Here is a 72,089-nt window from a genome sequence, read left to right on the forward strand (position 1 = left end):
TCTGGGTCCCAAGCCCACGGAGCACCTTGCCTGCCCGCAGACCCTCTCAGGCCCCCAGCACGGAGAGGGCAACGTGCGGCACGACGAGAATGCCACGGGGCATCACAAATGAGGGCAGGAACTGCAAGCTGCAAACCCTCTGATCTTCCTTCACGGCTCAAGTGAAAAGGAAACTAGAAAGTACCCAGAGGGACAGGGGTGGAATAAGGGCTCTCCCCTCTCTACCCAGCAGAGGGCAAAGCTAGCACCTTCTTCTTACCTGGGAGGAAACCAGGACCAAACGTGACTCCAGGTGACAGATGCCTCCAAACTCGATGGAGATGCGCATGGGACTCACGGGTCCTTTTCTCTTAAAGCCACGGGGAGGAGTGAGCCTCTCTTGCTTTGAGCTGACACTTCTGATAAAGGAAGGTGCCCCACACCGGTGGCCACTCAGGGGTTGGTTTGATTATGAAGTACACACACACCCCCTCACACACAGCAGCCCAGCTCCGTGTAAAGACAGACAGAAGCTGTGACACATGTCAGTCTTCATCTAGAACTCTCTAGCACAGGGGCTCCCCCCACCCCGGGGGCTGACACCCTGACACGGCACCCCGCTCCTAGGAACCTCAGCTCACAGCGGCCGCGAGAGGGCACGGGAGTGGTGGCTGTTTGGTGTCGTCACGGACTTCCAAACAAATGGGTTTATAGACTTCCAAACCCTAGCCCGGCATTAAGTAGATCTGCTACTGTAGACTATTTAAACTCAGAGACCAGAAGCACCTACATTAGCCACATTGCAGGCAACCCAGCCAAAACCCACTAAACTGGTTTATGTCATCAGCGAATCACAGAGATGTACACAGATAACCAGGGAAATAAGCAGACTCAAGGCCAAGCAAAGGATCTGCAGCAGCACAGAACACGCTGTGAAAGCGACGCTGTCTCTGGATGCCAGGCTAGCGGGCCAGACCACAGCTTCGAGCAGGAATCTACTTCCTCGACCTTGGCAGATTTTACAGCTGCCCTTGGGAGGCCCCACCCGTCAGCGCAAACCCAGCTGATCTGGGGTTGGGAGAGAGGCTCCTTAACGTTCCCCAAAGGCAGGTGGACTCGTTAAATAAGAGCACTGTTCTCCTTCTCGTAACAAAAGTCATCATAGCGAGTAGAGCTGTGTCTTGTGTGAAAGTCCATGCTCTTTCTATAACTTCAAGGTGTCGTGGCTGAATGACAACCCAGCAGTAGCAGCAGTAACAACAACAAACCTCTCTCTCCTAACAGTCATTGGAACTGCAACTGTGATTTGAAAAGGTCTCCCATTCTTTGCCTCATCCCTTCAAAAAAAATAAACCCCTTTGAAAACTCTTATGAATACAAAATCCTCACTCTGAAAAGAGTAAATGTGCCTTTCCTAGACCCAGGCAGGCCAGCATTTCTTTAGCCTGCTAGAATACTCAGCATTTTGGTGGATTCTTAAATGCCTGCAGGGAAGGTTTTATTGCTTTCACAGCGTGCCCTTCTCCTGCAACAGTGTGTGTGTGTGTGTGTGTCTGTGTATGTATGTGCATGTATATGTGTGTGTGTGCATGTGTGTATTTGTGCATGTGTATATGTGTGTGCCTCTGTGTATCTGTGCATGTGTATATGTGTGTGTGCATGTGTATATGTGTGTGTGCCTGTATTTGTGCATGTGTATATGTGTGTATGCATATCTGTGCCTGTGTGTGTATGCATGTGTGTATCTGTGCATGTGTATATATGTGTGTGTGCATGTATTTGTGCATGTGTATGTGTGTGCGCCTGTATCTGTGCATGTGTATATGTGTGTGTGCATGTATCTGTGCAGGTGTATATATGTGTGTGTGCATGTATTTGTGCACGTGTATATGTGTTGCCTGTATCTGTGCACGTGTATATGTGTGTGTGTGCCTGTGCATACTTGTGCATGTATGCATGTGTGCGTGCATGTGCTGGAGGGACTGGTTCTCAGTCTTCCTCAGCAGCAGGCCTCCACCTGGACCACACGTGGACACAGCTGCTGCCCAGCACAAGTAAGCCCAGCACGAGGACACCTACTGCAAAGATGTACAGGGTTTTGTCACAGTAATCCTGAGGCTGCTGGAAAGGTGGAATAAAATCTGGCAGGTAAACAGAAAAGACCCAGTAATTTCCCAGAAAGAACCAGAGGAAGGGGAAGAGGCTGAGAAGGTGGATGTAATATTTGTGTGCGTTCTGCCTCTAGGGATATACATCGTCGTCGTCATCATCAATCACCACGGCCTTGGACAGAAGCCGCCTCATCCTGGTGGGGTTGTACAGTAGGAGAGACATCTGGGTCGTGGTAGGGAGCCAGGGATTGGAGGGCAGAGCAACAAAGGAGGGGGAGGAGAGGGGACAGAAGGTAGGAGAGAAACAGAGAAAGATTCATTAGGAAAAGTGCACACACTGGAGTTGGAAATGCTGCCAAGGAGTGAAATTTCATTTGGAAGAATGAGAACTGGCGAGAATGAAGGCATCAATCCTTAGCGTCCTTGGTGGCATTCTATAGGTGTGTGAATTGCTTTGGACACGGGATTCGTTGACTGAGGTTCATCTCTGCGCCCAGAGTCTCCCTGTTGCTCTGGTTTGCTTCCTTAGCCTTGAGGTCAGTTCCTTGGCACCCCCTGGCTCCAGTGACCTGCTCTGCCTCCCTCCAGTGACCACCCCCTGGATCTGGTCATCATCTGGAAGTGCCCTCCTCCCCGATCCCAACTAAATGGTAGTTGTTTAAGCTGCCCCGTCTGTGGGATCTTGTTAAGGCAGCCTGAGCTGACTAATACAGACACGAAGTATTTTTAGGCGTATTGTTCTATGTAAAACAACCCTATGGAATGCACACCACTTTCCTCACTTTAGAAACAAAGGAATTGAGGACCAGTTGGGTGAACGAGTTGGCCAAGGTCACGTGGGTCAAAAGTGGAAGCGCCAGAGCATAACACCAGGTGTGTCTTCAGCCAAAGCTGGCAGGTGCCCTTCCCACCAAGCCCTCCTGTGTCTCTCAGACTCAGGAGAAGTTCCACTGAATAGCCTCAGGCCTCAGGCTCAGTATGTTAAAAACATAACTCAGTCTTCCGTATTCATTTGGTGACATGTCCAAGCTAGAAACCAGGGATGCTCTCAGCTCCTCACCCGATATAACCAATCAACAGCGACCATGCTGGGTGTACTTCCAGTAGTTCTCCCCTACTAGAACGGAAGGGCAGGGTCCAGCTATTCTTGGTACACTGCTGTACACCCAGCCCAGCACATGTGTGGGGTGTGGCCCATCAGAGAAGTGCTTGAAGTTCCAACAGTATGGGGCTGCTTCTCATCTCCATGCCCGGACTGTGTGCTCATGCTATCCTGGGACCCCTCTGCTCCCCAGCCTGACTCTTTCATAAACATCCAGACAGGTATCACCTCCTCCAGGAAGGATTCCAGTATCTCTCTTTACTGGGTTAGAAATCTTCTTTGTGCTTATCTGTATTCTCTTATTTTCTACACTGAAAAGTTATCACTTATGAAAGATAACGAAACCTAAGTGAAGTGATTAGGCCAGCATTTGGCCTGTATGATCTCATTTAATGCTTATGCTAACCTAGGGGCTGTATATTATTATCCCTGGTTTGTGGATGAGAAAACTAAGGCTCAGAGAAGTTAAGTCACTTCACCCAGGTCCACAGTGAGTAAAAGGATGAGATGGATGTCGGTCCACACCTCTGACCACCACCTACACCATACTACCCAGGTGCTTAAATCAAAGCTATTAAGTCACAGGGTTTTGTTTGTTTGTTTGTTTGTTTGTTGGGTTTTTTTAACATGTTTATTGGAGTATAATTGCTTTACAATGGTGTGTTAGTTTCTGCTTTATAACAAAGTGAATCAGTTATACATATGTTCCCATATCTCTTCCCTCTTGCGTCTCCCTCCCTCCCACCCTCCCTATCCCACCCCTCTAGGTGGTCACAAAGCACAGAGCTGATCTCCCTGCACAGGGGTTTTTTCCTAAACTGGGAAAGTGCTCCCAAATGGTCCAGTTTCCCAGGCTTTCTAGGAATAAGATTTGTAGCCTGGTTGGGAGGCAGAACATAAGAAAAAGGAAGTGAGGGCTTAAAGGGGTCCAGAGAGCCACTCACATAGAGCTGATGCATCCAGGGAGGGCTTCCTGGAAGAGGGGGTATATTCTGAGCCCCTGTGAGCAGGGAGAGGTGGGAATGTGAGTGGCATGGCAAAGATGAAGGGTGGTGGGTTTGGGAAACAGGAGAAAACCAGTTGGGAGGAGCAGGGCAGCCGAAGAGAAGGACTATGAGCTCGGGCAGGCGTGGGCTGCACAGGAGCTCAGCCATTTACCCTGCGGAAACCCAAGAGAAGCAACCTTTCCGCTTCAGTTCCCCCATCTGTAAGCTGGAGCTGACAGCGCAGCTCGGGGTTCAGTTACTCAGCACCATTTCCCTTCCTAGTAGGGTCCCATTCCCTGGGGGCTGGCCCCCACTGTCACGTGCATCTGGAGGGGGAAATCCCAGGGCCTGTCCTCCCTGGAGGCGCCTTCTCCACACCAGGGTCAGCCTGGCACCCAAGGTCCAGGGACCTAGCCACCTTCCCAGGACTGGTTTGTGGGCACCTGATGCCAGGAGAGAGGAACTCTCTGGGGTTCATTTCACTTCACTGCTGGCCCAGAGCAACTGCCCGGGTCTCACAGCCCACGCTTCCTGGAGCCACCTGGTTCCTTCCTTTCACCAACCTTTGAAGTTGCGAGCTTTTTTAACAAATTACCTCTCAGGTTAGCCAGAGCTGATTTTTTGTTCCTTATATTCAAAAAATCCTTTCTGATACAAGGACCTGCCTCAAAGGGGCATTGTGAGAACTGAATACGTTCAAAATGGGGGCCAGGCCCTTAGCACGGCACCTGGCACATAGCAAGTGCTCATGGGGTGGTAGCGATTATTACTAAGAAGTGGGGTCCTGGAAGATGAAGTGGAGTGTTAGGTAGACAAACGGCCACTAAGTCAGTGGTTTTGAAACTTTTTTTCAACACGGTGCTCAGTAACAAACACACTTTACGTCACAGCCTAGTAATCGGGTAAGCGTATGCCCTGGCTGGCTCAGAGAGGTGCCAGTTATGCTGTTTTCCTGGCGTGACTGTTATTAAAGCCCCCCTGTACTCTCAACAGTGTCCCAGTTGGGATGATAAATTACATGGTCACCTTACCATACACACACGTGTGCATGTATATCACACGATACTTATCAGGCACTAATATTTTCTATTCTATTTTTTGTTTGTTTGTTTGTTTTCACGGTACGCGGGCCTCTCACTGTTGTGGCCTCTCCCGTTGCGGAGCACAGGCTCTGGACACGCAGGCTCAGCGGCCATGGCTCACGGGCCCAGCCGCTCCGCGGCATGTGGGATCTTCCCAGACCGGGGCGCAAACCCGTGTCCCCTCCATCGGCAGGCAGACTCTCAACCACTGCGCCACCAGGGAAGCCCTATTCTATTTTTTTAAAGTGATCACAACCTACTAAATTCATTTCAGGATCTTCTAATGGTCATGATCGTCAGTTCTTAGGTGACCCTCGGAAACGTCCACCCACTTCTCTTCAATACAATGCAATACGGTGGTGCCGTCTGATGCATCTCAGAGATGCTGCAGTGTTCCGCGGGGGTTAAATAGAAAGCACTGGCCTCACTAGTAAACCTCTCTGTCTGGGGATTCTATAAGCCTGTTTGCTATTGCTCTCATGGTTGTGGACTCACTGTGTATTGCCTCGCTGTGATAAGCACAAAAATTTAATTTGGCTTCAAACAGTTCTAGATTGCCAGGAAAAAAATCAATGCTGCTTATTAGGGCCCTGGTTTGTTCATTAAAATAAATTACCTTTGGGTTCTGGGCTGGCTTTCATAAAGGGCTGGCTTTCATAAAGGAAAAGCTTGCTGTTATTAAGAGGAACGGACTCCATGGACGGTAGTATCTCTAAAGGTAAGTTCTACCTTGCTCTACCTGATCATGAGGTAGTCCAGCGAGAGAGGGTGGGGCAGAGGTAATTACTGCTGAAAACTCTGCCCTTGTTTTGAGCACCGCTATGGCACTCAATCCATCAGAGCTTTCTTCTAACACTCTGGGGCCACATAGGCAGCCCTGTTGATCTAAGAGCCGTTGAGTTTCCTTGGAGCTAAACAGAGACGCAGGTAGATCCCATCAGGATGTTAAGAGAAAGGATCCTGTATTTATACATTCCAGAACATTGCCCACCAGACCGCTGCCAAAAGAGGAGGGTATTTGACAGTGAGGTGATCTCAGACACTAAAGGCTCCAAATGCTTGCTCCAAATCAGACATGTTTCCCAAGACAGAATAGAGCTGGTGGCTACCGACTGCATATGAGAACAGCCATCTTGAAGACATTCCTTTGACGTCTCAGATCAATATCATGACCAGTGCCACTGGGCAGCCTCTTTTGAAGGCCCCCAGCACCAGAAGGAAGCTGACAAAGAAATCAGACAATGGGTCCAAATGAAATTTTATATATGGCACTCGATTCTGTTTGTGTGTGTGTGTGTGTGTGTGTGTGTGTGTGCGTGTGCGTGTGTGTGTGTGTGTGTTATTGCTTCATTCTTATGAAACCATTTTGGAAAAACGGACACTCGTGTTTTCTAGCTTTTGATATAGAAAGCTTTGAGGTGGGCTTGGATGGCTGGGAAGGGTCACTAATAAATGGAGGTAGACCTAAGGTACTTTTGGAAGGTGTGACATTTCTTTGGGCTTGGAATTTTGAAAACCTAACCGCAGACTATGCAGGACCTTTGATATTCTTTTTTCCAACACTCTTCCTGTTTCAACATATGTCAATACAACCCATGAGCAAATCAGCTCCCTAGACTGATATAAGCTTGTGAGTCACAGACGTCGCCCCCAAACATCGGAGTTTAACGTGTGATTGATGATTGCAGCTAACAAATTCCATGCTAGTCATTTGAGAACTAAGAGCTATGGTTAAAAACAGAAATAAGAACTGCTAAAATCGAACCCATTTTAACCAGATGCAAACTCTACTGCCCTATACAGGAAACTTTTTTAAAAAGAAGCACAGAGAAAGGCCACGATTATGGCTGAATTCAATGGTATAAGTAATCGGCAGTCGGTAACTTCTCTGCATCAATTGTAGTCAGACCAAAGCCACAACTTAGCACATTGAACTCGGGGCAGCAGGAGGGAAGTTCTGGGTGAAAATTCCTCATTTGGAAAAATCCAAGTCTCTGCGGCAGGTATCAGGATCCACCTGGCCCTGTCGTTTCAACAACCCTGCGCTTAGGGGAAGCTGTTCTGTTAGCAAACAATTAAAGGATGCATTCCACAGTGCCTTGAGTTAAATTTCAACAAGAACTACAAACAACTGATAAATAGACATTACCTTTAAGGCCCTGATGATCTCAACCAGTAGCAAGTATAGAGGGATGAGGGGGTGTACGGGACAGTCCTCCAAAAACGTCACTCCTGCAAAGGGGACAGAACAGAAGATTGAGTGAAATGCTTTCAAGAACACAATGCCGGTTAGGAAAATGAAGTAAATGTCTACAAAAGCCAAAACGTTAATGACACAAACTGAAGCTCGACCCCTGCTCAGGGAACCTGCTCAGTCTCCCGAGCCACCCAATCTTCAGCATGCTTACCGGACAGAACGGCAGTCCACTGGACATCAGAGCTGGGGGCAAAGGTCACTGCACCACTCTGGATATTAGCTGGCTACAGGTATGCCTTGCTTTTATGAAAACAGTGAACAACAACCCGTGTTTCCAATCAATGATTCATTTTACCAAAGGATCCAAAGAATCCCTTTAAATATCCAGGCTTTTTTTTTTTTTTGGCCACACCGTGCAGCATATGGTTAGTTCCCCAACCAGGGATTGAACCCGTGCCCCCTGCAGTGGAAGCACGGAGTCTTAACCGCTGCACCACCAGGGAAGTCCCTATCTAGGCACTTGCTTAAAACAAGATCCAATTTATGGGTCACGTCCCCAAAATGCATCCACTGTGTAATATAAGGCTCCCATTTACCCTGCTTCCAGGGCCCACAGGGCGGGGATTTGCCAAAAGAGGACACTTCCTCCGTGTGCAGAATCCTGTGCTATATTTGTTGCAGGCAACATATGATCATCATTGACCAATTCACTCACCCAACCCCAAGCTGGGATACGTGTTTACTGACAAATCCTTAGTCACCGTATTGGAAAACTACCAAACCCACACCCTTTCTTATGGTGATTTTTCTCACCATAGCAATGCTTTCTCTCTACTTTTCTCAGGGCTTTGTCTCTTGGCCTATTTAACCAATGATGATATGATGTATTATTTAAAATATAAGAAAGCAATTCCCATTTCCCTCAGTGACCAGTCTGGCTCCAACGACCAGTCTTCGGATGGGTCCTAACACATGTCTTGGCTGTGCAGAGACATTAACTGTTCAGTACGTGCCCCTCACATTTCCCAGCCCCCTTGTGGGTACCCAGGACTGTGGGACTTGTGCTAGCCAACAGGCTATGAGGATTTTTGGGGCCAAAGCATTTAAAAACTGACACATGATCCTTCGTTTTCTTCCCCTGCTTCGACCATGTGGAAACCATGGGCTGAGATGGTTAGTGCTCAAGACTGAAGCAGCTTAGAGTTTTACATCATCAAGTCACTTGGGGGAGCCTTGGGGAGCCCTGGAGAGGGTCCTGATCCACGTTGGAATTTGCATGAGCAAGAAATAAACCTCTGTAACCAACAATGACCTACTGTATAGCACAGGGAACTCTACTCAGTATTTTGTAATAACCTATAGGGAAAAAGAATATGAAAAAGAGTGGATATATGTGTATGTATAACTGAATCACTTTGCTGTACACCTGAAACTAACATAACATTGTAAATCAACTATAAAATAAAAATATTATACTCAATGTAAAATAAATATTAAATTTAAAAAACTTTTAAAGAAATAAACCTTTGTAGTATTAGGACACTGAGATTCCAGGATTGATTTGTTCCTGCAGCATAGTTAAGTCACCCTGACCAATACGTTTGTCAGCAGAACCCAAGAAAGGGGATTCTCACTGTAGAATTAAACTCTTCTGTTTAGGGGGACCTTCAAGATGGTGGAGGAGTAAGACGTGGAGATCACCTTCCTCCCCACAAATACATCAGAAATACATCTACATGTAGAACAACTCCTACTGCACACCTACTGAACGCTGGCAGAAGACCTCAGACTTCCCAAAAGGCAAGAAGCTCCCCACGTACCTGGGTAGGGCAAAAGAAAAAAGAAAAAACAGAGACAAAAGAATAGGGACGGGACCTGCACCAGTGGGAGGGAGCTGTGAAGGAGGAAAGGTTTCCACACACTAGGAGGCCCCTTCGCAGCCGGAGACAGGGGTGGTGGGGGGGAAGCTTCAGAGCCATGGAGGAGAGCACAGCAACTGGGGTGCGGAAGGCAAAGCGGAGAGATTCCCACACAGAGGATCGCTGCCGACCGGCACTCACCAGCCCAAGAGGATTGTCTGCTCACCCGCTGGGGTGGGCGGGGGCTGGGAGCTGAGGCTCGGGCTTCAGAGGTCAGATTCCAGGGAGGGGACTGGGGTTGGCTGCATGAACACAGCCTGAAGGGGACTAGTGCGCCACAGCTAGCTGGGAGGGAGTCCGGGAAAATGTCTGGGGCTGCCGAAGACGCAAGAGACCATTGTTTTGGGGTGCACGAGGAGAGGGGATTCCTCCTCTGTCTGCCCACAGAACGCAGAGCACCACCTAACCAAGCTCCGGAGATGGGTGCGAGCCACGGCTATCAGCTTGGACCCCAGAGACGGGCATGAAACGCTAATGCTGCGGCTGCAGCCACCACCAATCCTGCACAAGCACAGGTCACCATCCACACCCACCCTGTGACCCTGTGCAGCCCGCCACTGCCAGGGTCCCGTGATCTAGGGACAATTTCCCCAGAAGAACACACAGTGCGCCTCAGGCTGTTGCAATGTCATGCTGGCCTCTGTTGCCGCAGGCTCGCCCCGCATCTGTACCCCTCCCTCCCCCAGGCCTGAGTGAGCCAGAGCCCCTGAATCAGCTGCTCTTTTAACCCCGTACTGTCTGGGCGAGAACAGACACCCAGCGACCTACATGCAGAGGCGGGGCCAAAACAAAAGCTGAACCCCAGGAGCTGTGCGAACAAAGAAGAGAAAGGGAAATCTCTCCCAGCAGCCTCAGGAGCAGCGGATGAAATCTCCACAGTCAACTCGATGTACCCTGCATCTGTGGAATATCTGAATAGACAACGAATCGTCCCAAATTGAAGAGGTGGACTTTGGGAGCAACTGTAGACTTGGGGTTTGCTATCTGTGACTGATTTGTTTCTGATTTTTATGTTTATCTTAGTATAGTTCTTAGTGCTTGTTATCATTGGTGGATTTGTTTAATGGTATGGTTGCTCTCTTTTTAAAAAATTATAATTATTTTTTAATTTTTAAAATTTTAATAATTTTTTTCTTTTTTTTTTTTTCTCCCTTTTCTTCTGAGCCATGTGGCTGACAGGGTCTCAGTACTCTGGTCTGGCTGTCAGGCCTGAGCCTCTGAGGTGGGAGAGCCAAGTTCAGGATATTGGACTACCAGAGACCTCCCAGCTCCATGTAATATCAATCAGCAAGAGCTCTCCCAGAGATCTCCATCTCAACGCTAAGACCCAGCTCCACCCAACCACCCCATGCCAAACAACTAGCAAGACAGGAACACAACCCCACCCATTAGCAGAAAGGCTGCCTAAAATCATAATAAGGTCACAGACACCCCAAAACACACCACCAGACATAGCCCTGCCCACCAGAAAGACAAGATCCAGCCCAACCCACCAGAACACAGGCACCAGTCCCCTCCACCAGGAGGCCTACAGAAGCCACTGAACCAACCTTAGCCACTGGGGGCAGACACCAAAAACAACGGGAACTACGAACCTGCAGCCTGTGAAAAGGAGACCCCCAAACACAGTAAGTTAAACAAAATGAGAAGACAGAGAAACACAACAAATGAAGGAGCAAGGTAAAAACCCACCAGACCAAACAAATGAAGAGGAAATAGGCAGTCTACCTGAAAAAGAATTCAGAGTAATGAGAGTAAAGATGATCCAAAATCTTGGAAATAGAATGGAGAAAATACAAGAAACGTTTAACAAGGACCTAGAAGAACTAAAGAACAAACAAATAATGATGAACAGCTCAGTAAATGAAATTAAAAATTCTCTAGAAGGAATCAATAGCAGAATAACTGAGGCAGAACAACGGATAAGTGACCTGGAAGATAAAATAGTGGAAATAACTACTGCAGAGCAGAATAAAGAAAAAAGAATGCAAAGAACTGAGGACAGTCTCAGAGACCTCTGGGACAACATTAAATGCACCAACATTCAAATTATAGCGGTCCCAGAAGAAGAAGAGAAAAAGAAAGTGTCTGAGAAAATATTTGAAGAGATTATTGTTGAACACTTCCCTAACATGGGAAAGGAAATAGTCAATCAAGTCCAGGAAGCACAAAGAGTCCCATACAGGATAAATCCAAGGAGAAACATGTCAAGACATATTAATCAAACTATCAAAAATTAAATACAAAGAAAAAACATTAAAAGCAGCAAGGGAAAAGCAACAAATAACATACAAGGGACTCCCCATAAGGTTAACAACTGATCTTTCAGCAGAAACTCCACAAGCCAGAAGAGAGTGGCAGGACATATTTAAAGTGATGAAAGGGAAAAACCTACCACCAAGATTACTCTACCCAGCAAGGACCTCATTCAGATTCAACGGAGAAATTAAAACCTTTACAGACAAGCAAAAGTTAAGAGAATTCAGCACCACCAAACCACCTTTACAACAAATGCTAAAGGAACTTCTCTAGGCAGGAAACACAGAGAAGGAAAAATCCTACAAAAACAAATCCAAAACAATTAAGAAAATGGTAACAGGAACATACATATCAATAATTACCTTAAATGTAAATGGATTAAATGCTCCAACCAAAAGATATAGACTGGCTGAGTGGATACAAAAACAGGACCCATATATATGCTGTCTACAAGAGACCCACTTCAGACCTAAGGACACATACAGACTGAAAGTGAGGGGATGGAAAAATATATTCCTTGCAAATGGAAATCAAAAGAAAGCCAGAGTAGCAAGTCTCATATCAGACGAAATAGACTTTAAAATAAAGACTATTACAAGAGACAAAGAAGGACACTACATAATGATCAAGGGATCAATCCAATAAAAAGATAACAATTGTAAATATTTATGCACCCAATACATAAGGCAAACGGAGTACCTCAATACATAAGGCAAATGCTAACAGCCATAAAAGGGGAAATTGACAGTAACACAATCATAGTAGGGGACTTTAACATCCCACTTTCACCAATGGACAGATCATCCAAAATGAAAATAAATAAGGAAACACAAGCTTTAAATGACACATTAAACAAGATGGATTTAATTGATATTTATGGACATGCCATCCAAAAACAACAGAATACATTTTCTTCTCAACTGCTCATGGAACATTCTCCAGAATAGACCATATCTTGGGTCACAAATCAAGCCTTGGTAAATTTAAGAAAACTGAAATTGTATCAAGTACCTTTTCCAACCACAATGTTATGAGACTAGATATCAATTACAGGAAAAAAACCTGTAAAAAATACAAACACATGAAGGCTAAACAATATGCTACTGAATAACCAAGAGATCACTGAAGAAATCTAAAAGGAAATCAAAAAATACCTAGAAACAAATGACAATGAAAACATGACAATCCAAAACCTATGGAATGCAGCAAAAGCAGTTCTAAGAGGGAAGTTTATAGCAATACAATCTTACCTCAAGAAACAAGAAAAATCTCAAATAAACAACCTAACCTCACACCTAAAGCATTTACAGAAAGAAGAAGAACAACAACAAAAAACCCCAAAGCTAGCAGAAGGAAAGAAATCATAAAGATCAGATCAGAAATAAATGAAAAAGAAATGAAGGAAACAATAGCAAAGATCAATAAAACTAAAAGCTGGTTCTTTGAGAAGATAAACAAAATTGATAAACCATTAGCTAGACTCATCAAAAAGAAAGGGAGAAGACTCACATCAACAGAATTAGAAATGAAAAAGGAGAAGTAACAACTGACACTGCAGAAACACAAAGGATCATGACAGATTACTACAAGCAACAATATGCCAATAAAATGGACAACCTGGAAGAAATGAACAAATTCTTAGAAAAGCACAACCTTCCAAGACTAAACCAGGAAGAAATAGAAAGTATAAACAGACCAATCACAAGCACTGAAATTGAAACTGTGATTAAAAACCTTCCAAAAAACAAAAGCCCAGGACCAAATGGCTTCACAGGCAAAATCTATCTAACATTTAGAGAAGGGGCTTCCCTGGTGGCACAGTGGTTGAGAGTCCACCTGCTGATGCAGGGGACGTGGGTTCGTGCCCCGGTCTGGGAAGAGCCCACATGCCGTGGAGCGGCTGGGCCCGTGAGCCATGGCCGCTGAGCCTGCGCGTTCGGAGCCTGTGCTCCGCAACGGGAGAGGCCACAACAGTGAGAGGCCCGCATACAGCAAAAAAAAAAAAAAAAACTCAAAATGGATGAAAGACGTAAATGTAAGGCCAGACACTATAAAACTCTTAGAGGAAAACATAGGCTGAACATTCTATTACATAAATCACAGCAAGATCCTTTTTTACCCACCTCCTAGAGAAATGGAAATAAAAACAAAAATAAACAAATGGGACCGAATGAAACTTAAAGGCTTTTGCACAGCAAAGGAGACCATAAACAAGACAAAAAGACGACCCTCAGAATGGGAGAAAATATTTGCAAGCAAAGCAACTGACAAAGGATTAATCTCCAAAATATACAAGCAGCTCATGCAGCTCAATAACAAAAAAACAACCCAATCCAAAAATGGGCAGAAGACCTAAATAGACATTTCTCCAAAGAAGATATACAGACTGCCAACAAACACATGAAAGGATGCTCAACATCATTAATCATTAGAGAAATGCAAATCAAAACTACAGTGAGGTATCACCTCACACCAGTCAGGATGGCCATTATCAAAAAATCTACAAACAATAAATGCTGGAGAGGGTGTGGAGAAAAGGGAACCCTCTTGCACTGTTGGTGGGGATGTAAATTGAAACAGCCACTATGGAGAACAGTATGGAGTCTCCTTAAAAAACTAAAAGTAGAACTACCATACGACCCAGCAATCCCACTACTGGGCATATACCCTGAGAAAACCATAATTCAAAAAGAGTCATGTACCACAATGTTCATTGCAGCACTATTTATAAGAGCCAGGACATGGAAGCAACCCAAGTGTCCACTGACATGAATGGATAAAGAAGATGTGGCACCTATGTACAATCGAGTATTACTCAGCCATAAAAAGAAATGAAATTGAGTTATTTGTAGTGAGGTGGATGGACCTAGAGTCTGTCATACAGAGTGAAGTAAATCAGAAAGAGAAAAACAAATACCATATGCTAACACATATATATGGAATCTAAAAAAGAAAAAATGGTTCTGAAGAACCTAGGGGCAGGATTGGAATAAAGACGCAGACGTGGAGAATGGACTTGAGGACATAGGGAGGTGGAAGGGTAAGCTGGGAGGAAGTGAGAGAGTAGCACTGACATATATACACTACCGAATGTAAAACAGATAGCTAGTGGGAAGCAGCCGCATAGCACAGGGAGATCAGCTCGGTGCTTTGTGTCCACCTAGAGGGGTGGGATAGGGAGGGTGGGAGGGAGACGCAAGAGGGAGGGGATATGGGGATATATGTATACGTATAGCTGGTTCACTTTGTTATACAGCAGAAACTAACACGACATTGTAAAGCAATTATACTCCAATAAAGATGTTAAACAAAAAAGCACTCTGACTTTTTATCCATATTTTGGAGAATAAAATATTTACATGTTTAATTTTCATAAGTTAGGCCACCTGTAAAGTACTGTGTGATATAATGTCAATAAAGTACTTAAAATGGCACTTCAATGTTTTATTTAAAACCATATATCATGCACTTTTTTTTTTTTTTTGGCTGTGTTGGGTCTTCGTTGCGGTGCACGGGCTTCTCATTGCGGTGGCTTCTCTTGTTGTGGAGCACAGGGTCTAGGCGCGTGGGCTTCAGCAGTTGTAGCACGTGGGCTCAGTAGTTATGGCTCGTGGGCTCTAGAGCACAGGCTCAGTAGTTGTGGCGCACGGGGTTAGTTGCTCCGCGGCATGTGGGATCTTCCCGGACCAGGGCTCGAACCTGTGTCTCCTGCATTGGCAGGTGGATTCTTAACCACTGCGCCACCAGGGAAGTCCTGAAACTTGGCTTTCTTACATTTGGTTGGTCCATGTGACAATCCCTATGAAATGAGTGGAAGTATGATTCTTGGATTAAACGATTTTTCCAAAATGAAAAAGCAAAACAGCCGTGGTAAAAAAAAAAAAAAAAATTTCTGATTAAATGGCATTGAAAGTTTTAGCTTTGAGTTGACATTTTATTTCCCACGAAGGCCTTGGTACTTAAACAGAGGAAGTAAAGCATTTTTCTATGACTATACCGTATTCCATTGAAATGAATAAACATTTCTAGGTATAGAGAGACCTACAAATTCAGGGTGAAATCAGAGTAAAATCAAATACACACATTGATCCAATCATCAGCCTACAGAGGCCTGCCTCTATAGAGATCTCTGATGTTCGCTGAAGCCATTATTAGATGGAAGTACTTTCCAAGCCTCAAGAAAACCTTTTCGCTCAAAGACCTTTAAATATCAGTACTTGATGCCAGAGTTGTTGGGTAGGAGCTGCTTTTCCATTCAAAGTCCAGCTGTGAAATGAACATGAGTAATGACTTACACACCTGCTCATTGCTAATGAATAAAAACAGCTGCTGATCGCAGCAGAGCCAATCAGCACACAGATGGCTCAAAAGGACCCTAATAAATGTAATAAAAGCATCTTTCCCTGGTGTGCTTTGTGCACTGCCTGGGACCTCTAGATTTTCTTTCTGACTGACCTGCAGTACCACAATTACCCTCTTCAGGCTTTAGAATTCTCCCCAATACAGTTGGTAAAACTGCCAGATGTAGTGATTTGGGGGGGGGGGAATATTATGGAAGTTTAAAAATTATTTTTAAATATGTTTATTGTGATAAAGTATATATAACAAAAATTTTTGCCATTTTAACCATGTTAAGTGTACAATTCAGTAGCACGAATTACATTCACAAACATGTGCAACCATCACCACTATTTATTTCCAAAACTTGTTCATCACCGTATATGGACACTCTATTAACAATTTAGCGGTAATTCCTTGATACCCACTGCAGGCAGCGGATGTAGCGATTTTAATATACCGCTATGGGAATTGGCCTTGTGGGATCTTGCCTCATTTATGCAGCCATGTTAGCGAGTGAATTGTTTCGGTTAAGTTCATTATTCAGATAACTGAATCACAGGTTCCAAAAGCTTACTTTTTACTCAATAAAAAAAAATCTATCTTTTACCAATAAATTTTTGCATAGGACATTTTCTTACGGGGAACTCTTAAGCAGAGTATACCTGACACCTTGTAACTCTTCTTGATAAAGCAGAGCCGTATAATAAATGTTCACTTTCAAATTGCCCTATAATGATGACAGCTTCAGGGCCTGCTGAACCGGCTGGATTGTTTGCCCTGACACCAGATCGCCCCAGACTACTTGGCTATACGAATTCTGTGCAAACTTGAGAATTTTATTTTGTTCTTTTATTTCCTATCAAGCTGTCAGCTTTCACTTGTTACAAACCTAAGAGTACTGTTTTTATATTCATTTTTGGGTTTAGTATTGTCGATTTTTTAAAAAATCGAGGTGAAATTCACATAACACAAGATGAACCATTTTAGGTAATGATGAACCTAGCGGCAGATCAGGAATAAAGACGCAGACATAGAGAACGGACTTGAGAACACAGAGGGGGAAGGGGAAGCTGGGACGAAGTGAGAGAGTACCACTGACATATATACACTACCAAATGTAAAATAGCTAGCTAGTGGGAAGCTGCTGCATAGCACAGGGAGATCAGCTAGATGCGTTGTGATGACCTAGGTGGGTGAGATAGGGAGGGTGGGAGGGTGGCTCAAGAGGGAGGGGATATGGGGATTTATGTATACATATAGCTGACTCACTTTATTGTACAGCAGAAACTAACACAACATTGTAAAGCAATTATACTCCAATAAAGATGTAAAAAAAAAAACGAAGAACCATTTTAAAGGGAACAATTCAGTGGCATTTAACGTATTCACAATGATGTGTAACGATCACCTGTATCTAGTTCCAAAACATTTTCATCACCTCAAAAGGAAACACCATCCCCATTAAGCTATTTGAATACCTGGTGCTTTTTGTTTGCAACAATTCCTATGTCCTTTTTTTTTCCTTCCGATGCCCTTTTAATTTCTGCTCCAATATGCTATGAACTCGGAGCCTAGAGCACCATGCTTGCTAGACCTCTCTGTAAACAGGCGTAGCTAGATTCCACGTGCAGAGCTTGGAGGCTCCCATCAGCAACATTCAAGGCTGTGAGTTTAATTTCACTGACGTGAAAACGATTTTTGGCTACTCAAGGAGTTTCCCACCTCCTCAACCTTTCCTCAAACTTCATACTTCTGGATAATTGAGATCATTTAATATATGTGACTAATGGAAATATTTACTCATTCATTCAGCAAAAGAATGTACAGAGCGCCGACAATGACCATAGCCTGACATTCGTTTTTCATATTGATCCACGTGGGAGCATAGGAACTGGGAAGGGTCCTTGGGAAAACTCTCGCCCAGGGGCTCCCAAACTGGGCAAGAGGTACCACAATCATCTAGGGACAGAGTTTTAAAAGCAGATGTGTCCTCACCGCAGACATACTGCAGCAGTATTCCCCAGGGCAGGTCCCAGAACTCCGTCTTTTTAAAACATTCAGCAAGTACTTTTGTGTGACTCACGTGTGTCTGCAAATCATCAGCCTGGCCAGCTCTTCCTAGTGCACATTTTGCTTTTGTTTGTGTCTTTTTTTGGCCACACCCCAAGGCTCGCGGGATCTGAGTTCCCCGATCAGGGACTGAACCAGGGCCACCGCAGTGAACGCGCCGAGTCCTAACCAGAGGACCGCCAGGGAAGTCCCATCGCACACTTTATGTTTAATGATGGAGTACCATCGTCCTGGCCGGACATGGCTGGCCTGGGGCATCCAGCAGCTCAGAGGCCAGCTCGCCCGGGAAGGCCATGGACAGCGGGAGAGCCATGGAAGTGCAGAGCAGAAACAGGAAGCAGGCTGTAAGGGAAGGAGCGAGAGCCGGGTCAGAACAGAGACTCTCATTTCCTTTCCGCTGCACTTTACTTACACCTTCCGTGAAATCTGCCCTTCTCTCAAGGCAGCAGACGGGGGAGGAGGTCACCGCTTGCCTGGGGCTTCCGCAGGAGAGGCAGGGCGTGCACGCCAGGACTTGCATCTCTGAGACAGCTGAATGTCTCCTCTGATCAGGCTGCCAATTCAAAGGCCCAGATTTCCTGCACGACCTCTCCAAAGACTGACAGCTTCTAGAAAAGGAGTTCATAAGCTGCTGCTCTGCCAGTGCCAGGATGCCAGAAGCCACCGGCGTTCACGGAGCCAGGCGGCATCTACCCTGTGCTTCCTGGGAGCCTGTACCCACTGCAGATGGCTCTTCCCTACCGTGCATAAGGTTCACTGACAACTTGCTTTATCACTTAAGGAATCTGCTTCACAAAGTCTTTTTCCCTTCCATTTATTTATGGATTATATATCCCATAGTATATATTAGACGGTCTCCTACAACTTCTTACTGATACACAGTGGAACAGAGCTCTGAACTGGCTTGGGGTTTTTCTTCCTATTCATGCAACCAATTCACCCTCTGGCACTGGGAAAGGACAGAGTCACGCAAGTTAGACAGATCTGTGTCCAAATCCCACCTCCGTCACTCATTAGCTGTGTGGCTTTGAGCGAATTAGAATTAGTTGGCCTCCCTGAAGCCTCATCATTCTCTTCTGTAACGTGCGTTAGCAGATGCACACACAAGCTCACTATACAGCAACCATTATGATTTTAGGCAATTACTTCCCCTTGTTGGTTCTTGGTTTCCTTGTCTGTTAAATGGCCTGCAGATATAGGTTTTACTTGGTCAGCAATTTTTTAAATTATGAATTTGAATGTCTCTTGGGTAGGACGGCACTCCTGTTCCCACGTTTAAAGTTTAGACAGCATCACACATTTATGTTTTCTGCTAGGTCAGGCGCCAGCCCTGAGAGCAGAGAGAGGGTCTCTGAGGTAGATGGCATGGTAGCCTCCTGAGCTTCCAGTCCGTCCTCTCCAGGTAATCACCCCATTTTGTTCTGGTCTCCCCACCTCCCCAGCTCCCCACTCTCCTATGCAGTTCATGTGCTCTGGTACAAGCTGACTCCCCCTGGGCTTTTGAGAAGGACATGAGGCTTAGCCCTAAGTTACTGGCAGAGTTGCACTCACTGGATATGTTTCTGGTTGGTGGATGGGCTCTTGGCTCGTTCTGGGCCAAGGATACTCAAGGGGAGGTTGACTGAGAGAAAGGTAAAAAAGCTTTCTCACTCTTCTGATAGAACTTCCAAGAACAAGGCTTCTCTCCCTCCCTGGACACTGGTGAGAAAGCAAGGTGCTCTGGGGGCTGCTGGCCACCATCTTGACACCGAGAAGGGAAACCAGCCTGAGGATGAGACTGACACGTGGAAGGCAAAGTGGAGAGGCAAAAAGTAACTAGGACCTCAGTGGCATCCGTCACCCACTGAATCACACCACTCATGAAGCTGAACTACTCCTGGACGTTCCATTGACATGAACCAATAAATCCCTTTGTTATCTGTGCCACTTTGAGTTGGGTTTTCTATTACTTACACTGAACCCACTTTATTTTTTTTTTAAGTTAATTTTAATTTTATTTTATTTTTGGCTGTACTGGGTCTTCGTTGCTGCATGTGGGCTTTTCTCTGGTTGTGGCGAGTGGCAGCTACTCTTCCTTGTGGTGCATGGGCTTCTCACTGTGGTGGCTTCTCTTGTTGGGAGCACGGGGTCTAGGCGTGTGGGCTTCAGTAGTTGTGGCACATGGGCTCAGTAGTTGTGGCTCACGGGCTCTAGAGTGCAGGTTCAGTAGTTGTGGTGCACGGGCTTAGTTGCTCCGCGGCATGTGGGATCTTCCCGGACCAGAGCTTGAACCCGTGTCTCCTGAACTGGCAGGCCGATTCTTAACCACTGGGCCACCAGGGAAGCCCCTATTTTTATTTTTTTAATTTATTTTTGGGTGCATTGGGTCTTTGTTGCTGCACGTGGGCTTTCTCTAGTTGCGGCGAGCGGGGGATACTCTTCGCTGTGGTGTGCAGGCTTCTCATTGCTGTGGCTTCTCTTGCTGCGGAGCACGGGCCCTAGAGCACACAAGGGCTTCAGTGGTTGTGGCACATGGGCTCAGTAGTTGTGGCTCGCGGGCTCTAGAGCACAGGCTCAGTAGTTGTAGCACACGGGCTCAGCAGTTGTGGCGCATGGGCTTAGCTGCTCTGCGGCATGCGGGATCTTCCCAGACCAGGGATAGAACCCATGTCCCCTGCATTGGCAGGAGGCTTCTTAACCACTGCACCACCAGGGAAGTCCTAAACCCACTTTAATTAATTTAATCTACTAGGTCCATTCCAGTTTCAGATTGTCAAACATCTCAGATCTATTTGTGAGTCTCAGTCACCTCTGGAGGCTGCAAGTGTCTGCAGCTAGGAACCTCACAGCCACACCACTAAATCCAAGCTCTGACACTAATTCTCCAAGCAGAGATGGACATGGCAGGGGTCATCCCTCTTCTTCAAGAAGCCCCCTTAAGTTGCCCTTCATGCCAATCTTGACCTTTACTTCCAGGAAATGCCCAAAAAAAGGGCAGGCATGCAGACTGATTTGCCCCAGTTTTCACTCCTCCCCTCAAACCACCCTCCTCTGAATTAGCTATAATATTTACTGATCATCAGAGCCGGCTTCCTGGGTACACGACCTGGGCAGTCACATGGGGTTCTGTGCTGAGGAGGACCTTGCACTTGGTTTACTGCTCTTCTGTTGCGGTCTTGAATTTCTCAATGAATTTTTCTTTGAATCTGTACTTTGTAAGTGAAGTCTGATGGGACAATGGAGCACAGGTGTGAGCAGATACATGTGGTGAGTGTGGCTGCCTGTCCTGGCTGTGTTCTCCAGTTCTGCTGGGCCCACGGGTGTGGACGTTCAGTAAGACTCAAAATGAATATAAAGTAAGTGTGTCACGTCTTCAACTGAGTGAGCAGGGGCACCGACAACCCTGAGAGGCCACCTTTTTCATTTGAACCAGAACTTGCTTCAAACGCAGACAGAAGGCAGTGGTGTTCTAAGTAACACAAATGACCAAGAAGCCCTATCACATCCTTTCTTATACAGGAGAATTCCCTGAATCAGCCAACCACTCACCCCAAAGTGATGACACAGAAGGAAGGGAAAGATAGGGCAATCCCTAGATCTGTTTCTGTTCAGCCCTTCCTTACTCATCAGTAAGCAGAAGGTAAAGGGTGTTGGTAGAAAGCACGTGTATCAAGAAGTGAAATGAAAAGAGCTGCATTACTTTTGTGTATTATTGCCACTGTTCTGGTAAAAGCCAAATACACATGCATGTAAGAGCTACGAAACACAAATCGTGTGATTTTTGGTGATTCTACATCTGGGTTAAATGCTCTTATAGTTGCATTTAAAACTGTCGTTATAGGGAATTCCCTGGTGGTCCAGTGGTTAGGACTTGGTGCTGTCGCTCCTGGGGCCCTGGGTTCAATCCCTGGTCCGGGAGCTAAGATCACACAAGCTCCATGGCTGACCCCCCCCGCAAAAAAATGTCATTATATAATATTAAGGTGAATGGTAAACTTTATGCTAATAATTTTAGATTGTTAATTAACAAGTTTTCTTTTTTCTTTACTTAAAATGTCATTAAAAGGCCAACGAAAAATACTATGACAGATCAAAAGAGACTATGGAAGAAAGGAAAAAGCTTTCTCTTTCAGTACCTTGCACAGGGCTTTTTTCCTGCTTTTTGAACAAGGTTTTCTGCCTTTTCATTCTGCAACTGGTCCTGGCAAGTTCCGCAGCGGGGTGATCTGTTGATCATGGGGAACACAGCACTGCCGGCAATGTGGCTGATTAAAGGGAGAGTGTCAATTAATATAGCCACCTCTGTTTTAATTCCCAGTTTACAATGGGGATCGAGGAAAAAATGTCCTGCTGATACGTGACAGACAAGCAGGAAGCTGAGAAACCCCATCTCTGTTTCTGGGCTCGAGCTTGTTATCACAGTGATAAAGTGATCAGCATCCCGGAAAACCCTTCACTGCTCTGGGAGCTTGTGACAGATGGTGCCACCTGGCCACACGTGTAATCCAGGTGTTCAGTGACACAGAGGCCCCTGTCACGCAAGCTTCCTACCTCGGAGCAAGGCTGAGAGAGACGGCTGGGGCCAGAACATTCCTAAGGACCACCCAGAGGAGAGTAGGACCACTCGCCACCTAGAGCCAGATGGCCCGGGCTCACATCCCACCCCCTGCCCTACAGTGTGGATGGCTGGGCTCTTCAGCCCTGAGGTGTCAGTGTCCTCATTTAAGACATGAGCATAATCATAGGACTTTCCTAAGAGACTTGTTAAAATGATCAAACGTCAGAAGCCACGTAAGGCACTAAACACGAGGTCTGCTACACGATAAACACTGTGTAAATGTTGGCCCTTATTATCATCATCGTTATTCTCCCTTCATGATGGAAGGGGTGTGGCTTCTCTTTTATCTCAGACACTACCTCCCCCAGCCCTTCCCCGGGATCAAATAGAGAACTGAAGAAACAACAAGCGAGGGAGACCTGGGGGGTCCCACGGACTTCGAATGAGCAGTGATGGGATGCCTCTAAACCTGACATCACTCCCTGAGCCCATCTGCAGCCCAGGCTTCATCAGCACCAGACTCTCTGCGTCACCACCGTCAGGGTCTCAGGCTCACTTCCGCTCTCACCCTTGCAGATGTAATTCTGAGATTCCCTTGGGCTACTCCGGACCTAAGAAGTCAGAATCTCTGCCAACACGACCTAGGAATCTGTGTTTCCAAGCAACTCCACCAGTGACTTTGAAGTAGGCGTTCCACACGCCACCCTTTTTATAAGCAGTGCTGGAGATTCTAAGCCAGGCCCTCCTTAGTGTCTGTTTGCTCAGCGAAGTGCGAGGTGTTGGGGCCACGCGGGGCTGTGGGATTTCACTGGAAGGGAAGTAACCAGCATTACTCACACGGGGACCTCTTTACCACTCAATCCTAATGAGGACCCCTCAAGCCACAGCCAGGGACTGGAACCCCTGCTCCCGCCCCCGTATCCCCCCGCATCCCAGGAGAGCTGGTACGCAGTCTGGATGAGGACAGCCCTCTGAGACAGCAGCTGTGTGTCCTGCTGGCCTTGCTCAGGCCAGGACGGGGGTTTGATAGCAATGACCACCTCTAATAAATACCTCCCTGCCTTCGATTCCAATGTGGCTCAGAGGGCCACATCCTGGTTTCTGATGAAATGAGTTTCTATCAAGTCCATTCAAAAGAACTGAGTGAAACTGCCAGGTCAACCAAGGGTCCCAAAGGAGAAAATAATTCGGAATTAGAGCAACGGTGGGAGAAGGATATTAGGATCGAGAGGTTGGAGCTGAACCATTCTTTATGCCAAGAACACAGAAGAACTGATTCCTGACAATGAAGGCTGTGAAAAAAGACGCCCTGAAAGGACAGCCTCCCGGGGCGGTGTCAGGATTAACCAGCTCAGGGCTCCCGCTCACATCCTGCAGTGGGTTTAACGCTGCTGCTCTCACCGTCATTTGTTAAAGACATAGTAGCACCTAGCTATCAGTCCAAATACATGACCAGAAGTATCCAAAGCATTTTTAAAGGGAGCAATTTTGGTAGAAGTGGGTGGCTTCTAGCTTAGACTGCTCTCCAGGATCTCCAGAACCTGGTTCTTTTGAATAGCAAGTGTAACCCCTGCTCTCTTGCTTAAATAGTTTAATGGGGAAACTGAGACCAGGACCCAGCAGCTTTTCTCTGCAACACCACCTTTTGGGGGCTCCACTCAGCGACCAAATACCCAGGAGGCAATTGGCAAAGGGTCCAGGAGGATAAACTCAAACTAAAGTCCTCTTTCCAAACTGCCCTCTCCATTTCCCTGCGTCTATAGAGGCACCAAAGCCTCAGTCACCTGGGCCACTTCTGCCCTCTCCTGGTACATCCAGTGATTTTGTCTCTGCCTCACTTTTTGCATCCTTCCCTCTTCTCCAGCCCTGCATCAGCACCCGCATCACCCTCTCACCTGGCCTGTTCCTCAGCCCCCCACTAACTCGGCAACACAGACCTCACAACCCCATAAGGGAGATGAGATGTGCACCCAGGGGCCAATACAGATCAGTGTGTGAGAGGGGTCACGAGAGGTGCGTGAAGCGGTCAGGAAGCCCAGGAGACGGAGGAGTCCCAAGGAAATCAAGCCTCCACCTTCCAGGAGGAGGTGATACTGGCACTGGGCGTTGATGAATGGGTAGGGTTTGGACAGGTGGAGTGGCTTTTCAGTCAAAGGGAAGATCCTAAAGGAAAAGATTCAAGAAGAAAAGATCAGGGTGGGTTTGGGGGAGTGACAAATCCTCCCGTTTAGCTGAGCATAGGTCATCCATAACAGGTAAGTGGGAAATAAGACTGGAACAAGGTATTGAGAACAGAGGGCATTTCCAATCTACATCAGGGCATTTGGATTTTATTAGGAAGATCAAGGGAGTTGTAGGATTTGGAGCTGGGAAGTGACATAATCAAAGTCAAACCACTGGAAACAATGAGGCCAATGGAATGGAGATGACAGCTGAGACCAGTGAGAAGGCTGACCCATCGTTTATCCTGGAGGGCGATCACGAGGTGTAGGGGGGGCAGGCTCTCGAGTACCAGTTAGATGCAGTAATAAAGGAAAGAAAGGAGTAGAAAATGGCGCAAGTGCTGAGCTTGGGTGACAATAATGGTGGTGGCATTGACAGAAATGGGAGAAATGGAAAGAGGAGGAGCTTTGGGGAAAGGACGTGTTTGGTTCAGAACTCACTGCATTTAACGTGCTGGGAGAACCTACTGGAATCTGGGAGCCCCTAGCTCCAGGATTTTCTAAAACCACCTCCATTGCCCACGTGACTTGCCAAGGGCTTAAGACTCTCCACCATCCGTGTAATAGGATGATATAGTAACAAGAATCATGCTGACAGGTGTTAGAATCTTTTTTCTGATCCCCGACAAGAGATGCCAAATTTTGCGTCTTGGAGCCCACTGAGGGCAATTCCCTGGGATTGTCCCAAGGGAAAGGGATGGAGGAAAGTGCCCAAAGGGGAGGAGCAATGGGGCGGAGCGGTGTGCACGGGTGGGGAGACCTCGTAGGCTGACGAGTGAAGTTCTTGGAAGGCTCTGCGGGTGGTGGCCCTCTTCCTCGCAGCGTCCAGAGGGAACTGCTACAAGGAGCACCTAGGGAGGGGCCACCAGGCCCCCCGGCTTGGAAAGACCCCAACATCCCAAGCTTGGCGCAGGTGCTGGCCCCATGGTAGGGACAGAGCGCACTGCTACGCGGTCTGTGCAGGAAAGATGGGGTGGGGTGAGGCTAAGGGATGAGTGAAGGTGGAAATCCCTCTTGCCTGGAGGAAGCGATGCCCTTTTCTTGGAAGACAACTTCCTAAGTTGTGTGTCCTTGAGGCTACCGCTACCAGGAGGGAACCTTTCAGAAGCTGCACAAAGAGTCTGTATAGGCCTATGATGGCTTTGCCCGGAGAGCAGGAGCCTCCCCTGCCCCAACCCGCCAAAGAGGTGGACATGATCCCCCTGCCCCACATCCTGAATTCTGTGACCGCAATGCCCAAGACTGATTTTTTTTGCTGGCAAGTAGGAACGTGAAGTCAGTTTAATTTTACCTACAAAAGGAGAAGTTTTCAAGTTTTAAAAGCACATTAAAAAATCGGGAGGGGGGGTGGTCTTCCCTGGTGGCGCAGTGCTTAAGAATCCGCCTGCCAATGCAGGGGACACGGGTTCAAGCCCTGGTCTGGGAAGATCCCACATGCCACGGAGCAACGAAGCCCATGCGCCACAACTACTGAGCCTGTAAGCCACAACTACTGAAGCCCGCACGCCTAGAGCCCGTGCTCCCCAACAAGAGAAGCCACTGCAATGAGAAGCCCGTGCACAGCAATGAAGCGTAGCCCCCGCTCGCTGCAACTAGAGAAAGCCTGCGCGCAGCAACGAAGACCCAACACAGCCAAAAATAAATAAATAAAATTAATGAATTAATTTTTAAAAATAAAATAAAATAACGCGCTATTTCTCACAGTCAGAATTGTAGCATAAACTGCCTCTCGACACTCAGTATGTGGACTTTCATGAGCCTCTGTCCACCTCCCTGGGGGCTGAAACACCCAGGGTCACGGGCCTCTGGTCCAGTCTCAGGGTGGAAGGCCTCTCCCCCAGTGTTCCCCTGTGCCTGCCTTCACTGAGCTGCCATCTCCAAGTGGTGCTAAGAGGGCTTCCCAGGACGCCGATAGGTGCCCTGACCTGGGTTCAGCGTACCAGTCGCATTTAATTGTGTCATCCCGTGATGGCCAGAGGCTGGCTGCACACACCGCACGTGCATTCATCAAGGTTTCATTGCTTCCCAGTTATTAAATCGATCCTCCAGGCCAGCCTCAGGGTGCAGGGAAGCAGCCGTACTACAGCAGAATGAACTTGATGGAAGGAACGTGTGAGACGGGGAGGCTGACGGTCAGGGCTGGGCCGTGGCCCAGGAGAGCTTTCCTGGTGGCTGGGTGGGGTCTGAGGCCGTGACAGAGACTGCCCTGCTCCCTCGATGGACAGACAGATGGAAGGGTCACTCCTTCAGGCCTCAAGACCCTCCCCTCCCCTCCCCTCCACCACTTAGCTAACTTCACATGTGGATAGGGACCAGCTGCCAATCCACCTAAAGGGAACATCTGAAGATTGTTCTTAAAATAGAACTTTGCTTTGTCATTACATAAGTATGTAGTACTTTACAGGAAATGTAGAAAACCATATAGAAGAAAATGTAAAAGTCACTGGAAAGGAAAACGCTGTGGTGTAGACGCATCTAGGGCAGCATTGTAAGAAATTCAGGATAAGACCAGGGAAGCTTTTTTCCAGTCTAAATTCTAAAAGAATTGTTAATTGTGAAAATTCTCAAACATTCAGATACCTGCCACTCAGTTCCTCTTGTCTATATGCTTCCTGTATTAAGTTTTTAAACTTTTTAGTTGGAAATCATCCCAGTGTGTATTTCCTAAGGACAGGGACATTCTCTTATAACCTTAGTACAGTTGGCAAACTTCCTTAAGTTCACATTGAGAGAATACTTTAATCTACTGTCCATATTCCAATTGGGTTGGATCCAATCTGAGGTCGGGTATTGCCTTTTGTTGTCGAATCTCCTTGGTCCTCTTGAACCTAGAACATTTCCACAGACTCTATTTGTTTTCTATCATGTTGACATTTTTGAAGAATATGTTTGCTATGGACTGAATGTTTGTGTCCTCTCTAAATTCATGATGAAACCTTAGCCAAATGTGATGGTATTTTAGGAGGCAGGACATTTGCGAGGTAATTAGGATTAGACGAGGTCGTGAGGGTGGAGGCCCCACGAATGGGATCAGTGCCCCTATCAGAGACAAGAGAGACCCTGCTTCCTCTCTGCTCTCCATCACGTGAAGACACAGGGAGAGTCAGCAGTCTGCAACCTGGAAGACGCTCTCACCAGAACCCAGCTTTGCTGGCACCCTGACCTTGGACGTCCAGCTTCTAGAACGGTGAGGAATAAACCTTTGCTGTTTATACGCCACCAGTCTATGGCAAATTGTTACAGCAGCCCAAAAGGGCTAAGACAGCAGTCTCCACTTCGGGTTTGCCCCTGTTCCCTTGTGTTTGGATTAAGGTTGTGCCTTCTCAGCCAGACTTCTGCACAGGTGATGGCCATCCGTCCCTCGGTGGTGATGTTAATTTTGAACCCGTCAGAGTTTTCCCCAATTTTTCCACTGCATAATTACTATTTTTTTCTCCCTTCCAACCAATAATGCAGTTTGGAAGGCCCAGGGGAAAAGGGGAACCTGGTGTTTTTGTCTGGCTGCATTTTCCAGGGTGAGAAGGGAAAGAAGAGGAGATGACACAGAGGTGAACAGGGGTCCACTCACAAAGGGTCTTTCAAGTGATTTGAAGCTCACCTTCTCTTCTGCAGGAATGGGTCCAGGACCATTGCCCCCACTCTGGCCCGCATATAGTAGGTAGGCTCCAGAGATGCAGGGGGCTGTGCGACCTAGAGCCATTGCAGGGAGTAAAGTGTCAGGCTGTGTCTGAGGAGGATGAGATGGGGGTTGGGTACATTAGCCAGAGGAGGCGCTTGTATTGGGAGCTGGTGGTTCATTCATTCACCCATCTAGTCATTCGGTGGACAGTTACTACACTCCTACTACGTGCTGGGCACCATTGGAGGTGCTGGGGATGCAGCAGTGAACGAGCTGTCCTGAGAGGAGAGGGAGGTGGGGAGTTGGTGATCATACATGGGTATCAGCATGTCAATACCATAGTCACCAGGCACCCATCCATCACCCCCTTGTCTCCTGACCCTATACCTTAGCCCACTCTACCCTCTGCCTGCTGTTTCCAAATATTACTGCTCTAAGATAAGTTGCTTAAGACTTCCCACGAGGGAGATCAGCTCGGTGCTTTGTGACCGCCTGGAGGGGTGGGATAGGGAGGGTGGGAGGGAGGGAGACGCAAGAGGGAAGAGATATGGGAACATATGTATATATATAACTGATTCATTTTGTTGTAAAGCAGAAACTAACAAACTAACACACCATTGTAAAGCAATTATACTCCAATAAAGATGTTAAAAAAAAAAAGAAATTAAGGTTAAAAAAAGAAAGAAATTAAGGTTAAAAAAAAAAAGACGTCCCACGAGATTCCCTTTATTCACACATCATCTGTATAAAAGACAGACCACATGTCTCAGTAGGAGGTAAATGCTTTCACCCCAAGGAGCCCCAAGGGCTGGGATTTGTTTTAAGGATATTCCAAATGTTATGATATAGCCTGGGCCTTCTGTAATGTGGCCCAACCCCTCTGGACAGAAGGGCCCCACCAGGAGATGGTGGGGAAAGTCCAATTTGGCAAGGAGACAGGGTAGGATGGGGGTGCGGGAAGCCACCCCAATCCAAATCCACTCACATCTCCCTGCACGTCCCCTAGCTCCGCTGCCATTACATGTTGGTTGTATCAGTGACTCCATTCACTCAAACATTTTCCAAACACAGATTATGTTGAAAATACATCCTGTGCACTACGAAAAGCTAAAGGTTCTTAAATAAGGAGTAGAAGTAGGGGCATCAACAGAGGTCAGGACACTATCCCCTCCCAGGTCTACCCTGGGGCCACCCTGAGCCAAGCACAGACCACCCACAGGGTTCACTCTGGGCTCTAACAAGTCATGTGATTTCAGAAGCCCAAATCCTTCAAAACTAGGACATTTCTCAGAGCTGTGACTCACCACGGCTGGCAGTCTTAGAAATGCACCAATGACACGCCTCCTCCACACCCCGGCACTGTTCTCGCCTGCTGACGAAGTTCTGGGAATCAAACATAATTTATTCATAATTTATTAGAAAAGCTGTGGCAGGACTGACACGGTGCCAATTAACCACCTCTGTGCGTGTCACCTGTGCCTGCAGGTGGCCTCAATCAGCCTGGATTCAGGGTGCTGGCTTTGACACGGTCGGCCTGCAGGTGTGGCCTTGTTGGCCATGATCAGACTGAAACACTCCTCATTTCACAGATGAGGGAACCACGCTCAGAGAGGTTAAGAAGCTTGCCCACTGATGCACAGCTGGGAAGACACAGGGCCTGGAGGGCAAGGTAATAATAGGTACCATTTATTGAGCAATTGCTAAGTGCCAGGTGTTCGGTTAGCACTTCACGTACATCTTCTCGTATTTCATCCCCACAACAATCCTGGGAGGTACTATTAACTCAGTTTTACAGATGGAGTCTTGGAGACTCAGAGAGGTTAAGATTCGCTCTAAAGCCAGAGCTAACAACTGGCAGAGCCCAGATTTGACTCAGATATATCGACAGAGCTGAAGCCCTTCTCACTTCTGCACACACATGTAGCTCTCTCGATTATAACACCATTCTCCAAGGTCCACGGAAAAAGTGTAAGCATGGACTTGACCATAGCAGCCTGGACTGAGACCCAGGAGGCCTGGAGACCCACCACGGCTTCACTGTGGACTTGCTATGGTCTGAGCAAGTTGACACTATGAGAAAGAGCTTCCCCTCTTTGGAAGAAATATCCATAACTTTTAAAATAGGGACTTCCCTAGCGGTCCAGTGGTTGGGACTCCACCCTTCCACTGCCGGGGGCGGGGGTTCGATCCCTGGTCGTCGGGGAACTAAGATCCCACATGCCTCGCAGCGAGGTCAAATAAATAGATTAATAAAATAAAATACACAACCAAAATCCAACCGATCAGGTAGGACAGCAAATTCTCCTGCCCAGGGAATGAGGTAGCCCTGTAGAGGCAGTAGGTTGGGAGCGGCGGTGGATGCTCTGTCCCTTTGCCCCTGGTGCCTGAGTGTGGGACAGTCCTGCAATTTTCTACCATTTTGTTGCTTGGGAGAGGTCAGCTCCGGGGGTGAAGGGTGGGGTGCTGGCTGATCCTGACAGGACCTGGGGCAAACATCCTCACTTCATACGCAAAGTCCCTCCAGGAACCTGTCCTGAAAGGGCACAGCTCCATTTTCAAGCACACTTTTAGAAAGGCCTCATTGCTGGTACCGCAGAGATTTGCAGACCAGGGGACCGCGGCATTCGGCAGTGCCGCCCGCCGGCTCTCCCAGGTGGAAGGACCTGAGCGCAGCGGATGCTGGCAGTGAGTGACGGGATACGCGTGGAAGTGATAACTAAGGAGAAGAGCACACGGCCGGAGGCTGCTGCTCGCCGTGATTTCCTCCACCGCCCCGCCGTCGCTCAGCGTGGGCCTGCCGGCGGGGGGCCACCCTGGCAGGCCGAGCTCGCTCTGGCAGCTTCTCTCAGCTGCTGATCCTCTGTTAGCTCACAGGCAGGGCGATTCAGCCAGTGCTTTCAGCTCCAGGGATTACAATGAGATACGGAGCTTTTATTCCCTAACGCTTTGCTTCTAGGATGTGTCACACTCAGAAGCTGGCTTGGTATCTGCAGGAGCCCCTTTACAGCAAGTCGGAGTCGATGTGATGGGAGACGGGTCAGTCTGAAATCAGAGGCAAATCCCCAGCGCCCTGCCAAGGTCTCCCACGTGTCACCTCATTTCGTCCCCCTTGGCTGCCCAGGAGGCACAGGGAGAACCGAGACTCAGACAGTTCATATGCTCAAAGCTGCTTAACTACTGAGTGGTAGAACTGGGATTTGAAATGAGGCTTCTGTGACTCATTTGAAACCTGGCCTCTGAGACTTGCAAGCCCAGCCTGTCCTTCTTACCACCGAGCAGGAGGAAAGGGGAAGAAACCGAGAAAGGAAGGGCTTCCCAGGGACAGTCAGGGGCTGCAAGGAGGTGGGCGCACCTTCTCCATCAGTCCTGTGGGTTTGCAATCGTGTTTCACCAGGTAAGGAGCATCGTGCCCATTTCACAGATGAGGAGATGGAGGGCCAGAAGAGTTAAGAACGTGCCCAAGGTAACACGGCTAGATTAGAAGGCAGGGGTCGTAACATCTGTCAAGCCTGAGAGGCCTGCTCTCACTTGAGCAGAACTGGCTTTCATAGTTTTGATTGCAGTGAGAAAACAGGACGCGAAGCATCCGAGCTGAGCACGAGGGTGTCACACGCCCTTTCTCCCACAGAACGCAGTGCTGGGCAATTCCCAGCTATCCCCTGATGATCCTGCCTCCTGCTGCCTTTCCAGAAACAACTGTGGAAGACATGCGTGCACAGCCCGTAGCAGGTCTTCAATATACATTTAATGAATGATTCCGAGAACCACTGTTAGAATGTCTCTTCACGAGGATTCGTTCTTTCTACAATGTGCTTGCAAAACCTGTCGCCTTGGTGGCCCTACACACAGAAAATCAGGGGAACTGAAGCCCAGATTAAACAACAGCTTCCTCCCCATCACTGACTTGGCTTTTCACCAGGGGACATGAAACTAGGCCAGTTCCCTGGCCGGATGGGGTTTACCAGGTGTGCACCCTTTTGTCAAACAGAAAGGAGGCCCCCAGTCGTGGACAACTAGTTACTGAATGAATTACAGATGTTTTTTGTTGGTGTCCACACTTGTTGAGGTCGATGACCACAGGGGTGCCACGTAAGCTAAGCCACTAAAACCCCATCTAGAAAAACAACTGTCCCGTACCCAAGGACAAACCCGGTCTCAAAGGGCAGGAGGGGGTTATGGCCCAGCAGGGCTCCTAAGGGTCTTTCCTAACCTCACTTTTCTAGATGTAGAACAGGTGTGTCCCTGGTTATGCCGCAAAGCACTTGCTCTGGGCGAGTCTCATCATCGGTGGGGTGTCCGGGGGAGAGAAAGCCCCTCCCTGTGTCACTGGCAACATCACCGAACATGTCACCAGTCCCCACACACCTCTCTTCCTGTCTCAGCTCCAGATGCTCCGCATCCTGCCCTCAGACAGCCCTCTGGAGTTTCAGGACTTGTAAGCTTCAGTAGCACAGGGAGCAGCACATAAATAACACTGAGAAGGTAGTGGAATTCTCTCCTCAGGGGTTGGTGTGGACTTCACATCTAGCCAGGGGCCAACACTTTCCTTCTGTGTCATGGAAGGGAAATAACAGGGGGAAGAGAAAGAAGGGCAAACTGTTCATATTCGTGTGGTGGAGTTGCCACAAATGTATAAATTTTCTTTAAAACAATATGTGAATTGTTCCTATCATACCTACAACCCAAGATATCACATCTTCAAATCCACAGCAGCTTTTGTGGAAACCACCTGTATTTGTCTGTGTTACATCGTAACACAAGCATTTGTACCTTGGGCCACTAACTGGGCTAAGAGCCACATGCTTTAGTTTCCTGTGAACTTTGAAGAAAACAAACAAACAAACAAAAAACAGTGTAGGGATACAGAGAGATTTAAAAATTTTTGAATATCCCAAATGGACTGCTTTCTTTAGTCACTAACTGCAAACAGTGGTAGAAACATCCATTTAAAAAAAACACTGATACCCTTATCGGTTATAACATCAGACCCAATGAGACAAACCGACACAGGGTACAGGTATTAGATCCATCTTATAAATGAGGCCATTCTTATTCCTTCAGGCTTTTACTTTATAAACTGGCAAGATGGATGAGAGGTAAAAAAGAATGATGTGCTGCTAATTCTGTCACACCTTAAAGAATGTTCCTTAGGAGACAGGTGGCTCTGATGTGGGCAACGAGCTTTAGCCCCAGCCAGAAGGAGACAGAATTCCCGCATAAGGTCCCAAATGCTGGACAATCGACTTCGTAAATTATGTTCAATGTCACACAGTGATAAGGAATGAAGTGTTAATTAAAACAACCATGAGGTATCAGCAAAGATGAAGAACAGTTTAGGATTCCAGTGAGGGGGGGGAGCAGCTAGGCTACGTCGTCGGTGGTGCCACTTCTTTGGAGGACAATTCGACACAACTTACCACAAGCAGAGGGGGCAGAGGGGTGTGTCCAGTACAATCTCATCAATGTAAATGATGTCCACATGTGTACCGACAGGCCTAGGAAAAGATGCAGCACACACAGCAAACCATGGTTAATACCCGTCACCTGTGGAGAGAAGTAGCCAGGTATAGGGCCACAGGGGTCGGGCCAGAGGAAAGTGCTGGAGGAAAGTGTGAGAAGTATGTTCATTTCTACTTTTTACCCTAATACTGCTTTGCTTTTTCACCCATGAGCAGGTTTATGTTTATAATTTAAAACATTCAAGAAGCATCACTGGATTGAATTTTTAATTAAAAAAAAAGGAGTGAACCCTCTCTCCAGCAAATACATGTGTACACAAACGCACAATTAGAGAAAACTCATGAATTCCCAGAAAGCTGTTTTCTCCATTTCCACCAAGAAAATGTCATGAAGTCTCAATGCCAGTATTTTGGCAGAATTAAGCCTGTAGCTCTCTCCTCCCTGGAGTTATGAAACATGGCTCATTCATGTAAATTAATTTGAAATAAATGGATCTACTCCAAAGAAAAAAAAAAGTGTCATTGAAAAGGAAACGTAAATTATTTCCCCAAATTCCAGAGACAATAAGTAGCTTGTAGGGGCGCAGATAAGCAGAAATAAGTCCCCCAAGAGGAAAAACAAAAAGAGGGGCTATGATGTGATGGCGGAGGGGAAATATTTTTTCCTCTTTTGTAATATTTTCTTTAAAATTATGAAAGTAAAGTAACAGAAAAATTAGGTCATAGAGAAAAGAAAACCATTTGTCATTATAAACAACTGAAGGACTCTAGCCCGACAACTGGTGGTATTTTGGAGCTTTTCTTTCAAGTATGTATGTATGTATGTATATGTACGTGTACACACACACACACACACACACACACACATTTTTGATGGTTGTATTCATAGGGCACATTAAATTAACACTTCACATTTTTGGGGGGGTGGGGGCCGTGCTGTGCAGCTTGTGGGATCTTCGTTCCCCTACCAAGGACTGAACAGGGGCCACGGCAGTGAAAGCGCTGAGTCCTAACCACTGGACTGCCCGGGAATTCCCCTTTTTTTTTTTTTTTTCGCATTTTGACACAAGAATTCTTTCTGTAACTGTGTGGTCTTTGTAACCATCATTTTAACACTTCTATCTATATCACATTCTACAGAGCAGGATATATCATACTATACCCAACCTATACCTTATTGTTGGTTACTTACTTACAATTTTTCACTATTTTGACTAATCCCAAGAGACATATCTTTCCATTAGAATAAATAATTTGATATGAGATTATGGAATTAAAAAGCATGAGCATTTTTTTTGGTTTTTGAGGTAAAATTAATTTCCAAAGGACTTGTATCCATTTACAGTGTCACTAGCCAATATATGGAAGCGCCAGTTTCGCCGCACCACAGCCAGCACTCGGTGGTAGGAAGACTAGATCATTTTAATTACTTTCATAGGCAAAGATGAAAGTTAACTGTTATTTCAGTTTACATTTTGGATTACCAGTGATATTGCACATTCTTTCACTGATTGTTTTCTGGTTAATGTCCCCCTTTGTGAATTACTTTTTATGACCTTTGATAATGAATTTATTTCAATTCAAAGCAAAAATAAATATGTTTTGAGTGCCAAACCCACAAAAAAGCTGCAGTTTGAGAAAATAATAGTAAATTTGCTTTTTTATTCACAGAACTCACTGTGTGAATTTACCAATTCAAATATGCTATGATAGGTATACACTTATTGTCATGCTGTTAATCGTTTTGACTGTTTTGTAGTCCCTCTGCTCCTTCCTCTTCTCTTCCTTTGTGGTTTGAAGACTTTCTTGAGTGGTCTGCTTATATTACTTTCTCTTTATCTTTTATGTATTTACTATAGATTTTTGCTTTGTGGTTACCATGAGGCTTACATATAACAATTTGTATCTATAGCAGTCTATGTTAAGTCGATAACCTAAGTTTGATTGCATTCTAAAGCTCAACATTTTTACTCTCCCCTGCAAGTTTTGTTTTAGATGTCACATTTTAGGTCTTTTTATTTTGTGCATCCCTTAAGTAATTATTCTAATTATAGTTATTTTTACCACTTTTGTCTTTTAACCTTCATACTAGCTCTATAAGGGATTAATCCACTACTTTTACTGTATACTACCTTTCCAGTGGGATTTATTGTTTCATATATTGTCAATTAATTTATGACAAAAGAACCAAGAATATACAATGGGGAAAGGACAGTCTCTTCAATAAATGGTGTTGGGAAAACTGGACAGCCACTTGCAAAAGAATGAAACTAGACCACTATCTTACATCATACACAAAAATTAATTCAAAATGGATAAAAGACTTGAATGTAAGACCTGAGACTGTATAACTCCTAGAAGAAAACTTAGGTGGAAGGCTCCTTGACATAGGTGTTGTCAATGATTTTTTGGATCTGACACCAAAAGTAAAAGCAACAAAAGCAAAAATCAGTGGGACTGCATCAAACTAAAAGCTCCGCACAGCAAAGGAAACCATCAACAAAAGGAAAAGGTAACCTACAGAATGGGAGAAAATATTTGCAAATCATATATCTGAGAAGGGGTTAATATCCAAAATATATAAGGAACTCATACAACTCAATAGCAAAAAACAAACAATATGATTAAAAAGTGGGTAGATTTGAATAGTCATTTTTCAAAGAAGACATGCAGATGGCTAATAGGTACATGAAAAGATGTGCAACATCATTAATCATCAGGGAAATGAAAATCAAAACCACAATGAGATATCACCTCACACCTGTCAGAATGGGTATTATCAAAAAGACAAGAAATAACAAGTGTTAGCGAGGATGTGGAGAAAAGGAAACTCTCATACGCTGTTGGCTGGAATGTAAATTGGTGAAACCAGTGTGGAAAACAGTATGGAGTTTCCTCAAAAAATTAAAAATAGAATTCCCATACAATCCAACAATTCCACTTCCAGGTATTTACCTGAAGAAAACAAAAACACTCACTCAAAAAGATATATGCACCCCCATGTTCACTGTAGCATTATTTATAAAAGCCAAGATGTAGAAACAACCGAAGAGTCCATCGACGGATGAATGGATAAAGAAATTGTGGTATATAAAAACAGAATATCATTCAGCCATAAAAAAGAAGGAAACCTTGCCATTTGTGACAACATGGATGGATTTTTCAAGGCCATTAAGTGAAATAAGTCAGACAGAGAAAGACAAATACGATATGATCTATATATGGAATCTCCAACAACAATAAAAAAAAACCCACAAGCTCATAGATTCACAGAACAGATTGGTGGTTGCCAGAGGTGGCAGGTGTAGGGGCAGAGGAGTGTGTAGAAATGAGAAATGGGTTCAGGGGGTCAAAAGGTTAAAAAAAAAACAACCAAACAAAAATACGCTATGAAAGATCTATTCACTATTATGCTGAAAACATGCAAAATTCACAAAACTGAACCACATGCTCCCCCTGGCCCTTTCACATGGAAGCTCTTCTAAGAGAGGGTGGACCCCTCATTCACAACAGATGCTCAACAGAGTAGATCCATGATAATTATGGTGGTAAGGACCATTTTAGGCAATTTCTAAACTTTCCAAGTACTAAGAAAATGAATATGTTTCTTGCTGGGTAGAAAGTTTCCCTATTTGGTAGAAATCTGAAACAGGAAGAGATTGCGGGAGTGGGCTGGGCAGCCCCTTCTCTCCAGTGGGGATAAACAGTGACTTGTGTATGACAGTGATGGGATTGTTTGTCTCTCATTTGCTTCTGCATCAATAAGAGTAGTGATAATAGCCCCTGGCGTGTCCTCTTCTATAAGTTTAGTGATAATAAAGGGCATTAACTGATAAGAGGGAATTAACTGATAACAGTTACTGAATGACAATTCTTCACACACTTTCACTTTTCAATCCAATTGGTGTATCTCAGTGGTAAGCAACCAGGGGTAATTTTGCCTCTCAGGGGACAGCTGGCAATGTCTGGAGACAGTTTTGATTGTCATGACTTGGTTAGTAACCAGCAGACAGAGACAAGGGGATGCTGCTAAGTACCTTGCAAGGAACAGGGCAGCACCCCACGACAAAGCATTAGCTGGCCCAAAATGCCAGTAATTCTGAGTCTAACCCTTTTATAACTAACATTCCCAGTTTCAGTGTTCAATTTTATAAAATACTACTTTACCTTAAACCTCTGGTTTGTGTCCTAATTCCACAGCGAGACTGTATCTGCAGACATCTAAGTTTTTCTTAACATTTAGCACTTCGACAGTACTTAGCATTACCTATTTTCACCTCAAAGCTCCAATCTGAGCACATTTTTGACTTGGTGAGTGTGGTTTTTAGTGATTGACTTGGTAAATTACACTGTTTATTCCTAAATCAGATGTGATGGGAACCCCAGCTCATCACTTGGTTTTGAATAACGTTAAATGCTAAACATTAACCACCTCCATACCTGCTCCTCCAAAGGAAGGTGTTAACCACAATTGTTGAATATTTCCAACAAATGTTTTGGGTGCTCAGGACACAGATCCTTTACTATCTGCAGTTCTTTATGTAGCCTCTGCGCCATTTCCCCTCCTAACTATCCCATCCTGCATGAATTCCGTGGAGGTAACTGCGTATCTGTGTGCCAGAGTGACCCCACCACTTCCCTATGTGTCCTTCACTATTCGGTCCCTATGAAATGGAAAATGTACTTCCTCTGAGCTCTACCACACTTTTATAATGACCACGTCAAAGTCACCTGCTCAGAGACCCAATAGGGGATCCCTCCTCACTGCTCTGTAGTTACCAAGATGTTTCTAAGAGCCCAGCACAACTTGCTTTCACTCTGAAGTTCGTTGTTCCTTTACAACTATTCTTTCCACGAGAAAAACCATTTTCCTTAGACTCAGTGAAGATGAATATTTTCTTTCCCTCCGCACAATTAAGAAAAGCACTTTCATAATGTAGTTATTTTCTTTCCAGGAAGCACAAATCAGCACATTGTCATCTTCCCCTGAATGACTCCGAGAAACCACCTGCTAGGATTCTTTCTCCAACTTGAAAGGCTGCACAGGGCTGTCCCAACTCACCTTTTGAGCTGACGAAAGAGCCAGATCCAGAACCGGGCAGAACTGGGCCACTGTGGGTTCGGGGTGGTCCAGGTCTACATCTTCCAGGTCTTCTCTTCGCTGGCGGGTCCCCCCCTCCCCGCCGCACGCTTCCTTTCTCTGTTTCTCGTCTCGGATTTCTCGCCTGCTCCAGGACAGCAACTCCTGGCTTTCCCTGGGAGGGACGGATTATCTCGCGTTCCCACTCCCACGTGTGGGGAAAGCGCATCCCCATCGCCAGCTTCGACAGCCTGCAGTACTACCCAGGGCCGGAAGGGGGCAGCAGCGCAACCCCGGGAAGCGTTTGAAAGGTGGGCTGTTAAAATTCAGGGCCGAAGTTATAATTTAGTGGAGTTGTGAATTAGTGCTGGAAACATTCCATCTCAGGGCCTTAACTTTAGTTGGTAGTGCAGGCGTATCTGGCAGCCTCTTCTCCTTTCTTGCTCTCTCTACGTGCTGGTGGATTGTGAGGAAGAGTCGACTGAACACCAACTGTTTAACTTAAAGAGGCTTAAGGTCCTTGAAGAGGGCTGAGGACCCGAGAGACACCTTAGTGCTCGAGGATTGAGATGTAGAAAAGAGATGAAACCTATACAGTGTCATTCCAGACTCTGGATCTGAGACAGAGTGAAGTTACAGGGAGACAGAATGGTGCCCAGTGTGATAGACTAACCGCCGTTTTTTTTAGATCTAAAACAGGCGACTTCGGGAGGCTGGGTAAGGTATGCTGTGACAGGTGGGCATCAAGGAGAAGCTCTCCACTGTTAGTTTATCAGAAGTGCCTGAGGCTCCTTATTAAAATGCAGGTTCCCGCCCCACCTCCCGAAGATTCTGAATCTGTTGGTCTGGGCTTGGGCCCAGGAATCTACATTGAAGACCCTGCTACGTCTCCATGGACCACATGTGGAGAAGCAGGGGAGTCCTAGGACATTAAAGCCCTCCTCCAACATTTTTTTCTTTTTTTGTGGCCGTGAAGCGCGGCATGCGGGATCTTAGTTCCCCCACCAGGGATCCAACCCGCGCCCCCTGCAGTGGAAGCCTGGAGTCTTAAGCACTGGACCCAAGGAAGTCCTGCCTCCTCCAACCCTGACATTCTCAGTTTTGTGTTGTTCTCGTGGAAAAGGATGGTATAAAGGGGTGAGACCAGGTGGGGCAGAAAGGCACCTGTTGTCCAAAATGTAAGGAAGGGCTCCTTTTTCACGCTGACCCTGCACTTGCGTGGCCCTGAGGGTGACATCTCCTTCAGTCTTGACTCTCTTGTCTCACCATGGTCCTGGCCGTGCCAGTCTCCAGCCCTGAACCCACGCTGAAGACTTCACACCACGTGGTGGGTTGGTGGAACCTGTTGGAGGAAAGAGTGGCATGTGAGGTGACTTGAATCTTCTCTGCAATGTTTGGCCGCACCTCCCCCGAGCAGGTTGAAGTGGGGTGACTGGCTGTGAGCAGGGAGGACAGAGCCTCCCGACTCCCAGACCCACTGTCGTAGCCTGGGGCTGCCTGAAGGACAGTAGCCCTTTTTGAGCATGTTTTAGCCCAGGGCTCAAAACAGACTAAACTTCGGATTATAGGGCCGTCCTCCCAGGAGGTCAGTAAGGGAAGGAATCAGGGCTGGTCTCTCAGTAGCTTTTCCAGGTGGCCCTGCAGATGCAGCAAAGAGGGAATGTTTTCTCCCAAACCAGATGATACATATTTTAAGTACAGAAATAGAGGAATTTTTTGAAAAAGCAGGAGTCTTTGGAAAGTGATTATGAGGTTCAGAGGCTAGATGTCAGTAATAATAAAAATAGTTTTATCACTTAAGAAAACAGAGGGAATTTAATGTGGGGAGTTAGTTACAAACGTGATGGAAGGAGGGAAAAGCTGAAAAGAAGACGTGGTGGTCAGGGGTGGGGGGCGACCCAGAGATGAGCAACAGAGTGGAAGCAGCTACTGCTGGAAGTGAGTGGAAAACCACTGTTGAAAATACTGCCCAAAGCAAAGTAGGTGCTATTATTATCCCCATTTCACAGATGAGCAGAGTGAGGTACAGAGAGATTAAGTAACTACCTAAGGTCACCAAGCTACCAAGTGTATAATGAACTTGAACTTAGGCAATGCAATCCAGAGTCCAAGCTTTTGGCCACTACAATCATTGCCATGTGAATAAAGGTCACGTGTTAGTACAACCGAGTTACAAGCTGAATTCAGAGTATAGATTTTATTATGCATGTTGTTCCGTATAAGCCTTGAGGTGGCCTACTTAGTGGGGCTCTGCTGGTAAAAGTGAGTTCACTCATTCATTGAATAAGTAGTGCTCACTCCAAGCCAGACATTGTAAAAGGATTATTTTATAAAACCTAATGTATCCCATGAGGAAATTTAATTCAAAAGAGTAATGAGTTAATGAGCATATGCTTGAGTTTAATTACAAAGGAGTCTGTGAGTTAATGAGGGTACGCCTGACTTCTTGACAGAAGCCATGGAAATGAAGGGAGGTATTAAAGTCGGCCAAAGGCCAACCTGTGCACCACACGATGAGTGATCAGGGGACGAGTCAACACTGACTCCCCCGTTCCCAAGTGTTCCTTCCCACCGGCCTCCCCCAGACTGTGCAGAAGGCTGTCTCTTATTGTGTGTTATTCTCAAACAAATTAGTTCTGTGTAACCATTCTCATTCTCTTCAGGCTCTCCTTGGAGAACTTTCCATTCTCACGTTACCCTTCTATCTGAGTCATTTTTTTCTGTATTTACCATCCGCTAATCCTGATGGCTTCCTAACTGGGGAGAAACCGTCAGGGACCCTTCTTTCAACTTCCACCTGAATCACAAAGCATTTCATTTTCTTTTTGACTTTTCTCAGCGTTATAATTTTCCTGAAGATAATTTGAGAAAAAACAGAAGCAAACTATCTCAGTCCCGAACTAATTCATAGAAGGAGAAGAACGAAAACACAATCAACTCAAGCTATAGCCTGGATGAACCTTGAGGATATTGTACTAAGTGCAATACGCCAGGCACAACAGTACGAATTCTGTATGATTCCATCTCTCTGAGGTATTCAGAGCAGTCCCAGTCACAGAGACAGAAAGCAGAATGGTGGTTGCCAGGGGCTGAGGGGAGGAAGGGATGGGGGCGCTGTTTAATGGGTACCATTTCAGTTTTGCAAGATGGAAAAGAGTTGTGGAGATGGATGGTGGTGTTGGTTGCACACCAGGGTGAATGTATTTAACATCACTAAACTGTGCACTTAAAAATGGTCAAGATGGTCAATTTTATGTTATGTATATTTTACTGCAATTTTATAAATAAAGAAACTCCTGGGTCTAGGAGAAAAAAAAAAAAGAAAAAAGACAGTCAAACTTTCAGATTCTAAGGGCCCTGTGGAACTGGGCAGCCACCCCAGGTGCTCCAGGAAAATACTGGGGTGTCTCTGAGCCCCGGTTTCAGCGGTCCCAGGGGTTCTGGGGAGGATGTGAGGACACGCCCCGAGAGACTGGTTCCCTCCTCCCTGAAAGGTTTCCAGCCTCAGCCCTGCCACTCAGTTCTAGCTGGCGCCTTAGAGCGGGCTTGGGGAAAAGGAATAGTACCCGTCCTCAGGTCGCTGTTCTAGCTGCTGAGTCAGCAGTGTATCAGCATCCCCGGGACCTGGGTCAACGATGGGAAAGGCATAGCACCAGCTGCAGAGGTTCTCCCCCCAAAACCCCACCTCCTCCCACTGGCTGTTCGCCTTTCTCTGAGGCCCTGGCCTCTGGCAAGAAACAGTTGCCTTCCCTACCACTTGGGCTCCAGCCCTGGCAACCCATTTGCTGTCCTCGCCTGGAATCCTGAGACCAGAGACTGGGGCCAGGCTCCTCATTTTCCTCACATGTTTATTTTTCCAGATTACTTTTTCAAAGATGATTTAATCAAGTTTCCCCAGGGGGAAAATCCTGGGGTAATTTTGTTCCAGATTGCATTAACTGTACAAATCCCTGGGGAGAGAGCCGGCATTCTACGCTTATTTTTTTCTGAATAGTTATCAGTTCTAAAATTTCACGTTGATTCTCTGCCTCTTTTTTTTAAGGTATAAAGTCAAATCATCTGCAGGTAATGATGGCTTTACCCCTTTTTTCCTAATTATTTACACCTCTTGTTTTATTTCCTTCACAAAATGGTGAATGCTACCTCCTTTGTCCTGTTCTTGATTCTAATCATGTTTTCAGGGATGATATTTTTTAAATATTTAAAAACTAGACAAGGGCCCTGACCAGTCAGAATAGAAGGGACAACCAATCAGAACACGTGTCATGTGTGCAGTGACAGACACGACAGGCATAGTAAGCCCTGAGTGTTTTCTCACTGAGCATGACGTCATTTGTTGATCTGCAATAGATTTTAAATAATATTTTAACTTTATTTTACCAAGAGCTTTTTCAGGAGACAGTCAGGCTCCTCCTAACCTGGTCTCAACCTATCTCCTCAGCCTTCTATTTCTCAACACGCCTCAGTGTGCACCTGCTTACTCAGGATTCTTCAGCAACTGTCTAGCATTCCTGGGGCGCTGTCTAGTCACACAAAACAAGGGCTTCAGGCTCCCAGGGTTTCATTCCTTCTCGTGGGGCTGCTCTCTGTTTGGGCAACCCTCCCCACCTGTAACCTGGGAAACTGCCTCACTTTTCAGGACTCAGCCCAGACATCATTTCTGAAGTCTTCCTCGACTGTCACCCACTTTCCGCGCACCTCCAATCAACAGTCAAGAGCTGGTCCCTTTCTGAACCTCTTACACTGCTGGTGGGAATGTAAATTGGTACAGCCATTATGGAAAACAGTATGGAGGTTCCTCAAAGAACAAAAAAATAAGAGTTACCATATGATCCAGCAGTCTCACTCCTAGGCATATATCTGGACAAAACTGTAATTCGAAAAGATACATGCATCCCAATGTTCACTGCAGCACTATTTATAATAGCCAAGACATGGAAACAACCGAAATGTCCATCGAGAGATGAATGGATAAAGAAGATGTGGTACATATATACAGTGGAATACTACTCAGCCATAAAAAAAGAATGAAATAATGCCATTTGCAGCAAAATGGATGGACCTGGAGATTATCATACTAAATGAAGTAAACCACACAGAGAAAGACAAATATCATGTGATATCACTTATGAGTGGAATCTAAAATACGACACAAATGAATATATCTACAAAATAGAAACAGACTCACAGACATAGAGAACAGACTTGGGGTTGCCAAGGGGGAGAGGGGATGAGGGAGGGAAGGATTGGGAGTTTGGGATTAGCAGATGCAAACTATTATATATAGGACGGATAAACAAGGTCCTACTGTATAGCACAGGGAACTATATTCAATATCCTGTGATAAACCATAATGGAAAAGAATATGAAAAAGAATGTATATATGTATAACTGATTCACTTTTCTGTACAGCAGAAATTAATTAACACAACATTGTAAATGAACTCTATACTTCAACACAATTTTTTAAAAAAAGAGTTGGCCCCTTTCCCCTTTGTGCCTCCCCAGTGGACCCTACGCACACTTCTAATGCAGTGCCTTTCACACTACACTTGTATCTGGTTGTTTCCACTTTGTCTCCATTTGCATACTGGGGGCTCCTCCACCCTTAACACAGAGTGAGTGCAGGGTTTGCCGCTTAATTAGCACTCAGTAAATATTTGTTGAATAAATGAGTGAATGAGTGACTCTTACTCTGAGCATGAAGATTTATCATGTAAAACAGATATTTTTTTCAGTGTGAAACTGATGCATTTTCATTCCTCTTAACTTATGACGTCTTGTGAAGAGCAGTGCAAGTATCATTGTTCAGATTCTCTATAATTGCACAACTGCCCCAAGTGGCGTAAAACAACAATGATCATTTATTATTATTCTATCTGGGGGCTGACTGGGCGCAGCAGACAGACAGATGGTGGCTGGCGCTGTGGTCATCAGTAAGCTTCCTCATTCACGTGGCTCGTGGTGACTGATGCTCGCTGGAGCTGGGACCTCAGCTGTCAGCCAGAACACCACACAGGGCCCTGGGCTTCTTCACAGCACGGAGACAAGGATTTAAGAGCACATGTACTGAGAGAAGGAGAACCCAAGGAAGCTGTACCACTTATGATTTAGCCTCAGAAATGGTGGTTTGCTGGTAAATGTTTAACAACCAGCTCGGTGTGAGTATGATTGTGATTGTAGCATTTGCTGGCTTCTGCAATTAAATAATCTCACCATGGTCGTCTTCCGGCTACTGACGTGGCTCCACTGGGCGTGGAGCTGGGGAAAAATGTTCAAGACCATTGGCTCCCTGGCAGCAAGGGCTCCAGCACACGACAGCTCAGCAGTCACATGGCACCGCTTTCTCTGCGGCTTGCTGGTTGAAGCCATCCAAAGATCCACCCAGGTTCAAGGGGAGGAGACAGAGTCTGCTTCCTGATGGGGCACTGGCGAGGTCACAGTGTTAGAGGAGAATATGGGATGCACAGAAGAAAGCGTGATGTACACAGAGCCTCAAGAGGATAGGCCGGTGAGGAAGTCTTTCTTCCACTGGAAGAAGATGGGAGGGGCAGGTAAGAGCAAAACCTCCCCTGGGATAAACAATGTGATGGAGAGGAGCGAAAGAATAGAAACCACAGTTATACAGAGAGAAAATCTGCAAGTACAGACCTTTTCTCCTGCTTTGATTTAAAACTCTAGGAGTAGAACATTCATTCATTCGGTAACTGTGTTTACTACATGCCAGACACTGTTCTAAGTGCTGGAATGAAGCAGTAAACAAAACAGAAATCCCTACTGTATTAGTTTGCGGGAGCAGCCATAACAGAGTACCACATCGGGGAGCTTAAACAACAGAAATTTATTTTTCTCACTGTCCTGGAGGCTTGGAGTCCAAGATCAAGGTGTTGTCAGCGTTGGTTTCTTCTGAGATCTCTCTCCTTGGCTTGTAGATGTCCAGCTTCTCCCACCTGTGTCTTCATGTGATCTTTCCTCTCTGTGTCCTAATTTCCTCTTCTTGTAAGGACACCAGTTGTATTGGATTAGGGCCCACCCTAGTGACCTCCTTTTAACTTTTAAACTTACCTCTTTAAAGACACAATCTCCAAATACAGTTACATTCTGAGGGGTTAGGACTTCACCATACGAAATTTGGGGGCACACAACACATCCTGTAACACCCACCTTCATGAAGGTTATATTCTAGGACGTCACATGGTGCCCTCTTAGCAACATCATGTGGTTGTGGCCGTAGAAACGGTGGCATGGGATGCCCAGGGGAAGCCTGCAGGTATTGGCACGGACTTCAAGGTGGGATCAACTCAGTGGAACAGTTCACGCTCCCCAGCTACCCAGTGGATCAGGCTGTTGCTATTCTCCAACGGAGACACATTCCTACACAGTTTTGCCCCTGTCCTTTCCTGCTTCCCTCGTTCTCCTTCTCCCAAGAACCCTCCCCCAATAGACCTCAGGCTCTGCTTCTGGAGAATCTTACATATATAAGACAGTCACACTGCATTACACCAAGAGGCACGTGATAGATGGTCGACCCACACTTTGTGGTGTTAAATTAACCTCTAGATAAAGATGATAGACTGATCCCTCCACCATACAATGGTATATTTCACTTAGACATAGAATCTGTGGTGCTATTTGGGGCAATACAAATGTCTAGTTTCCCCATCAATCATTCGTCTAGTGGTTTTAAAAACGATGAATGAAAATGCCCAAAGTATCGTTAGGTATGTGAAGTCGTGGTTCCGTTCTGATTCTGTCACTTCTTCTACATGTATCAGCCAAGGTTCTTCTGCAAAGCTTTCCCACATCAACAGGGGCTGTTTGATAGCACGGTCTACAGTTTCTAAATGAAAGGCGGCATACGTTGTTCATTCTTTCAACTGTCCTTTAATTTTCAAATATTCCTTTAATTTTCAAATTTTCAGAGAAGTTAATAGCCTTAATTGCACTTTAAATGGTGACAAGTGAGTTTTCTCTTTTTAAATTATTAGTATCATTGTAGATTCATGGATTTTAGAGATTGAATAGATTTCAATTAACCACAAACATTATTCTTTTTGATGGTCAAATTCTCACAGTTTGGTCAGTGGCAGCCTACTCAAGTTGGCTCCTTTTGACATGACAAGAAACCTTCCTTGATTTCTGGAAAAACATGTCTCGGGTTCACTTTGTACCTTCCTTTTCCTATGCCCAGAAACAGTCATTTATCAGTGGAGCCCAGGTAGGGGATGGTATTAGCGGCTAAGATCTGTGCACAAGGGCGATATTCATGGCTCCTGGGATATTGTTGCTATTAGCCCATCACAATAAGCAGAAGTATACATGCATATTTTTTAAAGTCATGAGTTCATTAGAATTTTTTAATTTAAATTTAATACTATATAGTATTTTATATAACTTACTTGATGTTATAATTGTATCCCTTTTCTTTTACACTGAAAATCTTGATTCCTAATCTTATTAATACAATTACTTGTATGCTTTGTGATACAATAGGAAGTTTCAAAATAACAATACGAACACTACTAAAAAAATAAAACGACCAAGGTGAGATTCCAGATTTCTTTGTAGTTTTTTTATCCTTCAATTACATCCCCCTAAGGAGGCAGAGTCAAAACACTGTGCCCTAAAGTCAGTTGAAATAACTCCTTCCTCCTCTGTGTGGGTACAGTAGTACTATTAGATGTATGATTATGCTCACGTGTTTGTTTCCAATTTTAAGAATTGTTCTCAGAGTTATTCAAAGACCAAAACCTTCTAGAAAGGTATTCACAAAGGGGTCTTGCTTCTACCCCGCTTCCTCTATTGTTTCCCTCATAAATAACTGTTTTTATTAATTTGGTGTTTTTCTTCAAGTATTTCTTTGTGAAAATGTAAATAAATACCTAGGTATATATTCCTATTTTCTTTCTTACACAATATGTAGCAGTATCCTAGACCTTGCTGTTTGTTTCACTTCGTATATATTGGAGGTTCCTTCATATCAGCCATTGAAGCCTTTGCTCAATTTTTTACAGCTGCATAGTACTCTGCCGTGCGGACATGCCATAGTTTACTTAAGTTGTTCCCTGTTGCTGGAAAATTGGATTCTTTCCAATCTTTTGCAGTTTCAAACAATACTCCAGTTAGTTGAATAACCTTCTGCAAGTATCCCTTTGTACTTGTATAAGCGTACCCGTGGGATAGACGTCTAGAAATGGAATTGCTGAGTCAACAGGTAAATGCATCTACAATTTCACTAGTACTGGCAAATGCACTGCTATAGGGTTTGTAACATTTTGCATTCCTACCAGCACTGTATAAGGGAGCCTATTTTCTCACAGTTTTGCTAACAGAGGGTATTGTCAAACTTCTGCATTTTTGCCAATCTGATAGAAGAGAAATGCAATATTTATTTTCAACTGCACTTCCCTATAATTGATGCTGGAAATTTTTTCATATGTTAAAGAGTCATTTGCATTTGTCTGCAATCAATGTATTCATACCCTTTGGCCATTTATCTATTGGGTTATTAGTCTTTTTCTGCTTGATTTCAGAAGCTCTTTGTAAAATGAGCATGGTGGATATAGCAGGAACACAACAAAGTCTGTCTTCACAGAGCCAGCTTCCCAGGAATGGTCCCTTTCTGTGACTAGTGCTGCCAGAAAGAATTCTCTATTTTCAACACGGAGACTGAGGCCATAGCAGTGATGATGAATTATGTTGCCATTGCCTTCATTTGTGAGCAATTTTCCAATTTGACCTACTCTTCCAGGAACATAATCTATATTCCTAATGGAATAAATCAATTTCCAGAAGTAGGGGAAAGTGTACTCTTGCAGTTATAGAAAATCACGTTCTCAGAAATATTTAAAGAAACGGGGAAGTTTTATGACATATTATTACGTGAAAAGGCAAGACACAAAACAGTAAGCACAGTATAAAACCAACTGTTTAGAATATACCTAACTGCAAGTGCAGGAAAAAGATTGGAAGACTATACGTCAAAGTGTTTACAGTACTTACCTCTGAGTATTGGGATTATGGCTAATTTTAATTTTCTTCTTCATCTCTGTTCTATTTTCTAATTTTTTTTTATCATGAACATGTATTGCTTTGAAGACTAACAAGAATGATGACACCATTTTTAAAAATAAGAGTACTGAACAAAATTTAAGCTAAACTCTTATCTTGAGTAAAAAGGAGCTGTTGATTTGGTGCAAAGTATGGGAGAGGGAAGCTTGTCCTTTTCGATTATGTGAGCTCACTGATGCTGAAGTTCATTTATTTTTAGTGCCCGTTCACATTTAGCAATAGTAATCACTTACTATTTCCTTACTATTACCTGTCTATTACTATCTAATACTCTTTCCTTACTCTTTCCTTACTATTTCCTTACTATTACCTATCTATTACTATCTAATACTCTTTCCTTACTATTTCCTTACTATTACCTATTAACTATCTTACTATCTCCTCCAGAGACTTTAAAATTTACTTGGAGTAGCAAACACGAATCACAAGCAAACACTGAGGATCCCAAGGTTTTATGTAAGAATACTCTACCAACTCATCTAAATCAACTCTATTTCAACTTCAAATTTCTAATTGGTGCACAGTTCTAGGCACTGAGACCAGGTACCTTAGCCCTGTCCTTGCTTCCTCTACCTTCCTCCCATGCGACCACCTGATCACCTGTTGAGTCTCTCTTTGAAACACTCCTTGTAGCATCTATTCCTCTCTGATTCCCCAGCTACAATACTACTCATGTCTCAGACTGTCTGCCGCCTCCATTATTAGATCAATCTTCTGCATTAGAAAAGAAGAACGGGGCTTCCCTGGTGGCCCAGTGGTTAGGAATCCGCCTGCCAATGCAGGGGACATGGATTCGAGCCCTGGTCCAGGAAGATCCCACATGCCGCAGAGCAACGAAGCCCGCGTACCACAACAACTGAGCCTGCGCTCTAGAGCCTACAAGCCACAACTACTGAGCCCACGTGCCACAACTACTGAAGCCCACGCGCCTAGAGCCCGTGCTCCGCAACAAGAGAAGCCACTGCAATGAGAAACCCGTCGACACCACTAGAGAAAGCCCACGTGCAGCAACGAAGACCCAACGCAGCCAAAAATAAATAAATAAATATTTTTTTAAAAAAGAAGAATGCTTAAAAAACAATAAATTAGGAATCTTAGAATGACTAAGTAAGGGCACAGGATGGGTTTAGAGCCCCCCTAAATCTTCATCTCCAAAGAACTGTTAACAGTTGACTGGTTTGGGCAGTTCACTGAAAAGCTCCACCCACAAATCTTGTCTTTATTTGACCTAACTTAATGCTGAGTTTACGCAAACAGCCCTAGCCTCAGGGCATTTGTCAAAAAAATGAGTGTAATTGTTTAATATCACAGCTGTCTGAGGCTGTGTTACCAGCTGGGGCTAATAAGAGGCTGACCAATAATTTAAGAATAACTGGGGAGTAAGATGGAAGCTTTTAAAAGTTCTAACATATTTCTGGGAATCTGGAAGGTCACATGCGTGTGAGTGTGCACATGCCCCAAAAAGACCTGAGGAGGCTGTCATTCCTCACTTCAGGCTGACCTTGAGGCCCTGCACAAGTAGGAAGTGAAGGCTCAGGCAGAATTGTAAACTGTCTGCCTGAGCATTGAAGGCATGTCCACACACACACACCACACAGACCCTCAGCAAAGGAAGGGAGACTAATCAGTTCAAGGAGAGCTCTTAGTTCAATCATTAGCTGACCACTAAGCTAATGAAGCAGACTTCAGTGGCCACACACAACAGAAAATACAGACTGTGCAGAATTAGTCCGGGAAAGTCACTGAACAAACAAATAGTGATAATAACAAAACAACAACAAGCCTGAGGAGGGGGAAACCTCATTTCGAGAATTATCACATTATATTGTTTGTAATGTATTATTTAAGATTATATTATTTTAAATGTTCACTTTTAACATAAAGTTATATGACATGCAAAGAAGCAAAAAAGAATGGCTCACAATCGGGGGAGAAGGCAGGCAACAGAAACTATGATTCTGAGTTATTTTCTTTTTGGTTAAAAACTGTCTCTGAGGAACTACAAATGTTGACTTACTAGACCAACTAGCTGTTATAAACACGATCAAAGGACTAAAAGAAACCTTGCTTAAAGAATTAAAGGAAAGAATGAGAATGATGTATGACCAAATAGAGAATATCAATAAAGAGATAGAAATTATTTTTAAAAAAGAGCCAAATAGAAATTCTGGCCTTGAAAATAAAAAAATAGAGGGGCTCACAGCAGATATGAGCTGGAGGAGAAAAAATCAGTGAACTTGAAGACAGGTCAATTAAGATTATCCAGTCTAAGCAATAGAAAGGCAAAAGAATGAAGAAAACTGAACAGAGCCTCAGAGACCTGTGGGGCACCATCAAGCTACTAACATAAATATAATAGGAATCCTAGGCGGAGAGGAGAGAATGAAAGAGGAAGAAAGAATATATGAATAAATAAACTTCTCAAATGTGAGGAAAATCTGCATCAAATCTGTACATGTAAGAAGCTCAACGAACTAAGTAGTATAAACTCAAAGAGGTCCACATTTAGACACACCATAGTCAAACTGGCAAAAGACAGAGACAAAGAGGGAATCTTGAAAGCAGCAAGAGAAATGATTCATCACATACCACCCCTCCCCGCCACACTGCAACATGATTCCCCGGAAGCCTGCTCCTGGACACAGTCCAGGCAGAACGTGAAGTAACGATCATTTGCGAGGCATCAACAGCCTACTGGTGAAGTCAAAGATGGAAGATGAAGTCTTTCCAACCTTTCATGTTCTCCCTCAACCTTTCAGAGTCTCTCATTGGGTTCCCCATCTTGGCCCTCTCCACCCTGTGACTCAGGACTGAGAGGGCTCTTTGCAAACAGTGTTAAGGGAGCCTATGAAAGCGACATCACTAGGGATCTGATGTGACAATGACTGCCGGTCCTCTGAGGGCTACAGGACTTGCCCAGTTGGGAAATATAGCTAAGCAGTAAGTAACTGTTGGCTTTAGATCGGAGAGGATTGGCTGTAAACATAGCTTGATATATAACATTTCCTTTAAAAATAAGTTCCTAGCCTTGAATTATAAGATTGAAGGTTAGGCATGCGTCTTTGACTCATGTTTTTATATCTATATAGACACATGTTTACAGTTTTATATTGTACTTTATATCTAAATAGGCATCAATGTATTTGATATTGTACTTATTTTATCTCTTTCTCAAAGACAATTTAAGTGGAATGATAACAACTTCGGAGATAAATTTTTTTCCAGCATTCTAGCCCAGAAGACTGCCATTCAGTCAATGGACGTTCACTGAACATCTATTATGTACCAGACATTGTGCCACATGCTGGACATAGAGATGGGGGATGAAGTGTTCCTAGCGGGACAGGAGGGGTGTATGCTCAGTCTGAACTTGGTGGGAGAGTTTCAGAAGAAGCTGCCTAGGAGAGCGGACTCCTTATCTGAGTCTTGAAGTGTTAGTTAGCTGGACAAAGTGAAGTGGGCTTAGGCCAGACATCCAGTGAGAGAGAATAGCATAGAATGGAAGCGGGGAAAACTCGGCACATTTGAGGAATTCCAGGTGGCCAGAGCCTAGGTGTCAGGGGAGATGGCTGAAAGGTAAGGCTAAAATTTGTAGGGGCAAGTCATGATTATCCCAGCATGCCATTCTAAGAAGACTGAAAATGACACAAAATAGTAATTATAGTTATTCTTATTTCCTATTTATTGAGCACTTGCTGTGTGCCAGGCACTGTGCTAGGCACTCAACACACCAATTTATTCCCCACAAGAGCCCTGTGAGGTAGGTTCTGCTTTAAATGCATAAAGTATACTCCGTTGGGAAAAGGAGTCCACAAAGAGACTAGAACCAAAAGGGAAGTAGGAGGAGAACAGAATGGCCTGGCCTTATAGACGTCAAGAGGGATAAGGACTAAACAACTAGCGGCGAGTGGTGATCTTGAGAGGTACAGTGTCAGTGGAGTTAGGGGACAGAAGACCGCTGTAGGACAAGGGTGCGGATGCAACACATGAATGGGGATAGTGATCGCCAACTGCTCTTTTAAGAAGACTATTTACTTTTTCCTTTTTTTTTTTTTTTTTTAACCACAAGGCGCAGCATGTGGGATCTTAGTTCCCAGACCAGGGATTAAACCCGTGCCCCCTGCAGGGGCAGCATGGAGCCCTAACCACTGGACCACCAGGGAAGCCCCTAAGAAGACTAAGGAGGAGAGGGCTAGCCATAGGTAGAGGGAGTCAGAGGATTCTGTTTCGGGTTGGTTGGTTGGTTTTAAAATGAGACAGGCTTGAGCACGTTTTTGTGCTGAGATGTCAGGATGAGCAGAGGGCGAGATGTGGATGGCCCATGAGTGAGGGATCACTGACGAAACAAGGTCACTGTACAGTCAGCAGGAGATGGGGGGAAGGCCTGGCCTTGCCTGGGAGCCCAGAGGAGGACATTAAAGATGGCTGTGGATGCCAAGAGGGTGAGCTGCGAGTTTCAGCTCATGGACCTGTTTTCTCCGCGAGTAGGAACCCAGGTTCTCTGAGAACAAGGGGTGTCCCTGAATACTTGACTTACGATATGAGTCTTTCTATAATACGTTTATTCAACGAGTGCCATAAGCAGATCTCTCCTGCTGCTGCTCAAGTGGGGAGCTCGATTCAGGGGGAAAATTGTGTACCGTGAACCCTGAGTGCTCACTGACTTACAGTCTGTAGTTCTATTCTCAAGGGACTCCGTGGACTGGGCCAGCGACCTTGAATTGAATTCACTCATCTTTGCAGCTGTCTCCTCTTCATAAAGGCAGACACACTCTGTTTCTTTGTGGAGAGCAGCCCTAAAAGGAAAGGCCACTAAAAGCAACGACTGGTGTTAGACCTGCAGAAAGTGTGAAGCCACAAAGGGCCAGAAAATAATGGCTGGGGTAACGTGGATGGGGTGAAATGTAGAACTGGGTGATAGTTGGTATCTGTGGTAAAAAGGAGAGAGGAATTTATTAAACTGTTTCAGCAAGTTGTCTAGTTAGTGCAAACATTGCTTATGGAGTAAGAAATAAAGCTCTAGTGTAATTTGGAAGGTGATCACTTTCGGCACGGGCATATGTCCAGGAAACACGTAGAAGAAAGTGAGAAGCCTGCACAAATGTTTCCTTATTGTGCAGGGGACACACTGGGGACAAACAGGTCTCACACAGGAAAGGGAACTTCTGTAAACCTTATATTTTGTTTGTTGGAAAATATAGTTATTTTCTTTAGTGATAGCGTTCAGTGTTTTTAAATTTGCTTCTTAGCGTGGGTGTCTGTATATTTTCCTTCAGTTGGAGGGTTGTATGAGGAGGGGAGGTTTCATTTGAAATTAGTGACCAAGTTGCTAAATGCTTTTACTATCACTCAGTCCAGTGCTTGATACAAACATCTCTTAGACACACACAAACACACACACACACAGCCACGCACATGCCAGCTATGTGTCCTTCCTTCTCCCCTACTGCCTGTTCCCAAGTCAGAAAGTAGAAAAACAAGGAGGAAACCTGGAAATCGCCTGAAGGGACTCACGGTGCTCTAGGGTGTGGTGCTCAGCGAGGCCCACGGAGTGAGGCCAGACCCTGGCACCTGCTTCCAAAACAGCTCAACATGGAAATCAATGCCCTTGCCTTGTGTACACACCCGTTGTCTCCCCTGCACTCCGACTGCTGTCCCGTGTCCAGTCCTTTTTCTCATCTCTCAACCCATCTTGGTTACCAGAATTTTGGGGATAGTTCTGAGATCTGATACCTCAGATAACGGCAATGTGTGGAGATCCTCCCTCCCTCTCTCTCCTTCTTTCCTTCTCTTCTTTCTTTCTTTCTGCCTTTCCTTTCCTTTCTTTCTTTCCTTCTTTGTCCCTCCCTCCCTCCCCCCTTCTTCCTTTCTTTCTTTCCTTCTTTGTCCCTCCCTCCCTCCCCCCTCCTCCCTCCCCCTCCTCCCTCCCCCTCCCTCCCCCTCCCTCCTCCCTCCCTCCCTCCCCCTTCTTCCTCCCTCCCTCCCTCCCTCCCTCCCCCCTTCTTCCTCCCTCCCTCCCTCCCTCCCCCTCCCCTCCCTCCCCCTCCCTCCCCCCTCCCCCTCCCTCCCCCCTCCCCCTCCCCCTCCCTCCCCCCTCCCCCCTCCTCCCTCCCTCCCTCCCTCCCCCCTCCCTCCCTCCCTTCCCCTCGCTTTATTTACTGTGCTATGCGATGCATTTACTGGAGTAACAGAACATTTGTATACAGCTTAGCACTTCTTTATTATAACATACAGGCACCTACCACCAAGTAAAGAAGAGGGACACTACTGGCCCCTCAGAAGCCCCTCTCATGTCCTCACCCAATCACAACCCTCAGGATCCTACCTCCCCACTCCCTCCCTCACACACAAGTAATTACTTTTTAAAAAAATTTTTATTTTATATTGGAGTATATTTGACTCACAATGTTGTGGTAGTTTCAGGTGTACAGCAAAGTGATTCAGTTATGCATACACATATATCTATTCTTTTTCAGATTCTTTTCCCATATAGATTATTACAGAGTACTGAGTAGAGTTCCCTGTGCTATATAGTATCAATAGGTCCTTGTTAGTTATCTGTTTTATATACAGTAGTGTATACATGTTAATCTCAACTTCCTAAGTAATTATTATCTTGACTTAATGGGACTTACTTCCTCGCTTGTCTTTGCGTGTTGTCACTTAAGTATATTTCCTTAAACAACAGAGTTTGATTTTGCTTGTTTCGGAACTTTTTCTTTCGAAGTCTTTGATCCTGATTCTTTCTTTCAATATTACACAGTTCATCCACACTGTCGCACGTAGCTATGCTCTCCATTGCATGAACACACCGCCACGCTTGAACTCCATTCTATCGTGACATCATTGGATTGCTTGCAGTGTTGAGCTCTTGTGACCATAGCTGCTTGAACGTTCCTGTACACGTAACCTGGACACAACTTAGAAGTTCCCTCAGGGCATGCACCTGGGAGTGGAGCAGCTGAGTCATAATGTGTCCTCATTATTGTTCAATATTACTGGCTACCATGTGAGAATCCCTCTTTCCCACATCCTAGCCAACATTCAGTGTCATCTTTCACCTTTTGGTTTTAAACCTCTGTTCCCAAGATAGATTCTTCTACTAAACTCGACTCCTCCAGGTCTGTGGGTCTCACCTTCTGTTTCCCACGTGGCTTATAACGGAAGATATGCACACGTGTGGCCCCCTGCTGTGCGCACACCCAATCAGAAGGTTATGAACAATTCCCAAGTGAGAAAGCCAAAACCTCAGATGTATTCTGGTTGACGTAACACAAACAAATCACTTGGGGCTGTGGCACTTGATTATTTAAAAGCAAAACAAAACTGTGACTCACCTCTAAAGTGATCATGTCACACGTGTGTGTCCTGACACTCTGTTTGAGAACCATTGTCCTTGTTGTTTGATATTCTATTATTTCAGTAGCCTTGAGCTTGAACGTACTGACTACCTCTTCAGTGCAAAACCATGACCAGCCAGCGTCTTTCTCTACCACAGCTTGTCCCTCACAAATGCCACCAAGGGGACAAAGAGAACAATGGTTAAAGTGTCCCAATAATGAACCCTCTTACACTGTTGGTGGAAATGTAAATTGATACAGCCACTATGGAGACCAGTATGGAGGTTCCTTGAAAAACTAAAAAACGAGCTACTGTATGACCCAGCAATCCCACTTCTGGGCATATATCCAGAGAAAAACATGGTGCAAAAGGATACATGCACCCCAATGTTCACTGCAGCACTGTTTACAATAGCCAAGACATGGAAGCAACCTAACTGTCCATCGACAGAGGAATGGATAAAGAAGATGTGGTACATATATACAATGGAATATTACCCAGCCATAAAAAAGAATGAAATAATGCCATTTGCAGAAACATGGATGGACCTAGAGATTATCATTCTAAGTGAAGTAAGTCAGACAGAGAAAGAGAAATATCATATGATATTGCTCACATGTGGAATCTTTACAAAATGATACAAATGAACTTACTTACAAAACAGAAACCGACTCACAGACTTAGAGAACGAACTTATGGTTACCAGGGGGGGAAGGGTGAGGGGAAGGGTTAGATTGGGAGTTTGGGATTGACATGTACACACTGCTATACGTAAAATACGTAACGAACAAGGACCTACTGTATAGCACAGGGAACTAAACTCAGTACTCTATAGTAACCTAAATGGGAAAAGAATTTGAAAAAGAATAGATACATGCATATGTAAAAAAAAACTGTAAGATTAAAAAGTCATTCCCAGTAATGGCACAGACTCCAGGGCTTCCGCTCTGGGATGTGATACTCAAGGGACATGTTCTCTCTGGTGCCCCCACAGGGTTGGACCAGCTGACCTGTCCTCCATCACAGTCACCCCAGCATCCTGGCTGACCAAGACCATGTTTCCCTTCAAGGTGAGCAAGTGGGTGGAGCCTGCCTGCTTCCACTCACTGGTGGTCTCCTCACCCAGCATTCGCCAGAAGAAACTAATCCACAAGCTGCAGGAAGAAAAGGTGTTTCGGGAAGAGATAAGACACTTCCGTGAGAAGATAGAAGGCTTCAGGGAAGAGATGCGGAATTTCCGTGGCAAGATCTGCGCTTTCAGGGGCCAGATCTTGGGCATTTGGGAAGAGGAGAGACCTTTCTGGGAAGAGGAGAAAACCTTCTGGAAAGAGGAAAAAGCCTTCTGGGAAATGGAAAAATATTTCTGGGAAGAAGAGAAAGCCTTTTGGAAAAAGTACCGAATCTTCTGGAAGGAAGATAAGGCCTTCTGGAAGGAGGACAATGCCTTGTGGGAAAGAGACAGGAACCTCCTTCAGGAGGACAAGGCCCTGTGGGGGGAAGAAAAGGCCCTGTGGGAGGAGGAAAGCGCCCTTCTGGAGGAGGAGAAGGCCCTCTGGTGGAAGGGGGTGCTCAGGCTGTGGAGAAGCAGAGGCTGGCAGAGGGGCACTGCAACGTCATGAGCACAGGAGACGAAGGGCTGGGGGGTCCACACTGCTGGATTGGGATTCGAGTCCGGGGTGACCCCATGTGCTGAAGAAAATATGCTCTTATTTGTCTCCTGGCTTCAAAAGATCTAATAAAGTTCTGAGGAGAGGTCTGGAAAACCAACTTCTGTAAGGAGCCCAGCTGCATTTTTTCAGGTTTTGTGATTCTCAGAGGTCGTACTCCCGTCCTCCAGGCTGCACTGCTGCCCACAGAGCTTGGTTCCGTGAGCAGCTCCCCGTGAGCGCGGCATGTGTGGGTGGGTGTAAGTGGAGACCCTGGACTCTCCTGAAAAGAGTCAGAACGGGGATGGGGGTGAGGGCAATGCCAGCAAGAGACACGTAGGGACCGGGGGCGGAAATATCTCTGCCTCTGCGGAGCTGTGGGGCAGTCATCTCTCCTCCACTCTGGGCAGTCTTGGAGGCTGGGAGCGGGCTGACAGCTTCCCAGAAAAGGCTGCAGCGCTGTTAACAATTCATCTGTGGGTTCCTCACCTGGCAGGCCATTTAGAACACAGAGGCAGCATTCCCCCCAACTCACTCACTCACGGATCCAGGTTTCCACCAAACTTCTCAACTGCCCATTCTCCGTAGCGTGAGAAAGGGGCGTGCCATTAGGCTAAGGCTCTAGAGCTCCGCCCACAAGAGCACTGCCCTTCCCTGATGGAGTCTGTGGACCAGGCAGGGCCATCTGGGAGGTGTCAGGGAGACCTCCCTGCCCCGATACTCCCATTCACGCAGGTCTCACATACCTGTATTTCTGCATTATCAATTCCCTCCTTTGTGTTTCCCTCATTCCATTCACTTAAAATTAAAATGCCCCAGGTAGTACATTAAATGAATGTACACTAATGTGGTCAGCAATTTACATGCCTAACTTCTCCTCTGGGCTTAGACCATCCATATGGGCATTGGTATGGAAGGGACCAGAATGTGGGCAGAAAGAAAAGTAAAGGCCAACATCGCCTGCTTCCCCTTTTCTTGGGCCTGGCCCTCACTGTCATTCACGTAGCAGCTTACCTTGCCTTTGTGCATCCCTTACTATTGGATAAGCACGTTCACATCTGCCAGCTCATGTAAGCTTCACCACAACTCTGTGGGTTGACAGGGAAGGTACATAAACCCATTGTACAGGTGAGGAAACAAGAGACCTGGAAAAGCAGAGGGACTGCACATGGCCAGGCAAGTAGCAAATGGAAGGTCCAGGACTAGAGCTCACATCGTCTGCCCGTTGGTCCCACTCCTTTTCTAACACAGCCGGGTCCTGGGATGTGGCTTTAGAGTAGCTCAGCCAATGACGGCATCAGGGCTGGAGGAGCCTAAAGCGCTTGGGGATTTCACTGTGGTTTGGGGTGGTGGTCGACAAACAGGGAAAGGAGGGGACAGGGTCCGCCTCGGTGTGCTGAGCAGACATCCGGGTGCAGGAGAGTGGGCCAAGTCCAAGAGCCGTCTCCATGGCTCCGTGTCACTCTGAGAAAGCTGGTGTTCCGTGCAAGGTCTCTGACCCTCAGGAGTCACGGCCAGAGCGCTGGGAGCCGCTTTCCCCTTTGCCACAAACCGAGTTTTGCATCCTCAGCTCCCAGCAGGTCCCTGGGCAAAGACGTCAGAAGCGGAGGGAGTAAGATGCTGGTGTAGAGAATCAGATTTCAAGGGGAGACAGCTAGGGGCCCTCATGCAAGGAGACCTGTCCAGTAGCTGGTGTGCAGGACGGTGGGAACCCCAGTGCAGCAAGAGCTGCAGATTCAGCAAGTCCAGTGGTTCTGCCCCAAACAAAAGCAAACAGATTGTTGACCTTAAGCCCAGGTGGAGGCAGGAACTGGGAATGTGCATTTCCCTCCCCCAACAGCCTCCCGCAGAAACCACTGGGAGAGACAGCTGGCATTTGAAGGACTGGAGGACGACAGGTGGGCCCCTCTGTGAGTCCACCCTTCTTCCAGCCAACTGATATACACGTCCACTGTTCCAGCTCTGCCCTCTTAGGTCTCAGTGGTGAACACACCAGTGCATCCCAGCGTGACGTGCCTAGCTCATCTTTGGGACTTGTGACATAGTTTTAACATCTAATTCAGAACCAGAAGAACAAAGGGTCATGTATAACTGATTACTGCTAATAGTCATGCAAGTAGCATGAACTGATGAAACGGACTTAGCTCATGGTCCGACAGGGATGGCCAGGAGCCAGTGTTACCTCCATCATTTACCAGAATATGACTGTATGAGTTTCCTAGGGCTGCCCTCACAAATTACCACAAACAACCAAAATGTATTCGCTCATAGCTGCGGATCACGCTGTTGGCGGTGCTGGGTCTCTCCGGGGTCTCTGAGGGAGAACCCATCCCATGCTACTGTCCCAGCTTCCACTGGCTACCTGCAGTTGCCGGCGACTTGGAGGTCGGCTACCACTAGGGTGGTGGGGACACGGTGCTCCTTGACTCTGTTTCTCTGGAGAACCCTGACTGATAGAGCACTACCCGGGGGGCCCCAGGACAGCCGACCTCTAGAGCCTTGCTGTCGATCACCATGTGACACCCACCACAATCAAACCTCTGGAACAACTTCATGTCTCACTTTTATCCAGAAGTAGAGGGCCAAGGAGGGAAGGACTGACCAATCCTTTAACAACAGGTGGTCTACTGGGAAGCCCTATTTCCTCATTAGCAAACCCAGGGCTCTCTACTCTGATGCCACTGGCTGTCTGGCCAGCTCCTCACTCTTTGAATTTCTCAGGCATGACTCAGACCACCATGCTACCCAAACTTTAGGTGCCATATTTTAAGCCTCTCAGTGATCTCCTTAAAGCCCTCCTCTGTCTTGACATGGAGTAAGATGTAGCCCAGAAGAAGCAGGGATGAAAAGAGAAGAGGAAGGGATTTCCAGTTAAAGATCACATACAGATGCATTCACCAGCTTCTACTCCCTCCCCAAATCCCAGTAAAACACCGTAAAGAGATTGTTAAAAAGACGGAAATCCACAAGAACAAAGAATAGGAGAGAAGCCGGTTGCAACCAACATTTTGAAAGCAGAAAAGCAGATGGATGAATGGAGCTGACTTAGCAGAAACACAGCTGAATTTTCAACTGGCAGCAGGGGGTGGGGGAAAGACAAGGACCAGCCCAATTTACACTGCAGAGCCACCTTCCTCCAGAAAGACATAGGAGTTAGCAGGTCAAATACTTCCTGAGGCATAGGTAAAGGTGGAGCTGATGACGGAAAGACCAGATGAAAGTCTTTTTAAGAAGCAAACTCCTAGGTCCTCTCCCCAACTCAGCAGAGCCGGAGGCTGTTGCTCCTCCGTTATGTAGGAGGTTGGAGATTTACTCTTTGAAGAGGACAAAACTCAGGGTCTTAGAACTAGAGATATCAGGTCTAGCTGAAGATGGTGATACCTTGCTAAAAATGGCTGAAGAGTGAAGATGTACCTGAAAAGTGCTGAGACATCCCACCCATCCCTAGTGGTCGCCAACCTCTAAGGTGGCTCCCAGTGGATCTGCCCTCCTGGTATGCATGCCCTGGGGCAGTCGCCTCCCACACTGAAAAGGGCTGATCTGTGTAACCAATGGGGTATTGTGGACAATGACGGAGTATGACTGCTGAGACGAGGTCATAAAAGACATTACAGCTCTGCCTTGCTCTCTCTTAAATCACTCACTCTAGGTAAGGCTGCTGTCATGTCATGAGGACACATGGGGAGGAAATGAGGCCTCCTGCAGACAACCAGCAGCTTGCCAGGAATGTAAGTGAGGCACTTGGGAAGCAGAACCTCTGGACCCAGGTAGATGACTTTGGACCCAGCCCATATCTCACTATGACCTCATGAGAGACCTGGGCCAGAACCATTCAGTTAAGCTGTCCTGGAATTTCTAACCCACAGAAAGTTTGAGATGATAAACCTTTTGTACCCAAGGTTTTGGAGTAGTCTGTTATGCAGTAATAGATTAATCTCTCTCTCTCTCTCTCTCTCTCTCTCTCTCTCTCTCTCACACACACACACACACACACACACACACCATTTTTTCTCCACTCAGTTCCCAAAATGCTGGCAGCCAAGCCAGCATTCTGGGAGGGAGACGCAAGAGGGAGGAGATATGGGGATATATGTATACGTATAACTGATTCACTTTGTTGTACAGCAGAAACTAACACAACATTGTAACGCAATTATATTCCAATAAAGATGTGAAAAAAAAAGATGAAATTGGTGGAATACTTAAAGTGACTGAACGGATTGAGAGGATATTAACACTGCTGGGGGAGAGTCTGAGGGTAAATAACTAACTGTTGAGTAGGGAGAAAACTGAGCAACTGGAAGAAAGCAACAGTTGTACAGTAACGTGAAACAAAGACGTGTGCAGAAAAGGGAAAACAGCAGTAGAATGCTGCTCGCTCGGCCGTGAAGAGCATTCACATAGTTAGGTAAATGTAAATACTGACTGTGATCTATCCAAAATTACAATACACAATATTAGAATAAGAGGGGGGATGGGAACCTGCCTTTTTTTCTTATCGTGAGAAGTCAGTATGTAATGCCTAAAATTAAAATGCAAAAAGCAGGTGACACAAGCATATTATTTAGAGCAGTGTTTCTCGCACTTTTGCCTACATCAGCCCCATCCTTTCTCCAGCCACCCAGAATGTCTCTCCTTCCCTGAACTTGACCTCCTTAGTGAATCTGAGCTCTTGCACCTGTCACACCTGTAATCAGAAGGGTTCTCCTTCCCTCATCCTTCACCTTTGCTGATAAGCTCACACTCATCCGTTAAGGATCGTATCACTCGCCCTAGGTTGCCTTCCCTGACGCTGGGTGGGGATCCTTCTGTGGTCCCTCTCGCACCTGTACCCGCCCTGGTCACTCTGGGCTGTCCCCTCTGGTGTATTTGCCTGAATCCTCCAGAAGACTGTGAAGGTTAAGAGGGCACAGATAATGCATGTTTGAAGGCTTTGTGGCTGCCCTGGGATCCTGGGATTGGGATCCTGGATCCCAGGATCCCAGCACCTTTGGAATACCCTTCTTATGTCTGGGGAATTTCTCACCTTATAAGGGAAGGTCAGAAATTTATTTCCCAGCCTCCCTTGCAATCATGGCTCACACATGCGACCCAGGCTCCACCAATCACTCTCATCCATGCCGGACTTCAGTGAAGAAAAAGATGCCAGGCAGAAGTCATCATGTGACAGAGGCAGGAAATGAGTTCTTAGAGCCAGCAGAGCAGAGGCCCCGGCAGAAGGGTCCCTGTCTGGCACAGCGGCGTGAGCCTCAAAGCCCAAAGCCCAACTGCAGGGATGATAGGAGCTCATCTGGGGTGATTCAGAACAGTGTTCTGGGCAACGTGCCTAGCTGCGTAGCCACCAGCCCCAGTTCTCTGACTATTGGGGAGATTCTGTAAGCAACCTATTATCTTTCAATAAATACTTTGATAAACTAGCTAGAGTGTGTTGTTTTGTTTTTTAACTAAGTACCAGGACAAGATGGAGAGTAACTGTCCCACTTTAGGCTTTATTCTCAGTGCTTAGCAAACCTTGGGCACTTAGTACTCAATACATGTTTAATGATATAGATGAATGAATGAATGAATGAGGGGAGAACACGTCCCCTGAAGTCAGTGGCCCTGACCCCTGACTTCCCAGAGGGGAGGAATGTGGATGGCTGTAGGTGTTTCCAGCCCTGCCCCTTCTCAGCTTGGAAACACATATCCAGGTTCCCACTCAGGCCATGCAACCCCAGACCCCAAGAGGTGAATAAGAGATACTCCGTTGTTCTACAGAGGATACGACACTGAAGATGTATGACAATCTCTTTCACCCCAGAGAAGGGGAAATCATATGGGTGATTTCTCTCCCTCCAGCAGGTGGGTGCAAGCACACATCATCACTTCTTTTCTTTTTTTGCCCATTGTGAGCCCCTCCAGCTGGAAAGACTGGTTTTGCTCATGCTTTGGGACTGTGCTGTCTGTGCATGCCTCCCTCCTCCTCCACACTTGAAATGAGCCTTGGGTAACATAAAACAATGCTTAGCAACAGCCTGACTGGGGCTCAATTGCTAGGGGGTCACTGCACACGGAGCTGCACTTTTTGCAGAACTCAGAGCTGGTTGCTTAGCAACAAAATGCGATGCTGGTTTAACTAGTTCTAGATCTACATTTTCCTAATCAATGCAGGCAAAAGACACAGCTGAGCCCTGAGAAGAGCGAACGCTTGCTGATGTTGGTTGAGAGCTCACTCGGCTTTAGGCACTGATCTAAGCGCTGCCCACTGCATGCATTACATCTCAGTTAATCCTCACCACAACCTGGTGAGGTAGCACCAGTATTAGCTTCAATTACAAATGAGGAAATTGAGCACAGGGAGTCCAGGGTGACACAATCAGTAAGAGGTAGAATGGGGATTTGAACCCAGGTCGTCTCTGCTCCAGAACCCAAGCTTTTGTCAACTAAATTCAAATGGCCCCATTCGGTGGGCACTCCCAGAAGCCTTTCCCTTAAAACAGCTAAGGCAGAAAGCTCTTCCAACGGACCAGATGGGCATTCTTCAGCCACGTAAAAAGTTAAGCAGATCTTGGGGACTGCCCCGGTGGCGCAGTGGTTAAGAATCCACCTGCCAATGGAGGGGACACGGGTTCGGGCCCTGGTCCGGGAAGATCCCACATGCCGCAGAGCAACTAACCCCGTGCGCCACAACTACTGAGCCTGCGCTCTAGAGTCCGTGAGCCACAACTACTGAGCCCACGCACCACAACTACTGAAGCCAGTGCGCCTAGACCCCATGCTCCGCAACAAGAGAAGCCATCGCAATGAGACACTCGTGCACCGCAACGAAGAGTAGCCCCCACTCGCTGCAACTAGAAAAAGCCCGCGCGCAGCAACGAAGACCCAATGCAGCCAAAAATAAATACATAAAATAAATAAATTTTAAAAACAGAGTTAAGCTGATCTTAACATATTCCTTATATCTTAAGAACTCTCATCAGTGAATGACCTGGTTTGTTTTGTTTTTGTTTTTTTGTGGTACGCGGGCCTCTCACTGTTGTGGCCTCTCCCCCTGCGGAGCACAGGCTCCGGATGCACAGGCTCAGCGGCCATGGCTCACGGGCCCAGCCGCTCCGCGGCATGTGGGATCTTCCCGGACCGGGGCACGAACCCGGGTCCCCCTGCAGTGGCAGGCGGACTCTCAACCACTGCGCCACCAGGGAAGCCCAATGACCTGGTTTTGATGGCAAGCCCCCTCTACCCCCTGCCACACACGCGCATGCACACACACACACACACACACACACACACACACACACACACGAAGCATCACCACGAAGATATTCTAATGACAGTTCCCTTGACTCTCCACCACCTGCCCCTCTCCAAACGCAGTAGAGTGTCAACCAAATTCTGACATGGCCCAGGGGACATTTCTTGGCCCGAGTGTCCCTGGGGGATTTGACCTGGTTCAGGGTGATGGGAGGCTGTGGCTCCATGAGGGGGGGGGGGTCTAGCTGGAGAGAGAGAATTGGGAGGAAAGAACCTCCTTGCAGGAGTCGCTGACCTGGGGTAACCACACGCCTCTCCAATGCCCACGAACAGTCCCCCGGTGAGACTCGGCTGGCACCCAGGACACCCCTCACTGAAGGCCCCAGGGAACGAGCCCCGTCTCTTCCTCCTCAGACCCCAACTCCAAAACCAAAGCCTTTTACCTTCAGCCCTGTCCTTCCTCCACCTTGGGTGTTTAGCCCAAGGCAATTCTGTTCTAGCTGCTTTTCAGGTCTGCCTTTGGTCACCTGGGTTGCTGCTTCCTAGCCCAGAACTCTTCTTCTAAGTTGGGGCTTCTCTACTTCTTTTTCATCCTCATCCCCGGACCCTCCTCCAGTTTGTTCTTTGCAACTCTCCTGGCTGGGGTGGGGACGCCCTCCGGGAAACAAGGGAGCAGGAGGGCGACCAAACCACTTGTCAGAGCATTGTTCTATTGGCTTCTGGAACATCTCCCACATCCTCCCTAGACTCTACCATGACCTCTTCCCTTTTGAAATTCCCTGTTGGGTCTTCCCTTAAAGTGTGGTCATCAGACCGCTGTTGGCCCCTTAGGTTTGGGAACCAGGGAGTCATGAAATCATTTCATTAACATACGTGTCACCAGTTTGAAACTAAGTTTAAGTGTGAGGACCAGAAATCCTGTCGGGTTCTTCATAATCATTACATATGTAGCAACTTACACAGGCTACAAAGATTACCCTGTTCATGTCTTGGGTAACACTCAGTTAACTTCACTTCATATCATTTGCATACTTTCATTATTTACTGTTAAATTTGCATGTTTGATTTTATTACTGTGTTGTCTTATATCTTCATTTCTAAAATTGAGTCACTGGCTCCAAAGTGGCTCACTAAATGGAATGTGATGGAATGGAGGTGATGTTTAGGGAGTAACGGGTGGTGAGAAAGTGGGTAACGAAGGGTCTGGAAAAAATCAACGTTAAGTGTCTAAGTTTGTTATTAGGTATTGGAAAGCCATTAAAGGTTTTTGTCTGTTTGCTGGCACGTTTTTGTATGTGAAAATTTCTTTTGCTATTTATAATCCCAACTAGTTTACAGGAGATGGGATTCTGTCAAAAGAGTAACATTTGTTGGCAGAATACTCTGAGGAGTTTGAGATGCAAGCTGGAGGGCAGGGCAGGAAGAGAGCAATTCCCTGGGATGCTAACAGGAAAAACCTTTGGAATTCTTAGCTGGTGGTGGCTCTAGAATTTCTACCCTGCAGGGGATTAGAGATTTAGTTGGCAGGGAGCTCTGAAGCTAAAGCCCCTTCTTCCAGCAAAAACTTGTCACCCACCATTGTTCCCAGGGCTGAGCTGAGAGGCAGGGAGTGAGGGCCAGAGACGGAAGAGAGAAAGAACGCGGCGCAGGCCGGCTCTGTATGAGTGGCGCTGTATGGCTCCTCTCTCCTCTCCCTCAAGGACTATGCAGCTCAGGACTTCCGAGGATGAAATGTGGTGATGTATGTAAAATGCCAAACACATAGCTCCTCAATAAATGTCTGCTCCCTACTTTTTCTCCCCTCCACCTCATGTAATATGCCCCATTACACTGTCAGGCAGGGCAGAGAATCTGCCTGGTCCATCTTTGTTTCTTCAGCTCCTTCCACAGACCCTGGCTGACAGGAGGTGCTCAGTAAATGTTTGTGTGCATGAGAGAATGGGACCTAATCTGCTAAGTGCTTCTACCAGCATTGAACCTTATGTTTGTTTGAAATTTTTCTTCTTTATCGATATCACTACAACGAATATATTTGTTCCTATGTTGGAGTTGGACTCAAGGAAGTAGAAATAGTGAGTCAAGGAGTAAATTTCCCCAAATTATTTTCTGAAGTGTTTGTATTAATTGATCATTTTACCAGCCTTGTATAAATGGCATTGGTTTTTCTACCTTCTCAAGAACTTTGGGTATTTCCATTAAAAAAAAAGACGCGAATGTGTGGAAAAGGGGGCCTCGTTCCGGATTTTAAAGTTGTATCAATTTGACTTGCGAGACGACACATTTTCTAACGCCTGTTTACTAGTTTCACTTCCTCTTTCGTGTTGATTGTCAGTTCACATCCTTTGTTTATTAAACTACAGGATTTTAAGCAATTTTCCTATCAGTTTGTATGAAGTTTTTTAAAAAATTTATTTATTTTTGGCTGTGTTGGGTCTTCGTTGCTGCGCGTGAGCTTTCTCTAGTTGCAGCGAGCGGGGGCTACTCTTCGTTGCAGTGCATGGGCTTCTCGTTGCAGTGGCTTCTCTTGTTGCGGAGCACGGGCTTCAGTAGCTGTGGCACGCAGGCTCAGTACTTGTGGCACACGGGCTTAATTGCTCCGCAACATGTGGGATGTTCTGGACCATGGCTCGAACCCGTGTCCCCGGCATTGGCAGGCAGATTCTTAATCCACGCCACCAGGGAAGCCCCTGTATGAAGTATTTACAGACTAAAGATATTAACTCCTATCTGGTTTGCTGCAAATTCTTTTTCCACTCTGCTGTTGGCTGTGTTATTTAAGTTCTGCTGTATGATTTTATTTCAGCTATACTGTGGTCACTTAATTTTTAAAAAACTTGCAGTTGTGTTTTTTGCTTTTCTGTGTTTTTTTCTGGAAAATTTACACTTAAAAACTTCTCCTCCGGAACTCCCCTGGTGGTTCAGTGGTAAAGAATCTGCCTTCTGATGCAGGGGACGTGGGTTCGATCCCTGGTCAGGGAACTAAGATCCCACATGCCGTGAGGCATCTAAGCCCGCGTGCTGCAACTACTGAGCTCGCGAGCCTCAACTAGAGAGAAGCCCACGTGCCACAATGAAGACCTGACGCAACCAAAAAAAATAAAAATAAAACAAGAGTTCTCCTCCATATACAGATTTGATAAATATTCACTTTTATTTTCTTCTGGTTTTTCTCCCTCCAATAGCTCATTGTTAAGTGTGTAACTCTTGAACGTATATGGAATTACATTAGTATCTGGTGTATGGAGAGAGGTCAGGGCCAAAGATATGCTTCTGAATTGTCAATTAGGAATTCCTTCACAATGTTTCAAATGACTCTTCCTTCTCTATGTGAAGCCTCCTTAGTTATATATTAAATTTATATATAATATGATGTTTGTGTCCCTTCTATTTAATGTTTTAATGCATTAGTGAGAATTTCTAAAAGGACATTATATAAAAATGGTAACATTGGGTTTCCTGGTTTTGTTTTTGGTACTAATAGTGGGTTGATCTGAATTTACTCAGAGATTCTGGGAATTTAAGCAAACCTCCCTTACCTGGGCAAGAGAGGCCCCGAGCCCCACGGATCACAAATACCAGCCAACAAAATTGTTATAATTACGATTTTTCAATCTTGTTAGAATTATTTTTGAGTTTTGTGACTGCTTTGGTAAATGGGAGTTACAAAAGGCGAGCTATGAGCAGAACTGGGTCTCCCAGAGCAGGTGACGGTAAGCACCCCAGCCTTGGTCTGACAGAAGAGAGACGCTGTAAACTCAAGAGTTCTCCTGTTCGTGTGGGCTGAGAAGCAGAGCCGACCAGCCTGCAGCACAGAGAGAAGCAGAGGGAGAGCCAGGGACAGGGACCCCCGGGTTCCTGGGAGCCCACTGCTTTCTGATCTCTGACTTTTCATGACTGAGCTGCTCTATGAGATACTCTGGTGTCCTTACAAGACTTTCTCCTTTTTACTTCCATTAGTTCAAGTGATTTCTATTTCCTGAACCTGAAAAAGTCCTAAGGAACAAGACCTCACCTTCGCGAGTGACCACAGGTTTTGCTGTCTCCACCAGGAACTGGACAAGCTGTCTCCTGCCGCTGTTCACAGAAGCAATCCGTCAAATTAGTGATTGGGAACATTGCTGGGATGACTCTAAGGTGCTCCTGCATCACCCAAACCTGCAAACAGAGAATGCAATGATCAGAAGTTTCTAAAATTCAGAGAAGATTTGGAACATGGGTGAAGTTACGATCAGCAGTGCATATAAAGGCAAATGAAAAATGTGTCCTTCATCTTCTCATCACCCATGCCTCACCACACACACAATCCTTCTCTTTCCATCCGGAATTTCAGATCACCTGTTTTGTGCCAGGCACTAAGGAGAGTGAGACTTAATTTCAACAGATTGTTACACAAGCTCAGAGAGAGCTTTATAGAGGGTGCTTTGGAGTATGGAGAAGGGTCATTTAGCCCAACAAGGGGGTCAGGAAGGGCTTCCTAAAGAATAAAAGGAAGGATAAACAGGGCATCAGGTCATTATGGACGCCTCAGCCGACAGCCTCACTGACAGCAGAGTCTGGTGATCCAAACAGCTTCTTGGCCACGTTGAACGTGCAATGAGGGCGGATGGGAGGTCAACAAAGCTGTTTTCAAGCTTAAGTTTGATTTGAGAACATTAGTAATAGAACAGATATGGGTAATAAATAACAGAGTCTGGGGGTGGGAGGTGGGATGAATTGGGAGATTGGGATTGACATATATACACTAATATGTATAAAACAGATAACGAATAAGAACCTGCTGTATAGCACAGGGAACTCCACTTCGCTGTACAGTAGAAACTAAGCACAACTTTATAAAACAACTATATCCCAATTTAAAAAAGAGAGGCAGGAAAAGAAAACAGAGTCTGTAGTCTTCCTGGGTGCTTATTTCTGGAAGGTAGTAGGCGGCTGCAATAATTCTGAAGCTCCTAGATTGTTGACTTTTAAATTCAATTCCTTCCACCCAAAAGAAGTAAGAATTCTACGTTGAGCTGTGAACAAAGAAGAACTGAGAATCAACTGAAACACTTGAAGAGACTGCTGTAGTTATTATCCTCCTCTGGATGTTATCACCCTGAGGCATGGGCTGTAGTAGTAAAATATTTGGAAGTAAGAATTGGTGGTTTTTTAGAACCTGACTGGGATGTCCAAGACATTAAGTAATGATGATACACTTAGGGGAATAATTTTTTTTTAAGTAATACTTTTTGTTGTACAAAGTTAAACAACAAAGAAGAAACAAAGAAAAAAGTCTCCGCTCCGACCTCCACATAGCAATCCCAACACAGTGAAAAAACAAATACAGTCCTCCTTCAGTATGGGGCATGAGGGCAGATTGAGAAACAAACAAACCACAGCAGACTTCCTGGGCCAGAGGGAAGAGCTGGGAGAGAGAGAAACTGGGGGAGGGAGACTAGATTTGGGAGGCGTTCTTCCCCACTGCTCCTCCCAGGTCCTGTCCTCCACCTGGAGAAGAAGGAATCTTAGAACAGTATGAACTTGAGTCTGTGAAGCCTCCAGGAGAAGCCTGCGTCTCACAGAGAGAGGAATCTGTGTCTCACAGATCCTGTGCATGTCATGTCTCTTGGCTTGGAGGTGAGGGCCCAGGGGAGGTGTCACTGAGGCCACCTCTCTTTCAGGAGGGCTCTACCGAGGGAAGTGGCCAGGTCACTGTTCAGACATGAACCTAAGTGATGAGCCTGTGTTTAGGGCCTACGTGGAACTCACTGGCATGTGTCACCCAGTGGTCATTCAGCCGCTTATATCAAAGCAAGAGCCCCCACTGTAATGTTCTTTCATGCTCTTTCTCTTCAATCTTCTTGAAAGTTTCCGTCAAGGAAGGAAAATTACCAAAGGAAAAACCTCGCTATCCGTTTAGAGTTTACAGTTTGCAAACCACTTTCAAATTGATTATTTCATTTGATTCTTTCCCACAAAGCCTTTGTCTAGTGCATAGGGATTTCTTGCCTCAGCTGTCAGATTTGCCAAAGGGCACAGAGATCTTAAGTTTAGCAATGTTTGCGGCAAGCCTAATTTATGTTTTTTCTGTCTCCCAACAGTTTTGCTAAGGAGTTTATGTTATTTTCCGGATTGCCCTGGAGAGGAGTTTACAAAATCTGCTTGGCAAAGGCCCAGGGATTCCAAGACTGTGCCCAAGGGTCCCTGGGTTGGGGGGGGAGGGGCGCTGGGGGTGGCAGCACTGAGGTTTCTGTGTCTTGCTTTGTGTGCTATTTTCCTTCAGGAGGTACCACCTGCAGAGAGGATTCTGCAGTGGTGGCTTGGGGAGGAGGGCCAACTATCATTACAGGGAAACAGAAGGGGGAAGAGGCAGGTGTCTCATTTATTTTCAAATCCCTAGCTTCAAGCCTTTAGAAGGTACTCAATTAACATTTTTGGAAAGAATATTTGGAGGGGGAGAGGGCGAACTTGATCATCGTTGTTGAGGAGTCGGGCAGGGGACAATGAAATGGACCTGAAAGTCAAATGAAAGCTTTGTAAGGTCAATGATTTTTGAAAAATATTTGTAAACTTGGGCTAGCCAAACTCTGAAAATCAGGTGGATTAGTCGTGTAATGCAAAAGTCATTTTTAGGGATCTAGCTTTCTCCCAGTAGCAATACAGTCTTTTTTTTTTCCTTTTTTTTTTTTTTTTTAAGATAAATACTGTCTTATTTTCATGCCCAGAGGTGGAAGGGGTGAAAGAGATTTGGGTCAGGGAGGGGAGCTGAAAGACTATCCTTTTCCTGCCTCATCTGAGTCCCTGTAGCAGCTGCTCGCTGTGGGAAAACTGAGGGAGAGCAGGATTGGTCTGACACGCT

At 45.8% G+C, this 72,089-nt stretch overlaps 2 protein-coding genes across 2 annotated transcripts; one reads left to right on the forward strand and one right to left on the reverse strand.

Moving 5' to 3' along the window:
* Window positions 1-1,968: 1,968 nt before the first annotated feature.
* On the reverse strand, window positions 1,969-29,822 carry TMEM272 (transmembrane protein 272; the record flags this gene model as incomplete). Its single annotated transcript, XM_082675634.1, is given in 4 exon segments — window positions 1,969-2,220; window positions 2,224-2,313; window positions 7,410-7,492; window positions 29,729-29,822. Coding segments are annotated over 4 exon segments (519 nt in total).
* A 27,608-nt stretch (window positions 29,823-57,430) lies between these two features.
* CCDC70 (coiled-coil domain containing 70) lies at window positions 57,431-57,994 on the forward strand (the record flags this gene model as incomplete). The annotated part of the gene is made up of 1 exon (XM_082675635.1): window positions 57,431-57,994. One exon carries the CDS (start codon window positions 57,431-57,433, stop codon window positions 57,992-57,994), a length of 564 nt encoding a protein of 187 aa, XP_082531761.1.
* Between the last annotated feature and the right edge of the window lie 14,095 nt (window positions 57,995-72,089).

Source organism: Grampus griseus (genome assembly GCF_964374135.1).
Source record: "Grampus griseus genome assembly, chromosome: 18".
NCBI classification, from domain to species: domain Eukaryota; kingdom Metazoa; phylum Chordata; class Mammalia; order Artiodactyla; family Delphinidae; genus Grampus; species Grampus griseus.